General features: G+C 46.7%; 1 long non-coding RNA gene across 1 annotated transcript; it reads right to left on the bottom strand.

Moving 5' to 3' along the window:
* Window positions 1–19,192: 19,192 nt before the first annotated feature.
* LOC132210248 (uncharacterized) lies at window positions 19,193–24,263 on the bottom strand. The gene is made up of 3 exons (XR_009446476.1): window positions 24,087–24,263; window positions 23,517–23,658; window positions 19,193–19,380 (listed from the first exon to the last, which is right to left on the bottom strand). It is a non-coding gene; the product is annotated as an uncharacterized LOC132210248 (long non-coding RNA).
* Between the last annotated feature and the right edge of the window lie 47,826 nt (window positions 24,264–72,089).

Genomic DNA, 72,089 nt, shown 5'->3' with positions numbered 1-72,089 from the left:
ACATGACAAGGGAGTGAAATGAGAGCCAGCAGAGGTGAGAGAGGGGGTGAGAATCAGAGGGAGGGAGGAAGAGCAAGAAAACACAAACAAAGGAGAATGGGGGGTAACAAGGTGTTGATGTGGATGAACACAGCAGGACAAGCAGCATCAGAGACGCAGGGAAGCTGATGTCAGAGATGATGGGAACTGCAGATGCTGGAGAATCCAAGATAATAAAATGTGAGGCTGGATGAACACAGCAGGACAAGCAGCATCTCAGGAGCACAAAAGCTGACGTTTCGGGCCTAGACCCTTCATCAGAGAGGGGAATGGGGTGAGGGTTCTGGAATAAATAGCGAGAGAGGGGGAGGCGGACCGAAGATGGAGAGTACAGAAGATAGGTGGAGAGAGTATAGGTGGGTAGGTAGGGAGGGGATAGGTCAGTCCAGGGAAGACTGACACGTCAAGGAGGTGGGATGAGGTTAGTCGGTAGATGGGGGTGCGGCTTGGGGTGGGAGGAAGGGATGGGTGAGAGGAAGAACCGGTTAGGGAGGCAGAGACAGGTTGGACTGGTTTTGGGATGCAGTGGGTGGGGGGGAAGAGCTGGGCTGGTTGTGTGGTGCAGTGGGGGGAGGGGACGAACTGGGCTGGTTTAGGGATGCAGTGGGGGAAGGGGAGATTTTGAAACTGGTGAAGTCCACATTGATACCATTAGGCTAAGGGTTCCCAAGCGGAATATGAGTTGCTGTTCCTGCAACCTTCGGGTGGCATCATTGTGGCAGTGCAGGAGGCCCATGATGGACATGTCATCTAAAGAATGGGAGGGGGAGTGGAAATGGTTTGCGACTGGGAGGTGCAGTAGTTTGTTGCGAGCTGAGCAGGGGTGTTCTGCAAAGCGGCCCCCAAGCCTCCGCTTGGTTTCCCCAATGTAGAGGAAGCCACACCGGGTACAGTGGATGCAGTATACCACATTGGCAGATGTGCAGGTGAACCTCTGCTTAATGTGGACTGTCATCTTGGGGCCTGGGATGGGGGTGAGGGAGGAGGTGTGGGGGCAGGTGCAGCAATTCCTGCAGGTGCAGGTGAAAGTGCCAGGTGTGGTGGGGCTGGAGGGGAGTGTGGAGCGGACAAGGGAGTCACGGAGAGCGCGGTCCCTCCGGAAGGCAGACAAGGGTGGGGAGGGGAAAGTGTCTTTGATGGCGGGGTCGGATTACTGATGGAAGTGTCAGAGGATGCTGCATCGGATCCGGAGATTGGTGGAGTGGTATGTGAGGATGAGGGGGATTCTTTTTCGGTTGTTATCGCAGGGACGGGCTCTGAGGGAGGAGTTGTGGAAAAATGCAGGAGACACAGTCAAGGGTGTTCTCGATTACTGCGTGGGCGGGGGGAGAAGTGGTGTGTGAGGTTGCGGTCCTTGAAAAACAAGGACATCTGAGATGTACGGGAGTGGAACCCTGGGAGCAGATGCGGCGGAAGTGAAGGAATTGGGAATAGGAGATGGCATTTTTGCAGGATGGTGGGTGGGAGATGGTGTATTCTAGGTAGCTGTGGGAGTCAGTAGGCTTGAAACGGATATCGGTTTCTAGATGGTTGCCCAAGGCGGAAACGGAGGCCCAGGAACGTGAGAGGTGTTAAGAGATGGTCCAGGTGAACTGAAGGTTGGGGTGGTCGGTGTTGGTGAAGAGGACGAACTGTTCAAGCTCCTCGTGGGAGCACAAGGCAGTGCCGATACAGTCATCCATGTACCGGAGGAAGAGGTGGGGTTCAGGGCCAGTGTAGTTACGGGAGAGGGTTTGTTCCAACAAAGAGGCAGGCATAGCTTGGGCCCGTGCGGGTATCCATGGCCACCCTCTTTGTCAGGTGTGGGAGGAGTTGATAAAGAAGTTGTCGAGGGTGAGGATGAGTTCGCCTAAGCACATAAGGTAGGTGGGGGGGGTGTCAGTGGAGGGGTACTGATCAGCCCTGCAGGACAGGAAATAGCATAGGGCTTTTAGGCCATCTGTATGGGGAATGCAGGTACAAATGTGGTATTTTGCATCCGCTGTATCCGTTGTGGCGTCTTCTACATCGGGGAAACCAAGCAGAGGCTTGGGGACCACTTTACAGAACATCTACACTCAGTTCGCACTAAACAACTGCTCATCCCCACCTCCCTAACCTGTTCATCCTCCCACCTATCCACTCCTCTCATCTCAAGCTACACCCCCATTTCCTACCTGCTAACCTCATCCCAACCCCTTGACCTGTTCGTCCTCCCTAGACTGAATATCCCCTCCCTACATCCCCACCTGCACTCACCTCTACCTGTTCCATCCCCACCTCTTTAGCTTGTCTGTCTCCTCTCCACCTGTCTCCCCCACTCTCCCTGTTTATTTCAGAAACCCCTTCCCCTCCCCCATTTCTGAAGGGTCTAGGCCCGAAAACGCCAGCCTTCCTGCTCCTCTGATGCTGCTGGATCTGCTGTGTTCATCCAGCTGCACACCGGGTTATCTCGAATTCTCCAGCATCTGCGGTTCCCATTATCTCCCCCGATTGGTTGGAAGAATAACCCCACCCGACCCGCAGCACGAATGACATGAACAAAAACAAAGCCCAGCGGGTCCGGCAGCATCTGTGACAGAGTAAACAGAGTTAACGTTTTGGGTCTGGTGATCCTTCTCTGGAACTGTGCCCTGCCCTTGTCCTCTGGTTGGAAGCAGGGTGCTGCTTTCCTTCTCAGTGGAAGTCTTCAGCTTCTGCTTTGGGCGGGCCTCCTCCGAATCTCCCTGGATCTGCAGGGAAGAGGGACATCTTGCAAAGGATTGCTCACAAGAAAAAAAGCTGCAACCATTGCGTGGAAGCCGGCCACCTCGATCGGGCATGCCGCTTCGGGGGACCACCTACGCCCAAGTTGCCGGCAGGGGCGATGCGGGGCAAGCCTCCCTGGAGGAGAGGAAGGCACCAGGCCCCAGCATCGACCCCCCTAATGTGCAGGAGGGCCAGGTCGTGCAGGCGGGACAAGCCCCGCAGGATGGACCCGAGGCCAGCAAAGCGCCCCAGCAGGCTCCGCTCCCCCCAACAACCCGGAGTTGATGGAGGAGGTGACAGGTGACCCAGGGGAGTGGACGACAGTCCGGAAAGCGAGGAGGATGGCGCGCCAGCGGGGCCCGACCCCGCAGCCAACAGGCAGGAAGAGGCAGCTACAGAGGGGCTGTAAGAGCTCCTCTGATGAAGGGCTGTAAGAGCTCCTCAGAGCAGGCCCGCCCAAAGCAGAAGCTAAAGATCTCAAGGGAGAAGGAAAGCAGCACCCCGATTCCAGGTGACGGGAAGCGTCATGAGGCTTTGTCCGACACCCAGCCCCGCGCTGCTGGGACCCTGGAGAACCACCCCCGGAACCTTCAGGCAGGAAGCAGGAAACATCATGTCCCCAGTCTGACCCAGAGCCAGACTCTCCTGACTCCATACCCCCGACGGGGGTGGTGCCGTCTGGAAGGCAGCACGGATGGTTTCCTGAGCCCGGAGAGCGTCGAGCAGTTAGCCCGGGCAATGGGCATGAAAGGACAGATAGAGGGGCTGGACCTTGGACTCGGGGAGGGTACTGTGGTCACTGCCCAAAATGGGGGTACGAGTTGCGAGCATTAATGTGCGCAGGGTCAAGTCCACCGCAAGATGTGTGTCCACCTTGGCCGACCTGACCACCGTCAAGGCAGACCTCCTGTTTCAGCAGGACCTGCTGGAGAACATCGAGGTTCTTTGTCCTCAAGGGTGTTCGGAAGGCGAGAGAGGGGCGGGGAAATCTGTCGCAACTCCAGAAAAGGATGCAGAACCTGCTCTTCCTGCAGTCGATGGGGGTCGATGTCACGGAGGACCTCCGCGAGGTGAGGGGCCAGCAAGCCTCGCTCTTTGCCGCGGAGGCCTCCAGGATTATCTTCCGGTCCAGGGTCCGCTCTGTGGAGCGGGACGAGATGTGTTCGCGTTTCTTCTTTCAGAAGGTGCACAAAGAGAACTCTGTGCTCAGCCGGCTGAAGGAGCACGACGGCTCGGTGACGTCATCTCGGCCCGACATTTTGAGGACCAGCAGATTCTTCTATGCCAGACTGTACGACGCGAAGCCCACGGACAGCACGGCCTCCGAGTCGTTCCTGTTGTCTATCACGGTGGTCTTATTCGATGGCACGATGGAGTAGCTGGACCGGCCGATATCCCTGGAGGAGCTGACCAGAGCCCTCAAGTCCTTGGAGAGGAATAAGGCTCCCGGGAGCGACAGACTACTGGTCGAGCTGTATTCTGCTCTGTGGGACCTGGTCGGCCAGGACCCGCTGGAGGTATACGATAGTGCGCTTCGGGCAGGGGAAATGTGCAAGTCCATGAGGAAGGGCATCATCACCCTCATTTACAAGAGGAAGGGGGAGAGGGAAGAAATTAAGAATTGGCGTCCCATTTCACGATTAAACGGGGACGACAAAATCCTGGCCAAGGTCAGAGCCAACCGGGGCAGGTCTGTCCCGGAGTCGGTTATTCACCCTGACAAAACCTGTGCTGTGCCGGGCAGGAAGATCGTTGGGAGCCTCACGCTCATCAGGGATACGATCGCCTACGTGCAGGAGAGGCGGGTGGACACCTGCCTCATCAGCCTGGACCAGGAGAAGGCCTTTGACAGGGTCTCTCATGCTGACATGAGGGACGTCCTCGCCAAATTGGGGTTCGGGGAGGGCATCCGCAATTGGATCCGGTAGCTTTCCACAAACATTGTTAGTGCAGTCTCGATCAACGGGTGTGAATCAGACAGTTTTCCCGTCGGATCTGGAGTCAGGCACGGCTGCCCGCTCTCTCCTGCCTTGTTCGTGTGCTGTGTGGAGCCCTTCGCCACATCCATCAGGAAGGACATGAGCCTGAAGAGCGTGACTATCCCAGGCAGCGGAGGCCTTCAGGTGAAGGCGATGTCGTCGTCTTCTGCACCGATTGTTGGCCGGTGAGTAGGCTGTTGGACATCTGCAGCCAGTTTGAACTGGCCTCGGGTGCCAAAGTCAACGGGGTAAGAGCGAGGCCGTGTTCTTTGGGAACTGGGACGACTGCTCCTTCACCCCCTTCACCGTCAGGAGAGACTACCTGAAGGTGCTGGGTGTTTGGTTCGGTGGAGCTGGGGCATGCGTTGAGACTTGGGAGGAGCGTATCACCAAACTGAGGCAGAAGCTGGGCAGGTGGACGCTCCAGTCCCTCTCCATCGCGGTTAAGAACCTGGTTGTCAGGTGCGAGGGGCTTTTGGTACTGTTGTACGTGGCGCAGGCCTGGCCTATTCCCTGGACCTGCGCCGCTGAGGTCACCCGGGCCATCTTCTACTTCGTTTGGGGATCGAGGATGGACCGGGTCCGCAGGGACACCATGTACAAAGACCTGGAAAATGGGGGGAAAGGGCGTACCGAACACCACACTCGCCCTGACGGCTACCTTTGTGTGCGGCTGCATCAAGCTGTGCGTAGATCCTCAGTACGCAAACACCAAGTGTCACTACTTACCGAGGTTCTACCTGTCTCCAGTGTTGCGAAGGATGGGCTGAGCCTCGTTGCCGCGGAATGCTCCGAGTAGGTGGACCGTCCCGTACCACCTGTCCTTCGTGGAGAAATTTTTGGAGGGAAACATCTTTGACCACAAGGCCGTCAGGCAGCGGTCAGCACGTAGTATCCTCGAGACCCTTCGGGAAAAGGAGAGGGTGGATCCCGTCCTGTGGTTCCCCACGCAGACTGCCAAAGTCGTTTGGCAGAATGCCTCATCGCCAGAACTTTCAAACAAGCACAAGGACATTGATTGGCTGGCGGTGAGAGGGGCTCTGCCAGTGAGATCCATTACGCATGCCCGGAATCTCTGCGCCACCACACGCAGCCCTCGAGGCGGCTGCGTGGGGGACGAGACTGTCGATCACCTCCTTCTGGAGTGTGCCTGTGCGCAGGAGGGCTGGAGGGCGATGCAGTGGTATTTGTCGAGGTTCGTCCCGAGCAGCTCCGTGATGCAGGACTCCGTGCTCGACAGGCTGTTTCCTGAGACGCACACTGAGACCAACATCAGCTGCGCCTGGAGGACCATCAATGCGGTGAAAGACGCTCTTTGGTCTGCCCGCAACTTGCTGGTCTGCCAGCTGAAAGAACTGACCCCAACCGAATGTTGCAGACTGGCGCACTCCAAGGTACAGGACTACGTGCTGAGGGACGCGCTGAAGCTTGGGGCAGCCGCCGCCAAGGTGCGGTGGGGAAAGACCATGGTATGAAACCCCTCGTCCAGAATGGAAAAAAAGGGCCCTATCTGGTAACTGGGCCCAGCTGGCGCCTTCCCCAACTGGTCAGGGGGCCAACTGGGACTGTGCGGGGTGACGACTGCCGGGGTATTTTCTTTGCTTTGTTTTTTTTCTTCTTTGTTTGTTTTTTTCCTTTAGTTGGTGTACGTACCCCCTGGGTAAGGCGGAGCGGCTTGCATGACTGGGTAGGTGTGTAAATATGTTTTTTTTTGTACATCTTATGAATAAAGTATATTTTTTCAAATGAAAAAAATGGTGACAAAACGTCTGAAAACTAACCTTCCAGCTCAGCGAGCAAACTCACATCCAGAGCAGATCAGGTCTGTGCTGTGCAGTCCTACTGAGGGGAGCTGTGAATGGACGTGGGCAATTACAGCCATAACGCAAAGAGACATCTCCATAAATATTCCCAGGCTCAACGCTGAGGGAACACAGGACATCATCCCACTGACAAGGCAGAACTGTTTGTTTCCGTCCTCAACAAGGAGTGTCGAGTTGATGTGGTTTGATTTATTACTGTCACATGTACCGAGATACAGTGAAGAGTTATGTTTTGCATGCAGTGCAGCCATATCACACAGGCGTACCTATTGTATCTTCTTATTGTGGCCTCTTCCTGAAAACCTCAATGTCATTGATGTTGATCTTGAACTAATTTGACTCACTCCATGGAATATCGGGAAAGAGCTGAAGGAACTGGATATGACAAAAGCTGTCGGCGCTGACAACCCTCCAGCAATAACACTGAAGGGTCATGTTCCAGAACTGGCCTGGACACGAGCCAATCTGTGCCAGTATATCTACAGCATTGGCATCTACCCAGAAATGTGGGCAATTGCCCAGCAACGTTCTGAGCGCAAAAGCAAGAAAAAAAACCCAGTCGAGTGAATTTACATCCAGTCAGTTGTCTCCCAATGTTCAATGAAGTGATGGAAGGGAAGTGGACAGGACTCTCAAGCATCACATTCTCAACAATTAGCTTCTCACTGACACTCTATATCTTCTAATGTTCGCTGTCTTTGTTCATAGTCTCCATTTGCTTGCCGTTTTAGATTTATCACCTTCCTTCCGGCAGGGAGGTGGCGTTCAAACACAATCACATCAAACATGAGCTTTCCGAATGGTGGGCCAGAGCCAAGGGACGAGACAGAGAGAGAAAGAGAGAGAAATGTGGAGAGAAAGGGGGGTGGAAGAAAGGGGAGAGATGGTGAGAGAGTGGATGAGGGGGGAGATGGAGAGAAATGGAGAGGGTGAGAAAGGGACAGAGAGAAGGAGAGAGAGAGGATGTGCGAGCTCAGAGATAGAGAGAGGGAGAGAAAAAGCCCCCGTCTCATCACTGACTGGTCCGTTTTGGTGAAAGTGACACAATGCCGACATCTGCTGGCCTCCACACGCCACTACACAGGGGATGGTGAAGGGTGAAAAGCATCAGAGGTTCAGTCAGAGAGAAAGAGAGAGGAGCTCGCTCACAGCAACAGCAACACACATACAGAGTGTGCTGGAGTAGACAGGATTGCAACTGTACTGAGACTGGTCTGAATAAATATGCTAATGTTCAGAAATGTTTATGTTCCCTCTGCAAATGAGGAAATGGTTTGCCTTTGGGCATTGTCCTGACATTTTCCACAGTTAATAGAGTATTCCCTTTGCAATTGTATTCAGGTACGTTCGAGTAAACTGTTTTGTGAGGAGGCATGGTGAATCTTATTGCACTTTCTGCAATTTGTCATGATTTGGAATCTACTCTCTCAGATCCTCAGCGGGAAAAAATTCAAATGTGAAGGGAGTGAGATAAGCAGTGGGTTTATTCATGCCTCATTCTGTTCATATCTCAGGGACAACATCTACCGGACAAAACTGCTTTGTGTCTCCAAAGACATTGGTTGAAGAACAAAACAACTGCAACCAGAGAGGTTCAGAGACTGTGATGCCTTGTGAAGCAAAAAAGAAAATCGGTGGCTTGTGTAGTGTCGTGGGGAGGCAAGAGGGAGCGAGAGAATGAGTCCTTGATTCATAACTTTTTTATTCATTCATGATTCATTTGTTCTAATTTCCTCCCAGGGAGTCCCACTGCAGCCAGAGATAGAAATACAGATGCAAACACACAGAGACAAACATTAACAGGACAGGTGTATCACTTTAAACAAAAGAGGGAGAGACAGAATGCAAGAGGAATGGGGGCAAAACACATTTCAATAGATTCACCCCCAAGACAAGAGACAGCTCATTGTACAGAGACACAAACAAAGGGAGAGACAGATACTAATGCACACACTCAGAAACACTAAACAACAACTCATATTCCGCTTGGGAACCCTGCAGCCCAATGGTATCAATGTGGGTTTCACCAGCTTCAATATCTCCCTTCCCCCACCGCATCCAAAAACCAGCCCAGCTTCCCCCCCAGCTGCCTAACCTGTTCATCCTCTCACCAATTCCCTCCTCCCACCTCAAGCCGCACCTCCATTTCCTACCTGCTAACCTCATCCCATCCCCTTGACCTGTCCGTCCTCCCCGGACTGACCTATCCCCTCCCCACCCATACTGTCCTCTCCTCCTATCTTCTCCTCTGTCCGTCTTCAGTCTGTCTCCCCCCCTTCCTATTTATTTCACAATCCTCTCCCTATCTCCCCTTTTCTGATGAAGGGTCTAGGCCTGAAACATCAGCTTTTGTGCTCCTAGGATGCTGCTTGGCCTGCTGTGTTCATCCAGCTCCAGTCTTTGTGATCTCAGATTCTCCAGCATCTCCAGTTCCCATGATATCTCTCACACTCACACACACAGTTACAGAGACACACAGGCATATTTATACACTGACACAAACATACACAGACCTAGAAACACACAGCCACATTTATACACACAGAAAAACAAACAAAAACATTGATAGACACAGAGGCACACACTGAGGCACAGACATACAATCCGATACTGACATCCACACAGACACACTAACACACAAATACACAGAGACAGACACACATACAGCCAAACACAGCCACATATATACCAACACACAGAAACACACACAGGGAGACAGAAACAAAGCATACACATACAGATTCTATATACAGTAACTGACACTGCGCTGAGATTAACCACCGTTAACATAGTTTTTGTTAATCAGATAATGCCCAGTCTTTCATGATGAAATGTCAGTCAGAAAGTGGGAAAGTGCCTTGATATCCCTTACTTTATTGTCAGGGCAAAAGTGAATGTAAACTCACTGACTTTACAAGATAACACGACGTGAAGCTGGATGAACACAGCAGGCCAAGCAGCATCTTTGGAGCAGGAAAGCTGACTTTTCGGGCCTCGACCCTTTATCAGAAATGGGGGAGGGGAACGGGGTTCTGAAATAAATAGGGAGACAGGGGGAGGTGAATCAAAGATGGATAGAGGAGAAGATAGGTGGAGAGGAGACAGACAAGTTAAAGAGGTGGAGATGGAGCCAATAAAGGTGAGTGTAGGTGGGGAGGCAGGGAGGAGATAGGTCAGTCCAGGAAGGACGGACAGGTCAAGGGGGTGGGATGAGGTTAGGAGGTAGGGAATGGGGGTGCGGCTTGAGAGGGGAAGAGGGGATAGGTGAGAAGAAGGACAGGTTAGGGAGGCAGGGATGAGCTGGGCTGGTTTTGGGATGCGGTAGGCGGAGGGGAGATTTTGAAGCTTGTGAAATCCACATTGATATCATTGGGCTGCAGAGTTTCCAAGCGGAATATGAGTTGCTGTTCCTGTAACCTTCGTGTGGCATCGTTGTGGCACTGCAGGAGGCCCAGGGTGGACATGATGTCTGAGGAATGGAAGGGGGAGTTGAAATAGTTCGCGACTGGAAGGCCTGCTGGTTTTATGGTGAGGTTGGGGTTGGAGCGGAGGGCTGCAAGTTCTGCAGGGCAGAGGTTGTAGTGGGTGAGAGGGTGGAGAGGTTGAGGCGATTGATGTCTCAACGCCTCCCTCACCTTCCTGGACCTCTCTGTCTCCATCTTGGGCAACCACTAGAATCTGATATCTATTTCAAGCCCACCGACTCCCACAGCTACCTAGTATACACCTCCTACCACCCACCTTCCTGCAAAAATGCCATCCCATAATCGCAATGCCTCCACTGCATCTGCTCCCAGGATGAGGCATTCCACTCCGAAACATCTCAGATGTCCTCGTTTTTCAAGTGCCGCAAGTCACCCCCTGCAGTGGTGGAGAACGCCCTCGACCACGTGTCACGCATTTCCTACAAATCATCCCTCACGCCCCGTCCCCGCAATAACAACTATTGTGATGAGAAAAGGGTGGGCGTTGGTTCACAGATCATTGCCAGGTGAAGAGATTGGGATGTTTTGCACCCTGTAGCTTGTGGAAAAGAGTGAACATGAGTTCACGCAACGACATAAATCATTGCATGAAGGAAGTGTGAATGCTTTCACAGGCCGTTACTGAGGAAACAGTGTCGGGATGGTTTTGGAGACTATAGCAAGAAGAATATTGTGGGTTCCAGTTCGCAGCATGTTGGTAGGGGAACTGAGGAAGGATGCGTTCACAGGCTGTTGCTTGCAGAACAGTGGAGATGTGCTGATAGGCCGTTACGAAGTTAACAGAGTGGGGGCACGTTCACAGGGTTTGGCTGTTAGAGAAGAGAGGGGATGGGTTTACTTGTTGTTGCTGTGAGAAACGATTGCGGATTGTTCACAGGTCAGAGCTAGGCTAACATAGACAGGATGGGCTCACAGGCCACTGTGAGGTTGTCCGAATGGAATAATTTCACAGGTACTTGCTGAGGAAATGGAGTGTGAACGTGTTCACAGGATTTTGCTATGAAAGAGAGTGGGGTGGGTTCAGAGGCCGTTGATTGGAGAGCAGAGTGGGGAGGGATTAACTGGCTGTTAGTGTGAGAACAGATTGTGGATGGGATCTCAGGTCACTGTGAGGATGACAGAGTGGGGATGGGTTCGCAGGTCACTGTTAGGATAACAGAGTGGTGAAGGGTTCATAGGTCACTGCAGGATGACAGAGTGGGGATGGGTTCGCAAGTTACTGTTAGGATAACAGAGTGGGGGTGGGTTCACAGGTCACTGTTAGGATGACAGAGTGGGGATGGGTTCACAGGTCACTGTTAGGATGACAGAGTGGGGATGTGTTCACAGGTCACTGTTAGGATGACAGAGTGGGGATGGGTTCACAGGTCACTGTTAGGATGACAGAGTGGGAATGGGTTCACAGGCCATTGGCAGGAGATCAGAATAATGAAGGGTTCACATGCCTTTTCTAGGGGTTCAGCATGGGGATGGGTTTGTCGGCCGTTGCCAGGAGAACAGAGTGGGTTATCATCTCCCAAACCATTCACAACCTCATCACCTCAGGTGACCTCCCACTCACAGCCTCCAACCTCATTGTTCCCCAACCCCGCACCGCCCACTTCTATCTCCTTCCCAAAATCCACAAACCTGCCTGCCCTGGCCGACCTATTGTCTCTGCCTGCCCCTGCCCCACCGAACTCATCTCCACCTATCTGGACTCCATTTTCTCCCCCTTGGTCTGGGAACTCCCCACCTACATCCATGACACCACCCAGTCCCTCCACCTCCTCCAGAACTTCCAACTCCCCGATCCCCAACACCTCATTTTCACTACAGGCGTCCAGACCTTATACATCTGCATTCCCCATACAAATGGCTTAAAGGCCCCCTGCTTCTTCCTGTACTGCAGACCTGACCAATCCCCCTCCAACGACGCCCTCATCCGCCTAGCCGAACTCATCCTCACCCTCAACAACTTCTCTTTTGATTCCTCCCGCTTCCTACAAAGGGGGTGGCCATGGGTACCAGCATGGACCCAAGCTATGTCTGCCTCTTTGTAGGTTACATGGAATAGTCCCTCTTCCATACCTGCACAGGCCCCAAACCCCACCTCTTCCTCCATTACATTGATGACTGCATCGGCGCCGCCTCTTGCTCCCGAGAGGAGCTCGAACAGTTCATCCACTTCACCAACAGCTTCCGCCCCAACCTCAAGTTCCCCTTCGGCCATCTCCGACACATCCCTCACCTTCCTGGACCCCTCTGTCTCTATTTCAGGCAACCACCTAGAAACCAATGTCTATTTCAAGCCCACAGCTACCTATAATACACCTCCTCCCACCCACTGTCCTGCAAAAATTCCATTCCCTCTTCCCAATTCCTGCACTTCTGCCGCATCTGCTCCCAGGATGAGGCATTCCACTCCCGTACATCCTAGATCTCCCCGTTCTTCAAGGACTGCAACTTCACTCCCGCCCCACCACCACCTCCCCACCCACACCCCGCAGTGGTCGAGAACGCCCTCATCCATGTCTCCCGCATTTCCCACAACTCATTCCTCACATCCTGTCCCTGCAATAACCGCCAAAGGAGAATTCCCCTAGACCTCACATACCACCCCACCAACCTCCGGATACAACGCATCATCCTCCGACACTTCCGCCATCTGCAATCCGACACCACCAACAAAGACATTTTTCCATCCCCCCGCTTGACTTCGGGAGAGACCGCTCTCTCCATGACTCGCTTGTCCGCTCCACACTCCCCTCCAACCCACCGCACCCAGCACTTACCCCTGCAACCACAGGAAGTGCTACAATTGCCCCCACACCTCCTCCCTCACCCCCATCCAAGGTCCCAAGATGACTTTCCACATTAAGCAGATGTTCACCAGCACATCTGCCAATGTGCTGCATCCGCTGTATCCGTTGTGGCTTCCTCTACATAGGGGAAACCAAGCGGAGGCTTGGGGACCGCTCTGCATAAACCTATGCTCGGTTCGCAATAAAGAACTGCACCTCCCAGTCACGAACCATTTTAACTCCCGCTCCCATTCCTCAGATGACATGTCCATCGTGGGCCTCCTGCAGTACCATAATGATGCCACCCGAAAGTTGCAGGAACAGCAACTCATATTCCGCTTGGGAAGCCTGTAGCCCAATGGTATCAATGTGGACTTCACCAGCTTCAAAATCTCCTCTCCCTCCACCACATCCCAAAACCAGCCCAGCTCGTCCCCGCCTCCCTAACCTTTTCTTCCTCTCACCTATCCTCTCCTCTCACCTCAAGCCGCACCTCCATTTCCTACCTACTAACCTCATCCCACCTCTTTGACCTGTTCATCTTCCCTGGACTGACCTATCCCCTCCCTACCTCCCCACCGATACTCTCCTCTCCACCTTTTCTCTCCATCTTCGGTCCGCCTCCCCCTCTCTCCCTATTTATTCCAGAACCCTCTCCCCATTCCCCTCTCTGATGAAGGGTCTAGGCCCGAAACATCAGCTTTTGTGCTCCTAAGATGCTCCTTGACCTGCTGTGTTCATCCAGCTCCAGACTTTGTTATGTCAGATTCTCCAGCATCTGCAGTTTCCATTATCTCAGACAAGCCCAATAGGTCTGGCAGCATCTGTGAAGAAAAAAAGAGTTAATGTTCTGGGTCCAGTGACCCTTCCTCAGAACTTTGTTTTTGTTCTTGCTTCACAGCATCTGCAGTTCTTTCAGTTTTTATTTCATATTTAACTCACTGTCACATCTCTTCCAGGCATGCCCACCTTGAAGAATTTCTGCTCCTCTCTCCAATGGGATGTCTGTTCCGATCTTTCTTCTTGTCCACCGACATCAATTTCACTGTCACTCCTGGTGTTTGCCCAAGTATTTGCTAAAACTTCCTCGCACGGCCATATCACATTCTTCAGTGACTACCTCCAGCTCAGGCTTCCCTCACGTGGATTCCAGCTGAAGTTTTATCCCTAATGTTTTGAATCTTCCCACTGTCATAGATCTCTGAGATGTTCAACGTTCCATAGATAGCTGCTGTTGCCGCACCCAGAGATCCACACTCACTGCCATGCGGTGCCACATACACACTCTCAATCTTTCTTTCCAATAGCATCGCATCACACGGGCTCAGGGCTGCACCACTCTGTAGTTCCACTTCATCCTCCAGCTTATTCGTTGTGCTAATAAGAAACTTGTTTTCCTTCCAGGCATCAAGGCCCACAAGATGCAACAACTCAGAGATACCCATGACCCTTTGGAAACTTCCTCTCCTCCCTGTCCCTCAGCCTCCATCTCCTCCCCCAACTCCACCTCCTGGCGGGTATTCACCATCCTGCCTAACCTTCTGCTCTCTGATGCTGAACGCTCTGTACTCAGCAAAGGCCTCAGCTTTATTCCTCTGCGTACTCACCCAGTTCTGAGTAAGGGTCACCGGACCCGAAACACTAACTCTGTTTTTTTTACAGATGCTGCCAGACCTCCTGAGCTTTTCCAGCAACTTTGGTTGTTCCAGAAAATCTTCAACTGCACCTTCCTGCCTTATCCCCATAACTGCTGATTCCCAAATTCAACAGAAATTTGTTTAATACCAAGTGTGCATTGCCAAAAGAGCTTTTAAATATCTGATTGCAGGGTGTGGTGTGTGTGTGTGTGTTCTGTGGAGCTGACTTGCCAAGGTGATCACACTGACAAGAGACCATTCAGGTGTTCTCACCATGGGAAAGGCTGGAGACGATCATGGGAATTCACTGTCCATATGCAAATTCATACAGCAGGGAGAGAGCCATCATCTGTTCTGCGTGTGGCAAAGGATTCAAATCAGTCATTTACCTCATTGTACAGTGACTTGCTCATCTCGATAAGAAAACTTCTCAATATTCTGTGAACAAAGTCTCAAAAGCAAAATGGACTTGCTGTCCACAAAAACCCACTGACACTGGCGGGAGATGATGGGAACTGCAGATGCTGGAGAATCCAAGATAATAAAATGTGAGGCTGGATGAACACAGCAGGACAAGCAGCATCTCAGGAGCACAAAAGCTGACGTTTCGGGCCTAGACCCTTCATCAGAGACGGGGATGGGGTGAGGGTTCTGGAATAAATAGGGAGAGAGGGGGAGGCGGACCGAAGATGGAGAGTAAAGAAGATAGGTAGAGAGAGTATAGGTGGGGAGGTAGGGAGGGGATAGGTCAGTCCAGGGAAGACGGACAGGTCAAGGAGGTGGGATGAGGCTAGTAGGTAGATGGGGGTGCGACTTGGAGTGGGAGGAAGGGATGGGTGAGAGGAAGAACCGGTTAGGGAGGCAGAGACAGGTTGGACTGGTTTTGGGATGCAGTGGGTGGGGGGGGAAGAGCTGGGCTGGTTGTGTGGTGCAGTGGGGGGAGGGGACGAACTGGGCTGGTTTAGGGATGCAGTGGGGGAAGGGGAGATTTTGAAACTGGTGAAGTCCACATTGATACCATTAGGCTAAGGGTTCCCAAGCGGAATATGAGTTGCTGTTCCTGCAACCTTCGGGTGGCATCATTGTGGCACTGCAGGAGGCCCATGACGGACATGTCATCTAAAGGGTGGGAGGGGGAGTGGAAATTGTTTGCGACTGGGAGGTGCAGTTGCTTATTGCGAACTGAGCGGAGGTGTTCTGCAAAGCGGCCCCCAAGCCTCCGCTTGGTTTCCCCGATGTAGAGGAAGCCACACCGGGTACAGTGGATGCAGTATACCACATTGGCAGATGTGCAGGTGAACCTCTGCTTAATGTGGAAAGTCATCTTGGGGCCTGGGATAGGGGGTGAGGGAGGAGGTGTGGGTGCAAGTGTAGCATTTCTTGTGGTTGCAGGGCAAGGTGCCAGGTGTGGTGGGGTCGGAGGGCAGTGTAGAGCGAACAAGGGAGTCACGGAGAGAGTGGTCTCTCCAGAAAGCAGACAGGGGTGGTGATGGAAAAATGTCTTGGGTGGTGGGGTCGGATTGTGGATGGCAGAAGTGTCGGAGGAACACACTGGTGAGAAGCGGGTCACCCGCTTCTTGTGTGGGCCAATAGTCACTCAGTCATCTCACCAACTGAGACACTTGTGGGTTCGCCAGTGGCTGCAGGGGTTTAGATCCTCCAGTTAATCACATCCTGGAGTAAATAATGTTCTGATCACTAGGTTTTGCTTTTGCTCATATTGACAATTCTTGGTATTCTAGATACATGGTTAACAATTCAGTTTTACTGAATTAAAAACATTGTTGTTGATATTCTTTCCCATCTCAGTGTTTAACATCATCTGCTGGAGCTCAAAGGATAATTTGGAGAGGGATCATTGGTAGGAACAGAACCTTAGCCTGGACACACTCCTCGGGGTCACACTGAGAGAGGCAAATAGCACATTGCTCTTTCCCATCTTTCTGTTCTCATACAAAATTCCCCACGTGGGTTAACAGTGAGGTGTGCTGGAAATGTTTTCCAGCGGTACTTTTTAATGGTTCCAACTCCGAGACACAGAACAGAAGCCACTTTATAAGTCTGTTTCGAGTCAGGAACAACGTCACTGAATCCCAGAAATGTGTGTCGGTTCAGATACTGGTGTCAAACTGTGAACTGTTCCAGAATGAAAGTAAACAGGTTGAAATTTCTAATCTGAAATTGACTTTTGCCATCACAATGTAACCATGCCTGGTGCTAACTTTTAAAACAGACCTGTTGAAATAAGTTGTTCAAAGTCTGCATTAAAATAGCTGGAGGAGAATGTTAACCTCAGACACGATGATACAATTGTCATTTCATCTGCCAGGTGAGCAAGGACTTCTAGTATCTTTCTAGGATTTCTCTGTTTTATTTTGTTAAAATACCAGAATAAAGAAATATACATTAAAAGAATTACAAGTCATAGCAACACGGGAGTAGACTATTCGGCCCATCAGATGGCTCTGCAAATGGGCTTTCGTAAACAATGGCGCTTGTCTGAAATGGTATTACGTCCTGTCCAGTCTGTCCAAGGGTCTCAGAAACTGATATTCAGACTTTGAGGCACACAGTGACGACACCGAGAGAAATGGTGGTTAGTAGCAAGAAAATGCCTGAGGTCAAGATCAGCAGCAGGACAGCAGTAAGTGAAGGGCTCAGAGGTGAAACCTAGCAATCAGACTGGAGGGAGGACTGTGGCGAGGACAGCCCTGACTAGACGAGAGAACACCTCGAGATTTGACCTTATTTATTTACTGCCATGTGTACGGTGTAAAACCTTGTCTTGTGACCACTACAGGCAAACCATAGTAAGCAAGGATATACAGGTCATAGGATACTGGCACAGAGTGAGGTGTGTAGCTTACGTCACACAGGAGATGTGCAGAGCAAAATCAACATTTCAACATGATTTGAAGTTAGATAGTCCATTCATCAGTCTAATAATGTCTGGAAAGAAGCTGTTCTTGAACCTGCTGGTGTGTGTGTTCAAGCTCCTGCATCTTCTGCCTGATGGAAGAGGTTGTGGGAGAGCATTACACAGTGGGAGGGGTCTTTTATGATGTTGGTAGCCTTTCTTTGTAGGCATGTAGTCCATGGGTGGAAGGTTGGCTTCCATGATGGTGTGGCCCGCGCACACCGTCTTCTACAGTTTGTACAGTCGTGGGCAGAGCAGTTGCCGTACCAGGGCATTTTGAACCTGGGCAGTATGCTTTCAGTGGTGCATCTGTAAAAGTTGGTGATGGTCCTTATGGACTTGGCAAATTTCCTAAGGCGCCTGCAGAAGAAGAGACGTCGTTGTGCCTTCTTGACAGTCACATCGAACTGATAAGTCCAGACCAGTTTGTTGATTATCATCACTCCTAGAAACTTAGCTCTCAATTTCCACTCTGTTGACTTAGATGGGAATGTGTTCTCCTCCTTTCTTCCTGAAGTCAATGATTCGTTCTTTTGTTTTGCTGACATTGAGAGAGAGGTTTTCATTGCATCATGACACCACGCCTCCAGTCTCCTTTCTGTAGGACACAAACCTCAATTCAAGTGGGCAATATTTTTACACTTCGCCACCGAGCAACTTTCCAGAAGGTCGTGGGCCCAAACAGGCCAAGTAAGGGCAGGGCAACAGGAACGTTTTCAGGCCATTCAGCTCAGAGGCTGCAGAACAGAAATTGTACTGCAGTAGTTACAGGGAATTGCTGAACAAGCACTAACCTCCTTTCAACAGTGCCCCAAATGTACGCTGCAGAGGGAAATTGATACCAGTTAACAGTCTGCACTGGAGGGTTTATTATTGAGGGAGTGGGGGATGGAAGCTGATGCTGGTGCTGGTGCTGGTGCTGGTGCTGGTGCCTGAGTCTCAAATCAGCAATTGTCAATCCTTCAGCTACTTCCTGTCACATTCGGAAGACCACCTGACACTGAAATTCACCGAGTGACAATCTCCTCTTGTAAATCTCCAGTAAATCTGCCTCTACCACCCTCTCTGGCAGCACATTTCAGATAATAACCTTCCCCATTATTTAAGATTTTACTCTGACATTCTAGCCCTTGTGTGAAACAATGTAGAACGGAATGTTTGTCAGTGTTGTCATGGCGACCTGTCTGCAGTGACATGACTGGGTTTCAAACTTCACCCTCTCCGCCGCTGCCTCCTCAATCAGCCTGAAACTATTTTCTTTCAAGCACTTGTCCAATTTCCTTTTGATTGTTCCTGAACCTCGGCATTTGAAAGATTTCTCCCCAGCGTAGATACTGGTGTACTAGCAGCTTGGACGAATTAATGAATCCCTTCCCACACACAAAAGCATGTGAAAGCTCTCTCCCTAGTGTGAATTCGCTGATGTATTGACAGGCTGGATGATCGCCTGAATTTCTTGCTGCAGTAAGAGCTTTGGAATGGGGAGTACCCAATGGGAATGTGCTGGTTCTCCCTCGGTCCACACGGACATTTAAAGCTCTTATCCCAGTCACAGCAATGACACAGTCTCAATTTTGCAAGTAAAAATATGTACCTCTTCCCACACACAGAAAAGTTAAATGACCTCTCTCCAGTGTGATCCTGCTGGGCCATCAGCAAGGTGGATGAATGAAAAAATGCTTCACCACATTCACTGCAACAGAACAACCTCTCTCCTGGATGACTGCGTCAATGATATTCCAGGTCATATGAATAATTGAATACATTCTCACAGTCCCTACATTTCTATGGTTTCTCCCCAATGTGACTCTGCTTGTGTTTTCGCAATCCAGATGATCAACTGTAGCCTCATCCACATCCACATCCACAACGTGCTGCAGTTTCTTCACTCTGTGAATGGGGTGCTTTCTGTTTCCAGGAATCAAGCATCACTGTCAGATCCTGATGTGATATTTGAGTTTTCCACTTGTACATGTTCCCCATCTAATATCTGGTGAAATGAATTGAAAAAAAGGAATGAGAGAGGGAGAGAGAGAGAGAGAGAGAGAGAGAGAGAAACACAACAAAAATACAAAATAAAAACTGAAAGAACACTGGATGCTGTAAATCAGGAACAAAACTGGAAGCTGCTGGGAAAGATCAGCAAGTCTGGCAGCGTCTGTGAAGATAAATCAAAGTTAATGTTTTGGGTCCATTGACCCTTCCTCTGAACGTCCGGGTCACCAGACCTGAAATGTTAACTTTGATTTTTCTTCACAGAAGTTGTCAGATTTGCTGAGCCTTTCCAGCAACTTCTGGTTTTTTAAACAAAAATACAAAGCAAGATTGTGAAATTGAGCTGAATAAAGCTGCTCTTTCATGGGGTCAGCAGGTGAAAGGGAGAGTCTGAAAGCTGCCAGATTTTATCAACTTACATAAGTGTCCATCAGGAAATGCAACCTACCACCAGGTTTTGGCCAACACAAAAGAAGTTGAGAAGTCAGCAAGGAAAGATTTCTACATTTGCATCTCAATGTGATGTTTGATGGAACCTGTCACCTCCACAAGTTGGAAAGCCAAGAGCAGCAGGTCTGTGTAAACATTATCTCCAAATTCCCTTCAAGTCACATTCTGATTTGGACATAAGTTGCTGTTCCTGAATTCTATAAATCTTTATCAGAACGCATTATGGTTGTACCTTCACCACCTTGTCTGCAACAGTTCAACAACAGGAAAACTATCACCTTCTCAGTGGGGAACTTGGATTAGACAGATCTCCTCAAGTTCCATTTATTGCAATTTTTCTTTGGATTTTGGTTCGTAAGCAGTGTGTTTCCTGTGCATCTGAAATTAATAATTATATTGTATTACTGTAGCCACAGCGGTTTATTTTAAAACAGGTTTTTGAGGCCTGGCTGTAAACTGGATATCTTTGCGTGCACCACGAACGGATTTTTTGTTCTTCTTAGATTATTTTCTAACCCGATAAGGAAAATAATGGGGCCTCAAGGTTTGATATTTACAAAACTTTCTTTTAAACAGTTGAGCAAAATGCCCATAGCTCAGAGAGAGAGGCTTCAGCTTTCACTTTCACTTTGAGTTTTGAGTGGACTTCTGAGGTTATTGGAATAGGAATTCCCTGCAGTTCAGTTCTCTAAATAGTGAAGGAGATATCGTGAACTAGATAACCTTAGAATGAGGAGTTAGAGTTTGCCCCACACCAGACATGTTGTAACTAAACCTTAAAGCTGCTGAGCATATTTAAGCTCGAGTATACACTAGCTCCAGGGAGAAGCTCTAGCATTAAAGCATTAAAGCCAAAAGTGTGTTAAACCTGCAAAGGTGCAGACACAGAGGCTCTGGTGTGAGTACTTCATAACTCTTGGATACAGGCTAGGCCATTTAGGACTGAAATGAAAAACACTTATTCATTGAAAGGGTAGTGAACCTGTAGAATTTTCTCCCGTAGAAGGCTGTGAAGCCAAGTCTGAACATATTCAACAAGCAGATGGATTTTTTTTAGATTTTAAAGGTGTCAAGAAGTGCAGGGCAAAAGCAGGAATGGTGTACTGAGATGAGGATCTGTCACGATCACAATGAACGGCGAGGCAGGCTCAAATGCTGAATGGTCTATTCCTGCTCCCAGTTACTATGTTTCAATGAGTGCTGTATCGGGTAATGTACAAAAGCTATTTTGTTTCTTTTTAATTTATGACTGGGTTTTTGCAATTTGTGTAGTTATATGTTTACTGTGTTTTTAAAAATAATTTTTTTCAAATTGTACTATAAGTAAATGGTTTGTTTTATTCTATTTTATATTCATCTCTTTTGCTAGTTAGTTTCTATTTAATTGTTAAAGCAAAATCTGTAGCACTATATGCTTATGTTTTAGTGAGAGATAACATTGTTAATCTATTAGATTTCTGCCTGGCTTGTCTAACAATGACTTCAGCTGGGATCATAACATGTGGGTCATGGGGTCTCTTGATGGGATTTTGGAGTTCCTTAGCTCTAAAAAAGATCTGTGTCTTTCTTGTCCAAATAACAGCTACAGAATAGTTCCAGGGCATAAAGCAGAGTGTAGTGGGCATGTTCGTTGCACAGCTCCATGTCATTGCTAATCCTGGCACCAGGGAGGCAACATCCCATTCTGGATTCATGTCTCTCTCGACCCCTTCCTATCGAATCCCCTGTCTCTACAGTCATATTTCTCGTTTCCCTCCCCTTCTATGCAGCGGAGTCACTCCGAGTGCCATGAACCTGACTGATGCTGCTTCCCGAGTGGCCACCCCAACATCACCCCCACCCCCGAACAGTACCCAAAACAGTATATCTATTTGAGGTGGATGACTCGAGCACTTCCTTTCTGAGCCTTTTACTGGTCTGATGGTCACCCATTCCCTTGCTGTCTGTGTAATCTTCACCTGCTGCGTGACCAATCTGTTGAGAATGCGACCACAACCTTCTCAGTTACCATGGATGCTCCATACTGACTGCACCCACAGCTCAACTTCTGAAAAGCAGTTAACCAGTAGCTGCAGATGGACACACTTTCTGCACAAATAGCCAATAGGGACACTGGTAATGTCCCAGAGTTGAATGCGGAAAACTGTGAGGTGATTCACGTTGGAAGGAGTAACAGGAATACAGAGTACTGGGCTAATGGTAAGATTCTTGGTAGTGTGGATGAGCAAAGAGATCTCGGTGTCCACGTACATAGATCCCTGAAAGTTTCCACAAGTCGATAGGGTTGTTAAGAAGATGTACAATGTGTTCGTTTTTACTGATAGAGGGATTGAGTTTCAGAACCATGAGGTCATATTGCAGCCGTACGAAACTCCGGTGCGGCCGCACTTGGAGTTCTGGTCACCGCGTTGCAGGAAGGATGTGCAAGCATTGGAAAGGGTGCACAGGAGATTTACCAGAATGTTGCCTGGTTTCGAGGGAAGGTCTTATGAGGAAAGGTTGAGGGACTTTAGGCTGTTTTCGTTAAAGAGAAGGTTCAGAGGTGACCTAATAGAGACATACAAGATGATATGAGGATTAGATAGGGTGGACAATGAGATCCTTTTTCCTCAGATGGAGCTGGCTCGCACGAGGGGATATAGCTTTAGATTGACAGGTCATAGATATCGTACAGATGTCAGACATAGGTTCTTTACTCAGAGTAATAAGGGCGTGCAATGCCCTGCCTGCAACAGTAATAGACTCGCCAAGTTTAAGGGCATTTAAGTGGTCATTGGATAAACATATGGATGATAATGGAATAGTGTAGGTTAAATGGGCTTCAGTGTGGTTTCACAGGTCGACACAACATCAAGAGCCTATGTTCTATTGTGCAAGAGGAGCACACCACAGATGTGATGTCTTCTGTTATGACTTCTCTCCAGATTAAGCCAGCTTCTGCCTTAAAAAGAATTTAATTAAGCTAGGTCCTCCCCCTTCATTTCAAACATTACTATTATAAACCTAAAGCCCCTGACTTTATTTAAGCTAATACATACTTTAAAAACCGTAAGAAAGTTCTTTACGGTATCAAATATCAATTGACTGTTTCCATTCGGACTGAGAGACTTTCTGAACTGCCCAAACTGAGACTGAGCATCACACTCAATCTTTCAGTTTCACTTTCTGTTTCACCCAACTCCAAAGCACTCTCATTTAGCCAAGCAGCACTCACAGTGCAGCCTTTTCATTTTCATTGTCTGCTCACACCCACTCTGATCTCAGCCTCCCATACTGTTTCAACGCAGCTCAATGGGAGCTCAGGGAACAGCATCTTCACATTAAATACAGTAATTTATAACCCTCAGGAATCAACACAGACTTCAGCAGTTTCAGGATCAATGGAGTTGTCAGGAAATGGAAGATTCCACCTGGAGGGGTGGTGGAATTTGTGCCCATAAGGAATTTTAAAAGGAAGTTTGCAGGTATTCAAGAATGAAAAATGTATAGATTAAAATCATGAAGTGGGCGATTGGGACGAAATATGGCAGTTCTTTCAAAGAGACGAGGTGTTGTTTGGACAAATCTCCCCCTCTCAGGCCAATATCTCCTTTCTCAGCTGCAGGGTATAGAACTGAACACTTATCCCAGGGGTGATCAAACCAAAAATTTGAATATCCTGCTTTCAAGTTACAAACTTACCAGGAGTATTCTCCCACGCATAGAATGGTTAAACCTCTTCCCTTTCCCAGTTAAGTGTCAATGATACTCAGATCCTGATCACTCCGCTTAATGGAGAACTTGCTTTGTGATCCTGGTCTGCAAATTATTCTCAATAAATATCCTGTAAAGCAAATCCACAAGAGACAAATAACGGTCAGCCCTGGACAGAAATCCAGAAAACACAAGATTGTCTGGAAAAGGCAAACGTTTCTCTTGGTTTCTGTTAGTTATGTATAAATCCTCCTCTTCAAAGCACCCTGCTCCCCCACACAGAAAGATGCAGAGGTAAAATACACCCATTATTAGAGACTGAGGAAGTCAGATATTAATAAATTTGACCAGGGAGCACAAGGGGACTCAGAGCACTTTCAGTGATTTGATCCCAATCATATGAATACTGGGCAAACGGATATGCTTTAATAGATCAGAATAATATTTAAAGCAGGACTTCCTACAGTGAGAGTGCAACAGGTAACATAAAGTTCTAAGCAAGGGTTAGCGGATCCGAAACGTTATTTTTTTTTCTTTCACAGATGCTACCAAACCTACTGAGCTTTTCCAGCAACTTTGTTTTTGAACATGCAGTTCTGAACGCGTTTTCGGCATTTCTCCTCCATGAAATATCTAACGTATAACTTGCAGCAATTTATACTGCCTGAAGCCAGTACTCCGCCAGTGTCAAAAGTCCTTCCCAGGAAATACACGCCGTGTCTCACAGTCTGGGAAAGAAGTCCAGAAAAACAAAAACAAACATTTCTCTTGCATTAATCCTCCCCTCCCAAGCAAGAAAGGCTGCGCTTGCGTTCCACTGCAGGTTGCCACCTATAAATATGGCGATCCGGCATGAGTCGCGAAGATCATTGCCCCTAATAAAGATGGTGGCAATTACCTCTGCCTATCGCAGCCTTTTTCCGTTTGCTGCAAAACACGGGGCCGGCATGTTAAAATTTGTTTTCTGACATGCATCAACGGCTATTAAAGCCTCTCAGTCAATACCGAAAGTATTTCCCTCCCGTTTTGTTTTTGCAGCTTTCCTTTTTATCCCGTGTACTGTACTTTCGGCAAGCAGCTCACCTTCAGTCGCAGAGATATTGCGTCTCCGGACAAAGGCGATCACGTGATTTTCACACAGACAAACATCTCACTCGCTCTGATTGGCTGGAGCACAGGCCGCATCCATTGGCCCCGCCCCGTGCTCCGATTGAACCAAAGCTGACATCGCTCGCAGAGAGACAGCAATAGCTGCGTGTGCTGGAGTCAAGGATGACACAGTGTGAAGCTGGAGGAACACAGCGAGCCAGGCACCATCAGAGGAGCAGGAAAGTTGATGGTTCAGGACCTTTCTTCAGAAGTGGGGGAGGGGATGGGAGCTGAGACATAAACAGAGTCGGGGCTGGGGAAAGTCGGTGGGAAGGTGCTAGGTGAGTGCAGGTCGTCAGTGGTGAAGATTTTTCCTGCTGTTCATCAGCTCTGTGAGTGATGGTCAGGGTTCACCCCGAGATGGGGAAAAAATGGGCCACTCCTGATTCTCCTAATGTAAGGCAAAACAACAGCTTGTATTTTATGGAAACTTTTACTCTGTCATTCTCCTCGATGTTTTGGCAGTTTCAGAGACTCGAATAGAGCAGGGTCAGGACAGGATGTTGCAAGTTTCAGGGTTTAGATCTTTCATTTCGGTCAGGGAAGGTGGTAAAAGAGGGGGAGGTGTGGCTTTGTTAGCCAAGGACAGTACAACGGTGGCTGAAAGAACTTTTGATGAGGTGGTATGGGCTGAGATCAGAAACAGGAGAGGAGAGGTCACACAGCTGGCAGTTTTTTATAGGCCCCCACAAAGTTCCAGGGATGTGGAGGAGCAGATTGGCAAAATGATTCTGGGCAGGAGTGAAAAGAACAGGGTGGTCATTATGGCAGACATTAACTTCCCTAACATTGAATGGAAATGCTATAACTCAAGTATGTCGGATGCATCAGTTTTTGTCCAATGCGTGCAGGAGGGTTTCCTGACTCGGTATGTCGAAGGGCCGACAAGAGTGGAGGCCACACTGGATCTGGTACTTGGTAATGAACCAGGCCAGGTGTTTGATTTATTGGTAGGTGAGCACTTTGGAGAGAGTGACCATAATTCGGTTATGTTTACTTTAGCAATGGAAAGGGTTAGGAATATGCCACAGGGCAAGAGTTATAGATGGGGGAAGGGCAATTATAATGCGATTAGGCAAGACTTAGGAGGCATAGAATGGGTTAGCAAAATGCAAGGGAAGGGGACAATCGAAACGTGGAGCCGGTTTAAGGAACAGATATTGCGTGTCCTTGATAGGTATGTCCCTGTCAGGCAGGGAGGAAGCGATTGAGGTAAGGGAACTGTGGTTTACGAAAGAAATTGTATCTCTTGTTAAGCGGAAGAGGGAGGCATATGTGACGATGAGACAAGATGATTCAGATGAGGCGATGGAGAGTTACAGATTAGCGAGGAAGGATTTAAAGAGAGAGTTAAGAAGAGCAAGGAAGGGACAAGAGCAGACATTGGCAGGTAGAATAAAGGAGAACCCTAAAGCGTTCTATAGGTATGTGACGAATAAGATGATGTCTCTGGTAGAAATAGGGCCAGTTAAAGACAGAAGTGGGAAGTTGTGTGTGGACCCTGTGGAGATCGGAGAGGTGCTAAATGATTATTTCTCATCTGTTTTCACTGAGGGACAGGAGAGTATTGTAGAGGAGATGACTGAGTTACGGGCTACTAGAATTGAAAGGATTAAGGTGAGTAAGGAGGAGGTGTGATCAATTCTAGAAGGTGTGAAGTAGATACATCCCCTGGGCCAGATGGGATTTTTCCGAGGATTGTCTGGGAAGCCAGGGAGGAGGTGGCGGAGTCTTTGGCCTTGATCTTTGAGTCCTCATTGTCTACAGGTTCAGTACCAGAGGTCTGGAGGATTGCAAATGTTGTGCCCTTGTTCAAGAAGGGCAGTGGGGCTGACCCAGGTAATTGTAGACCTGTGAGCCTTACATCTGTTGGAGGAAAAATTTTGGGAAGGATTATAAGAGATAGGATTTATTATCATCTAGCAAGCAACAGTTTGATTGGAGATAGTCAGCATGGATTCGTCAAGGGCAGGTTGTGACTCACAAACCTCATTGAGTTTTTTGAGAAGGTGACCAAGCATGTGGATGAGGGAAGGGCAGTTGACGTGGTGTACATGGACTTCAGTAAAGCCTTTGATAAGGCTCCACATGGTAGGCTATTGAAGACAATACAGAGACATGGGATTGAGGGAGAATTAGCAGTTTGGATGAGAAACTGGCTTTCTGTAAGAAGGCAACGAGTGGTGGTTGATGGAAAATATTCAGCCTGGAGTCCAGTTACTAGTGGCGTGCCTCAAGGATTTGTTTTGGGACCACTGCTGTTTGTCATTTTTATAAATGGCGTGGATGCAAGCATAGGTGGATGGGTTAGTAAATTTGCAGATGACACTAAAGTCAGTGGAGTGGTGGACAGTGTGGAAGAATGTTGCAGGTTGCAGGGAGACTTGGATAAACTGCAGAATTGGGCTGGAAGGTGGCAAATGGAGTTTAATATGGATTAAATGTGAAGTGATTCACTTTGGCAGGAATAATAGGAAGGCAGAATACCAGGTCAATGGAAAGATTCTTGGTAGTGTGGCTGTGCAGAGGGATCTTGGTGCCCATGTACATAGATCCCTGAAAGTTGCCACCCAGGTTGATAGTGCTGTTAAGAAGGCTTACGGTGTGTTAGGTTTTATTGGTAGAGGGACTGAGTTCCGGAGCCATGATGTCATGCTGCAACTGTAGAAAATGCTAGTGTGGCCTTGTTTCGAATATTGCGTGCAGTTCTGGTCGCCCCATTACAGGAAGGATGTGGAAGCATTGGAAAAGGTGCAGAGGAGATTTACCAGGATGTTGCCTGGTCTAGAGCGTAGGCCCTATGAAGAAAGGCTGAGGGACTTGGGTCTGTTCTCAGTGGAGAGAAGAAGGCTCAGAGGGGATTTAATAGAGGCATACAAGATGTTCAGAGGATTAAATAGGGTGGACAGTGAGAGCCTTTTTCTGAGGATGATGACTTCAGCTTGTACAAGGGGACATAGCTACAAATTGAGGGGTGATAGATTTAAGACAGATGTCAGAGACAGGTTCTTTACTCAGAGAGTGGTAAGGGCGTGGAACACCCTGCCTGCCAGTGTAGGTAACTCAGCCACATTAGTGGCATTTAAACAGTCCTTGGATAAGCACATGGATAATGATGGGATAGTGTAGGGCAAGGGGCTTAGATTAGTTCACAGGTCGGCACAACATCGAGGGCCGAAAGGTCTGTTCTGTGCTGTATTGTTCTATGTTCTATGTTCGAGGTGCTTCACAGATGAGCAAAACATCGCTTAAAGATATCAATTTTACGATGTATCATAAAGAACGAGAGAGAGGTTTAGGGAGGAAATTCCATAGTTTGGGTCGTCAGCAGCTCCAACCCTGGAGTGTTGTAAGTGGGGTGGGTCAGAAAAATATCTGGAAAGGGGAATTGCAGGAGTGCAATAAACACATTTGGCCTTAAGGATGGCAAAGGTTTCAGAGACTGTCATTGGAGACTACGGTTGTCGCATGGAGCTTAAGGCATTACACTGCACTCAATCCATTACAAGTCATGACTACAGAGGTACAAAAGATTTCTGATGCCCTAATCAGGCTGATCAATATTTGTATCGATGGGCTTGCAAAATGTCAGTAATCACCTCAACCTCAGAGTCATGGTATTGTTGGGATGCTGCTACAGAAGAGGAGACAGGGAGCAAGGAATGTCACATAAAACTCTCTCCTCTTCTTACTATTTTCACTGCAAAACCAAGGGAGCACCTAACATAACACTTCTGTCTCCCGTCACAACACTTTGCCCCACAATAATGGTGGCTGCCCCTGCACAAGTAGAAGTGGGAGTCTTTTCCAGGACCATGTGGTGCCCTGAAACTCTGAGTGAAGACCAAAAGCATCCGAGCAGTGAGAGCAAAGATTTGAGAAGACTGTCTGCACCTTTGCTGAAACTTATAGGAGCACCAGGTCAAAGCAATAGGAAGTATGTGGAACACAAACCGGAATTGATTAAGTGTGCATCTGTACAAATTTGGACAGGCCGGGGGTGTGGGACGCTTGACAAAATTTTCAGTTTCCTTTTTGAATAGTCACCTGAAATGCCTTTTTGGAACCACTTCTAACCCTTATCCATGCTGAGATCTGGAGGGCTAGGTCACTCTTGCTCTGGTTTCATCCTGCAATTTTATGAAGTCAGCAACAAGATGAGTTTCAACATTGACTTTGAAGATTATTAAAAGCTAACATTGATTGCCATTAGGATGTTTTGATTTTGATTTATGTTGTCTCATGTACTGAAGTACAGTGAAGTGTTTTTGAGAGCGGTGCAGGCAGATCATAGTAAACATTGATTTACAGATCAAAGTGTGCTTAGACAGAGCAAGGCATGCAAGGTTATGCCTGCACAGGAGGTGTGCAAAGCACGATCAACACTATTTAGAGTTACAGAGTCCATTCATCAGTCTAATAATGGCAGAGAAGAAGCTGTTCTTCAACCCCTTGATGGGTGTGTTCAATCTTCTGCCCAATGGAAGAAGTTGGATGAGAGCATTACCGAGATGGGACGGGTCATTGATGATGTTGGCAGCCTTTCTGCAGCAAAGAGAAGTGTAAATGAAGTCCATGGCTGTTGCCGTTGTGGCCTCCTCTACATTGGGGAAACCAAGCGGAGGCTTGAAGACTGCTTTTCAGAACACCTACGCTCGGTTCACACTAAACAACTGCACCTTCCAGTCGCAAACCATTTTAACTCCCCCTCCCATTCCTCAGACGACATATCCATCCTGGGCCTCCCGCAGTGCCACAACGATGCCACCCGAAGGTTGCAGGAACGGCAACTCCTATTCCGCTTGGGAAGCCTGCAGCCCAAAACGTATCAATGTGGACTTCACCAGCTTCAAAATCTCCCCTCCCCCCACTGCATCCCAAAACCATCCCAGCTTGTCCCTGCCTCCCTAACCTGTCCTTCCTCCCACCTATCCCCTCCTCCCACCTCAAGCCCCACCCCCATCTCCTACCTACTAACCTCACCCTGCCCCCTTGCCCTGTCCATCCTCCCTGGACTGACTTATCTCCTCCCTATCTCCCCACCTATACTCACCTTTACAGGCTTCATCCCCGCCTCTTGGACCTGTCAGCTCTCCACCTATCATCTCCTCTATCCATCTTCAATCCGCCTCCCCCTCTCTCCCTATTTATTTCAGAACTCCCTTTCCCCCCCCCATTTCTGAAGAAGGATCTAGGCCCGAAATGTCAGCTTTCCTGCTCCTATGATGCTGCTTGGCCTGCTGTGTTCATCCAGCTCTACACCTTGTATTCTATGGATAAGAGGTTGGCTTCTGTGATGATTCGTGCTGTGCACACAACTTTCTGCAGTTTCTTATGCCCTTGGGCTGAGCAGTTGTTGCACCAGGCCATGATGCACCCAGATAGGATGCTTTCTATGGCGCATCTGTAAAGGTTGGTGAGGTCCTTATGGACATGCAGTACAGGAGATAAACAAAACATCAAAAATAAAAGTTCAAAAAGAGGCTAAGTTAGACATGCTGGGATTTTAAGTCAGATTTGAAACTGTTTTGTGCAGGTAACAGTTAAGGAAAGCTCTTGCAGTTCTTTTGTCTGTGAATAGAGAAATGCTGGTGAAATAAAGGATTATAGATGTAGCAGCCCTGAGTTGAGAGGAAAGCAGAACAAGCATGAATATGCAGATCACAAGGTTGACTAAGGTCAATGTTGCTTATATGAACTGTGACTGGGCACAATGGGGAGTTAATCAGATAAGAACAAGGATAAAATAAGACCATAAGACACAGGAGTTGAAGCAAGGCCATTCGGCCCATCAAGTCCACTCTGCCGTTTCAATCACGGCTGATGGACATTTCAACTCCACTTCCCTGCACTCTCCCCGTAGCCCTTGATTCCTTTTGAGATCAAGAATTAGTCGATCTCTGCCTTGAAGACCTCCAACGTCCCGTCCTCCACTGCACTCTGCAGCAATGAATTCCACAAGCCCACCACACTCTGGCTGAAGAAATGTCATCTCATTTCAGTATTAAATTTACCCCCTCTAATTTTAAGGCTGTGCCCACGGGTCCTAGTTTCCCCGCCTAATGGAAACAACCTCCTAGCATCCACCCCTTCTAAACCATACATTATCTTGTAAGTTTCTATTAGATCTCCCCTCAACTGACTAAACTCAAATGAGTACAATCCCAGGATCCTTAGCCGTTCATCATACGTTAAACCTACCATTCCAGGGATCATCCGTGTGAATATCCGCTGGACATGCTGCAGGGCTAGTATGTCCTTCCTGAGGTGTGAGGCCCAAAATTGGACACGGTATTCCAAATGGTGCCTAACTAGAGCCTTATAAAGCCTCAGAAGCACATCGCTGCTTTTATATTCCAACCCTCTTGAGATAAACGACAACATTACATTCGCTTTCTTAATTATGGACTCTACCTGCAAGTTAACCTTTAGAGAATTCTGGACCAACACTCCCAGATCCCTTTGCACTTCTGATTTGCGAATTTTCTCACCGTTTAGAAAATAGTCCATGCCTGTATTCTTTTTTCCAAAGTGCAAAACCTCACATTTACTCACATTGAATTTCATCAGCCATTTCCTGGACCACTCTCCTAAACTGTCTAAATCTTTCTGCAGCTTCCCCACCTCCTCAGGACTGCCTGCCAGTCCACCTATCTTCGTATCATCGGCAAACTTTGCAGAATGCCCCCAGTCAGTCCCTTCATCCAGATCATTAATATATAAGGTGAACAGCTGTGGCCTCAAAACTGAACCCTGCGGGACACTACTCGTCATCGGTTGCCATTCCGAAAAAGAGCCTTTTATCCCAACTCTCTGCCTTCTGTCAGACAGCCAATCCTCAATCCAAGCCAGTAGCTCACCTCGAACACCATGGACCCTCACCTTGCTCAGCAGCCTCACGTGAGGCACTGTATCAAAGGCCTATTGGAAATCTAGATAGATAACATCTACTGGGTTTCCCTGGTCTAACATACTTGTTACCTCTTCAAAGAATTCTAACAGGTTTGTCAGGCATGACCTCCCCTTACTAAAACCATGCTGACTTGTTTTAATCTGACTCTGCACTTCCAGGAATTTAGAAATCTCATCCTTGACAATGGATTCTAGAATTATACCAACTACCGAGGTTCAGCTAGTCGGCCTATAATTTTCCATCTTTTGCCTTGATCCTTTCTTAAACGAGGGAGTTACAACAGCAATTTTCCAGTCATCTGGGACTTTGCCTGACTCCAGTGACTTTTGAAAGATCACAGCCAAAGCCTCCGCTATTTCCTCAGCCACCTCCCTCAGAACTCTAGGATGTCGCCCGTCAGGGCCAGGAGATTTATCAATTTTTAGACCCTTTAGCTTTTCTGGCACTTTCTCTTTTGTAATGCATACCATACTCAACTCTGCCCCCTGACTCTCCCTAATTGGTGGCATACTCATGTCTTCCACTGTGAAGACTGATGCAAAGTACTTATTAAGTTCTTCAGCTATTTCCTTATCTCCCATCACTAGCCTTCCAGCATCAATTTGGAGCGGCCCAGTGTCTACTTTTGCCTCTCGTTTGTTTCTTATGTATTGAAAGAAGCTTTTACTATCATTTCTAATATGACTAGCGAGCCTACCTTCATATTTGATCCTCTCCTTCCTTATTGCTCTCTTTGTTATCCTCTGTCTGTTTTTGTAGCCTTCCCAATCTTCGGATTTCCCAGTGTTCTTGGCCACGTTATAGGCTGTCTCATTTTCTTTGATATATTTCCTGACTTCCTTTGTCAGCCATGGCTGTCTAATCCCACCCCGGATAATCTTTCTTTTCTTTGGGATGAACCTCTGTACTGTGTCCTCAATTACACCCAGAAACTGCTGCCATTGTCGGTCTACTGTCTTCCCCGCTAGGCTCTGCTTCCAGCCGATTTTCGTCAATTCCTCTCTCATGCCCCTGTAATTACCTTTATTTAACTGTAACACCATTACATCCGATTTTGCCTTCTCTCTTTCAAACTGCAGACTGAACTCTACCATATTATGATCGCTGCCTCCTAAGTGTTCCCTTACTTTAAGGTCTTTTATAAAGTCTGGCTCATTACATAGCACTAAGTCCAGAATAGCCTGCTCCCTTGTGGGCTCAATCACAAGCTGTTCCAAAAAGCCATCCTGCAAACATTCCATGAATTCTCATTCTTTGGATACACCGTCAACATTATTCACCCGATCCACCTGCATATTGAAGACCCCCATGGTCACCGTGACCTTGCCTTTCTGACATGCCCCATCGATTTCTCGGTGCATCTTGCGCCCCTGGTCCTGATCACTGTTAGGAGTTCTGTACGTAACTCCCATTATAGTTTTTTTGCCTTTGTGGTTCCTCAATTCCACCCACACAGACTCCACATCTTCTGACCCTATGTCATTTAGTGCCGCAGATTTAATTCCATTCTTAACTAACAAGGCAACCCCTCCCCCCTCCCGCCCACCTCCCTGTCTTTTCGATATGTTGTGAATCCTTGGATGTTTAACTGCCAGTCCTGAGCTCCCTGCAACCATGTCCCTGTGTAATAGATCTGTGTCTGTGCAGTGGAGACCAACCAGAATCAGAAGATGAAGGCCCAAGACAGACACTTTGAAGATCAAGGCTGCAAAAACTATCAAAAGTCTTTTTAACACTGTTGTTTAGTCACTGACAGGAACAGTACGACTGTTTTCGAGTGTATATTGTTGTCTGCATTTATCACTGCAGTTTGCCTGACAGCAGATCACCTTCTCCTGACTCTGTTTCAATAAAGTTGATTGCTGCTTCAGAGCCCAGCTCTGCTGCCAAGCCTGCTCCTGCCTGAAAAGTGTAGATGACAAAAGACAATGCTTATTGCCAGTCCAGGCTGGGAGTGATTGTGGATGAGTGGCTGAAGGAATGTTCAGTGCACAGAAAATGGGCAGTTTATATTGGTGCTGGGAAATGCTCATTCTGAAGAGATTGACCTGAAACAGTGACCGTCAGTCCACTACTTTGCTGCTATGCCTTTCCCCATGTTTGATGTGTCAGTTCAAACTGTGGTGGTTTTGCTGAGTGTTCAGATCACAAGACCATAATGCATCCGAACAGAATTGTGCCATTCTGTCATGACTGAACGGTGTGCTGTTCTGGTCTCACTTCCATAGGAAGGATGTTGTGAAACTTGAAAGGGCTCAGAAAAGATTGACAAGGACGTTGCCAGGGTTGGAGGGTTAGCGACTCGCTTGTCAAACTGACTTTATTTCTGTGTATTACAATCGTTGTTCTGCTCCAGTTCATATTTTAATCAGATGTCGATCGAACGAGAATTCCGTACAAGGCAGAATAGATCTATCTCCATTAGCAGGGTATCAACCCCCTAATATTTCACCATTTCGAATAAGTTTTTTTTTTCAATCTCACTCTGCTGTCTGGTTGCATGTCTCTGTCTTTTTTTTCGCCACTTCGTCACTTTACAGCCTGGAGGAACATTGAAATCTATAACTAAACTAACCACATGATATCTGTTCTCCTTCTGTCTTCCACCTTCCACACACCTTCCTTCCATTGATGTTTTGTGAGGATTTCATCAGTGCCAGCAGCCGTGATCGAATCGGAGGAACAGGTTACATTGCAATTACATTTAAATCCTCCCCCAGTTGAGAAATCCCTCGAAAATTGATCACAATTTCAAGGAAGCTATAAAACACATATGGAGCAATGAATTGAATTATTAATAATGTTTAATCCGTGTGATAGGATTATAGAACGAGAAAACACTGCTGATGGTTCGAAACTGAAAGACTAACAGTGAAATGCAAGAGACACTCAGCAAAGCGGGACACAGTCTGACACACACACTACAAGATAACCAGGGGAATGGGGAGGGAATTTGTTGGTTATACCGGGATACAGGGTCAACAGCGAAAAGTGGGAGTCACTGGATTGGGAATCGCGGGATAAAGACACGTAACGGGGTCAGAGAATGGGGACAGCACAGCGAGGCTCCCTGTGGTACTCGCCTTGGACTGCCCCGCTTTTGGGCAGGTCTGAGTTCAGTTTCCGGAAACTGCAAGTTCTGTGAAGTGGGCGGGACTAATGTTGTGATTGACAGGTAGGGGGTGTTTTTCAGTCCAGAAACAGCCTCTGCTCCGCCTTTCCTTGGTGAATGTTTCCCTGCAGTCGAGTTGGTGAGTGTTTTGAACTCTGTCTGTTTCCCGGTAATGTAGGTGAACTGTAGCTCACTGTGTGTTAGATCATATCGCCAACCCTCTCTCATCCCCTTTCTCCCAATCCCCAGTTACACGCTGCTGGCTCAGGGAGCTCTGGCGGATGCGGGGCTGTGGCCAGTCTGGGCGCTGGTTTCGGTTCACAGAAGACGGTTTAGTATTTGGGGTAATGACAGATCACTCTGCCCAGCAGGACAGATTCTAATGTTGTCAGCAGGGACCATACAGCCCTCACAGACTGGGGTTAGTTTCTTTCCAGCAGAACAGACCGAAGAAGGGTCTTCGGACCCGAAACGCTATCTCTTCTTTCTTTTCTTCCCAGATGCTGCCAGACCTGCTGAACTTTTCCAGCAACTTCCGTTTTGTTGTAGACGAAGGGGGGACATGATTGAAATGTATAAATTTATGAGGGAAATAGAGAAAACAAGAACAAATCTTTCTGCTTAGTGGTGGAATCAGTATCGGGCGAAGCAAAGAGGGTAGACCATGGAGGAATTTGAAAATAAGGATGGGGCTGAACAGCTTGCCTTAGATTGTTTGTTCTGAAATGTTTGTTGGTGAGATGTGGCCAGTGCTGCCTGGATCAGCATTTATTGCCCATCTCAGGTGCTGTGGAGAAAGAGCTGCCATGGACCATGTCAATAATCTTTGACTGCCTATTATGCTGGGGACCAGGCAAGTCAGCGTTTCTACTGGACCTGAAGCCTGTCAATTTCGGATGGGTAAATCATGTTAGACAAATCTACAATTTTTTTTTGAAAATGTAACTGATAGAACCCGGTGGACGCGGTCATTTGGATTTTCTCAAAGCTGGTGATAAAGTCCCACTTAAGAGGTTAGTGTGCAAAATCAAAGTAAATAAGATTGTTGGGAATTTACTGGTTTAGATTGTGAATTGGTTAGCAGACAGGAAACAGTAGAAATAAATGATCTTTTTTCGGTGTCTAAGGCTTTGACAATTGGGACACCACAAAGATCAGTGCCCTTGGAGCTCATGTGTTCAAAGTGTACATCAATGATTTGTATGTGCGAATCCAATGTACTATTTCTAGGTTTGTTGACACAAAAGAAGGGGGATTGTGAGTGAGCAGGACATAAAGAGACTTCAGAGTAATTTAGATGATTTGAGTGAGTAGCAAATGCATGGCAGATGCAGTATCAGTGTGAAGTTATCCACTTTGGTACCAAATTCAGAATGGCAGAGTATAATTCAAGTGGTGGTCAATTTGGAAATGTTCATGTACAAAGGGACCTGGGTGTGCTTGTACACCAGTCATTCAATACAAGCTTGTAGGTGCAGCAAGCAGTTAGGAAGGCAAATGGAACTTTCTCCTTCATTTCAAAAGGGTTTGAGTATGGCAGCAAGGTGGTCTTACAGCAGCTGTGTTGGGTTTTGTGAGGCCACAATGAAATCTATGAGCAAGTTTGGTCTCCAAAACAAAGAAACATTATTCTTGCTGCAGGCAAACAGCAATTTCTTGTGTTGCTGAGTGAGGGACAAAAGTTATCACTGAGCATGAATCAAGAAGAAGCTCCAGTTGCTGTCTTGGTTTCAAGTCAGATTTGGAGATGATGTCACTTGTTGACAACACTTTAAAGCATTTCCCAAAGCGGGAAGTGGGTGATGTTCCCTCACTTTTGCTTCATTTCCCTCTGGCAAAACAAGACAGAGTCTGAGGCACTGTTTGGTTTAGGCATACCCACTGCAGGGCTCTGCTCCCCACCCCATCACCTCCCCCTGCTACACACACTAAGAAAGGAATGATGTGGATAAAGTAATCCAAAAGGTGTAGTGTGAAATACAAGACAAAATAGAGAGAGGTAGTGTTAGAGGAGCTGGAATCATTGAAAGTGGATGAGTCACCAGGCCCAGATAGATAGTTCCCTGGCGTGTTGAAGGAAATAGCAGATGTTGTGAGGATTAATTTTCAATCTTCACTTGACTCAGGTGAGGTGCCAAGGGGCTGGAGGAATGCAAATGTGGTGTTGTTGTTTAAAACAAGTACAAAGGAAATGCCATACAACTATAGGCCAGTCAATCTTACTTTGGTGGTGGGCAAACTGTGAGGATCAATCCTGAGAGATCAGAGAAACTGTCAGTTAGAAATGCATGAACTTGTCCGGGATAGTCAGCATTGCTTTGATGAGGGAAGGTCATACTTAAGCAATTTGACTGAATTCTTTGAGAAATTGGTAAGGAGTCTCAGTGTGGGTAGTGAAGTGGATATTGTTTTCATAGATTTTGTTAGGATATTTGACAAGATCCCACACAGCAAACTGGTCAAAAGTAAAAACGCATGGATAACAGGGTAATGTGTTGAATTGGATCCTCTGTTTACAGTGCTCTGACATATTTCCAGTCGCAAGTTCCAGCAGGAGACTGTAATATAGGAAGCAGTGAAATTGTTTCAGAGCTGAGCATTATGGACTATTCAGCAAATTTTGAGCTGGTACTGCTGTGTTCTGTTATCTGTGAGAGTTTGCATGGTCCAGGGCTGATGTGACTCCTTTAATCTGGCTCTGAATTCATGTTCACCATTGCTGTATTTCATCTCTACTGTCCTAGATCTTCTGTCTGCAATTGTCTAACTTCTGTCCCTGCATTTTAGCTCTGTTTTGTGTTTTACTGTTACATCTGCTAATTGTGCTTAAATTAGACTTCCACCACTGCCTATCCCCTGACCGTGTGCTTTTGACTTACCAACTTGATTTTCTCACAGAATTGTTCATAGTCAGAAATTGTTTTTAGTGCTCTGCTATCAACTTCTACTCTGCAAATTACAAGATTCATCCAGTTCACATTTTATAACCTACCATTTTGATTTTATGGTTTCTGTCTCACTCTCCTTGTTTCGTCCAAATCAGCTGAACACGGTTTTTAGAAGAGGAGATTTTGCAGTTAACAAACTGAAACCAAACGTCACTCAGGATCTGAGAGAGTTACCAAACGTATCACAACCTGAATACAACAGAATATTGGACATGGAAGGAGACAGCACTGTTCCCAGTGGGGAGAAACTGGTTCTGTTTTTGGGTAAGGCTTCAATCAATCATCTGGCTTATCAGAATGTAACACACTCATAATGATTAGAAGCAATGGAGATGAGGGGATTGTGGTAAAGACTTCTTTCATCCATCAATACTGAAAAATCATCAGCGTAGTTACACCAGGAAGAGGCCACTCACCTGTTCTGAGTGTGGAGAGAGACTCACTCAAATCATCCACCCTGCTGACACACCAGAGTGTGGCAAGAGGCTGTTCACCCCCACAGAGTGTGGAAAGAGATTTATCAATTCTCCAAACCTGGTGACACACCGGCAAGTTCACACTGATGAGTGACCTTTTAAATGCCCAGTCTGCAGGAAGTGCTATGAAAGGTCTGGGGAACTAATGCTCCATCAATGTGCTCACACTGAAAGAGACTGTTTGGGTGTTCTGACTGTGGGACAGCATTTCAGTGATCATCTCGGCTCACTGTATACCATTTAAGTTCACATTAGAGAGAAGCCCTTTACCTGCTCTGACCGTGGGAGGGGAGTCAGTCAGTCACCCCATCTGCTGAGGCACCAGCACATTCACACTGTGCAGTGACCATTCACCTGCCCCAGCTGTGGGAAGGGAATCACACAGGTGTCATATCTGCTGAGTGACCAGAGAGTTCACAAGAAACTGCAGTGATTGGGCTTTACTATTAGCCACGTTCAGGAATTAACCAGGTTCATTGTGATCTGTTTCTGCTGATATTAATAACCACCTGTTCGCGTATATGTTTATGTAGATACGTATCAAATAAACCAGTTTTGTGTAAAATACAATGTTTCATCTTCTTATTGTCTCTAACACAGGGGATTCCCTTTCAATTGCTGTCCCACTCCCCTCCACCCTCACCTTTAACAAGAAGTATGAAAGCTCCATTGTCACTGAGATGAAGACCATCTGATCAGTTACCTCTGCCCAGATTGGGAAAATTGCTCTGGAAAATGGGTCTGATTTTCCGCCAATGTATTTACTCACAGAGGAAAGACCATTCAGGTGCTCTTATTGCAGGACTGGCCTCAGGCAATCGTCTGTCTCACTGCACATCAGTGTGTTCACACAATAGGGAAGCTGTTCACTTGGTCTGAGCATGAGAAGATTCACTCAGACCTTTCACCTTCTGAGACGCCAGTGAGTTCATTAGTGACTACAGGAGTTGGATTTCCTGTTAATCAGATGCTAGACACATTCATTTTCTCATTTTGTCTTTTTTCTACTGGTGTTAATAAATTCCAGAAGTTTTAAATGCAAACATTCAGAATAAAAACTCCCATGAATTAGCTTAGTGTTAAACCCAGTGTGTTGAGTCTTTTTCGTAGCTCGAACACAAGTGAGTCCCTTTTGAAGGCTTTCCCTCTTTCTTCTCATGACACGGGTGAGACGTTCAAGGAGCTGAGACCCCAGTGCGATTGAGACAATCTGATTGGCTGCCTCTGCTGCTCCCCTCCCTTCCACGAGCTCATTGGGTCAAACTGCTTGTCAAGTGCTTCTAGCCTGACCCCGGATCCCCAGCTTTCTCCAGTTTCTCTCCTGTCAGAGCTTGTCTTGCCCATGAGGCCCATGTTTGTTCCACTGACCTATTCTCACTGAACATATTTGCGAATAATGTTAAAGTTCACTGTCCCTTAAAATTTCATCTTCCCAATTTTTTTTGAAAAGCTTGGATTTCATGGTATTTGCAAAGACTTGAACTTGGTGTTCACCAAAGAGCTGTTCTTGGTCCCTCCTATTTCTCGCCTACACGCTGCCACTTTTTAAACATCATCCAGAAGCATCTTGTTAGTTTTCACATGGTCACTGACAACTACCAGTCTAACTCATCACCAGCCCTGCCCATTCCTCTATTGTTATTCAATGATCCCACACCTAATACTGGAAAAGCTGAAATGTCCTCCAGGGAAACATTTGAAAGAACAATCCATTTTCTTCAGTTACTGCTACACATTCCATTCTCAAAATCTGAACCTGTAGCTCTTTCCTGAGAGTAAGGCTGAACTACACTGCTCATAGTCTCAGTCACAGATTTGACATGAAGATGAATTTTCAATCACAAAACCATCCTTTCACTCACACCAGATATTCTAATTTCCATAAAGCCAGCCATCTCCACCTCAGCCCAGCTCATCTGATCCTGAAACCCTTGTCTGTACCCATGTTAAACTTGATAATTGCAATGCATTCCTGATGAGCTTCTCACGTTCACCCCAGGCCCGTGTGGAAATGTGAGGTCTCCCAAAATCTGTGTTCTGCAATTCCTGTTGACATTCCCGCTAAACTGTGTGAGTGCAGTCACTCCAACCTTAAGTGGTCTGACTGAGGCATTGACTTCCAGTTTTGGAAGTCATGAGCGTGCACCATCCCTGGAGGCCTGCACAACCGGAATGAAAATGAGAGGGAATTCGGGTCCTGTTCACCCAACGCCCTCTTTGTTCCCTGAGAGCGTTGCTGCTCATTTCCCTTGCTGTGTTGAACTCTCAGGTCTGCCTGCAGCAGCAGCAGTGTTTGCTCGTGGGACCTTGGTGCTCTGCTGGATCTTTTTTAAACCTGTTCTTGTCGTGAATCTGTCAATCTTGGCCCTCGTCGGCTGAAATCTAAATATTACAGCATTTATACAATTTCATTTCTCCACTCCAGTCTCTTCCTTCCCTCTCCCTTGTCTGCTTTGAATTCACCACACATTGTGTGCAGGAACAGACTGAAATCAATGAGATAATGATTTTAGTGAGGTCATGGGAACTACGAAGAATGTAGAAGAATTAACTGAATTCCTGTTCATTTTCAACCTATTTAAAATAACCTTTCTTCAGTTTAAATGTGTTGAATATGGAAGGAACGCTTTAAAGTTTCAAAATTTGTACATGTGAAGGAAGAAAAGTTGAATAAGTCCTTTTGCACTCTTGAAATGTCAGAACTGTCTGTCTCCTTGTTTGTTTGTGGTGCTGTGTGACCAAGTTAATCCCATTCTATAATTATTTGGTGGATTTCCTCCCCTGGTTTAATTACACCCATAATAAATAAGAAGAACATAAGTATATGCAGTAAATTTTACTTATTTTAAATAAAATAATTAGTTTTTAAAGCCCAATCAGGTGGTAGGGAAGGTGATGTGTTGTGACTTCAGGATGTGGGAACTCCTGGAGACTGGTGTGATCCCAGACTGATATATCTTCAATAAGTGTCTGCGGCTAGAGGAACCTCAGCCCATAATCATTGAATTAGATGTTATAATACAAACGCTGCAAAATATCAGGGAGAAAGTTACCTGGACAGTTTGTTCCAGGTGATAGTCACAGCTCGTAGGTATTCTCATCTTATTTGGTCCATGGTTAGGGGCATGAAAATACATAAGGCAGGTTTGGGGATTTTCTTACATTTCTAAGAACAGCATTTGAAATCTAAATACAGGTAAGTGTGACACTATGAAGAAACTGGGTTTGACTGTAGCAGTATACTGGCAGACCTTCAAGAAGACATTTACCAAATCTTCGCAACAATGTATCCCAGTCAGAAAGTGACTAAATAATGAAGTTAAGAATACTTCCAAATTTAAAGAAACACTGCACCCATTTCCAAAGGTCAGTGGTAGGTCAGAAGATTGTACAAATTTGAGTGAACAAAGAATGATACTAAAGAACAGGAAGAGTGTTATTAAACTAGGGAGGGTTCAGAAGAGATTTACCAGGATGTTGCTAGCATGGAATGTCAGTTACAGAGGAAGACTGGATATGCTGGGACTGCTTTCTCTGGCGCATTGGATGTTGACGGGTGACCTTATTGGGTTTATAAAATCAGGATTAATGGTAGGTGCCATTTTCCAAGGATGGGGGTTTCAAGACAAGCGGGCATATTTTAAGGTGAGAGGAGACAAATTAAAAAAAATCACGTTTTCTAACATATGGAATGAACTTCCTGAGGATGTAGTGGATGTCAGCACAGTTACACTATTTAAAAGACACTTAGAAATGTATTTCCACAGGATGAGGGTGTCACTGACTAGGCAGCATTTATTGTCCATCCCTAAACAGTTCAGAGTCAACCACATTGCTGTGGGTTTGGAGTTATATGTAGGCCAGACCAGGAAGGATGGCAGCTTCCTTCCTAAAAGGACAGTAGTGAACCAGATGGGTATTCCTGACAGTTGGCTATGGATTCACTGTCATCATTCGCTTCTTAATTTCAGATATTTATTGAATTCAAATTCCACCATGGGCCACGGTGGGATTCAAACCCAGGCCCCAGAACATTCTCTGGGCCACTGGGTTAACAGTCCAGCGATAATACCACTAGGCCATCACCTCCCCACTTGAGGGGTAGTGCACTGACTCTCAATCCCCAGGATTCCCTGGGTCACCACCGTCTAATCAGAGCACACAATATGCCTGATAACAAAGTGTGGAGCTGGATGAACACAGCAGGCAAGCAGCATCTCAGGAGCACAAAAGCTGACGTTTCGGGCCGAGACCCTTCATCAGACAATATGCCTGGCTTTGCTGTCTGTTGAATCAAATTAACAGAAAATACAACCAAATTCTGTCCTTAACAAGCTCTCCTGTATATTACAAATACGAGAACAGAGTTAGTTCTCATATCAGTTTTCTCACTATGCTCAAGCAAAGGTGAGATTTGAATTCCTGATATGCAGAAACAAGAATCCTTTCAATATCTCAGATAAGTAAATATCATCAAGAATGTCAGAGTCAACGTCCCAGCAGCCTCAGAGAAAGGGAAGGTGAAATCTTCCCATAAGCTGCTCATGTGCAACTTTCAATTCCCAACACCCAACTTCAGGGCTCTCATGGTCTCAGTGGCATTTCCTGATGGGAAAGCTGCAAACTGCACTCAAGCCAGGTAGGTGTTGAACCTACAAACTTAAGATCTGCAGTCAGATGTGTTACTCATGACACCATTGACCTGCTAGTGCTCACGTGCTGCAGAGTTGTGGTGTTAACAGGAACATCACCATCACTGCTGCACTTCAGTGGCTCCCACTTTGAGATTAGGTGAATTTCACTGGCAAAAAAGAAACACATTTGTTCTCAGGTAGTTGCTTCAGTATGCCCTTCTATCTGTGCTGGAACTTCCTGTTATTTTACCCACCGTCAGCCACTCCAGTGAAATGTATTTTCAGGCTTTGAGTCATGGTTTGTTCAATTAGATTACGGGTGATCTGGTAATTCTCAACACCAATCTCCTGACTTTCCCCACTAGAGTCCCTTACTGATTAGAAATCTGACTTAATGTGCCAGTCTCGACAGCTCTCTGCGGTCAAGAATTCCACAGATTCATAACTCTCAGAGAGAAGAAATTCCTCCTCAGCTCTGTCTTAAGTGTGTGAACCGAGTTCTGAAATTCTATTTTCTGTTCTAAGATTGTCCCAGAAGGGGAAACAACTTTGACAAGAAGCTGTCAAGCTCCTAAGAGAAGCTTTCTAGTTATTAGTCTATTAGTCTTATTGTTTCAATAAGGAGCAGGGCTTATGTAGTCCTGTGGCCAGTATTTAGGAGCAGCTAAATACTCAGGAGTGGACAAATATGTGATTTGTTCCCGGTGTCGTGTGTTGATTTCATCTCTGAAGCAAAACCCGCAGTGATTCAGATAGAGTTATGCTGTTTATGCTGTTGTCACTGTGAAGAATTCCTGGGGTTTATCAGTTTGTACAAGAACAACAATTCTCTGAATGAGGACTGAACCTGGGAAAGGGCTGTGAGAGCACCAAATCCTAACCACTAGACGAGCAGGGAACACAACATTAATTTGCCTCTCAAGGCCATGGGGAATGGAATTGCGGCCTTGAAGGAAACAAAGAAACAAAAGATGTGGCTGGGACAGGTATGCAGCTGACAAAGAAACAAGTTGAAACAAACAAAGAGAACAGAATAGGGGGCAGCATTCACACACTAATTGTTAGTCTCGATGGTGAATCCAGAAAACTGTAAAGTGCTGAATTGAAAGGTGTGCTGCTTTCTTGGAGCTGACATTTAGCATCATTGGAAGAGTGCATTGAACCGATGACAGAAATATCAGTGTGACAGCAATATGGAGCATTAAAACGTAGAAATTTCTCCAACAGGTTATGGATACTAAGGACCAACTATACATTTTAAAACTGCAGTGTTAGATTTTTGTTAAAGTCTTCGAGCAATTTGGAATAAGCATCAGTCCTCTTTGCATTGAATGGTGGAGGAGTCGAAAGGGATTAAGTTCACTCTTTTTGCTGATGGAGATTCAGTGAAAGGAAAGTTTAGGTAAGATTAATAACTAGAAAGCTTCTCTTGGAGATTTTTGTATCTTTTTCTATGAATATTTCAATAAAACTGCATTTGATAGCCTGGCCACTGCTTGAGGTATTGGGGCTAATAGGGGAAATAAGCAAATGTCTTCAGATACCAGTAAGATGGCTTGGGTAATGAATTTCAATCGAACTTGATCAAGAGCAGGGATGTGTTGTCACAGTTATGCAGGCATTGGTGAGGCTACAGCTAGCATGTTCAGTGCAGTTTTGGTCCCCTTTTCTGAGGACGGGTGCTCTTGCTCTCACGGGAGTGAAATGAAGGTTTACCAGGCCAATTCAAGTGATGGCAGGACTGACATATGAGGAGATATTGACTGGGTTAGGATTGTTTTCGCTGAAGCTCAGTTTCTTTGAGGGGTGATTTCATGGAGACTTATAAAATTCTAACAGGACGAGACAGGATATTTGCAGGGAGGGTGTTCCTGATGGTAGGTGTGTTCAATCAGGGGTCACAGTCTGAGGATTCGGGGTAGATGATTTAGGATGGAGATGAGGAGACATTTCTGCACCCAAAGAGTGGTGAGTCTGTGGAATTCATTGCCACGGGAAGTAATTGATGCTAAAACAATGAATGTATTCAAGAGGCAGCTAGATATAGCACTTGGGGGAAATGAGATCAAAGGTTATGGGGAGAAAGCAAGATTAGGCTATTGATTTGAATGATCAGCCATGCTTGTGATGAATGGTGGAGCAAGCTCAAAGGGCCAAATGCCCTCCTGATCCTTCTGTCTTCTCTGCTTCTATCTTCTGAACAGTTAAACTTATTTTGACTGAAGTAAGGTAATAAAATTAATTATGCGCCTAACATTTAATTGAAGAGGACATCCTGCAATTAATCAAATATGTTAGTTACTCTCCAGTTAGAAACAGATGATTGAACAATGAGGCTTACAAATTTGACCGACAACAGCCAAAGAACATGATGCATTTCCAAGTCAGGACAGTGTGTGGCTTGGAGGGGAAGTTGTAGACACCATTATTTCCCAAATATCTGGTGCCCTTGGCTTTCTGGGTGATCAAGTTATGGTTTTGGAATGTGCTGTCTCAGGAGCCCTGGTCAGTTGCTTAAGCTGATGGTGTTTGTACTGCTGCTTCTGGGTACCAGGTGACAAAGTCCTTACTGCCAACCTCCAAACATACATACTGGGAAAAGTAGGCCATTCAGCCCCTTGAGCCTGCTCTGCCATTCAATCAGATCATGTCTGCTCCTTTATACTCCAAATAACCTTTGATTCCATTCACAAAAATCTCTGATCCCTGCAGTTGACAATTCTAAGGTGACCTCAGATTACTTCTGCTTCACAGAGATGACAGTGATCAACATGGGATGATCAATGACATGGCTAAGATTGTTTGTGGCCAGGAATTGAATCACACACTGTTGATCACTGCATGGGTTTCACATACAGGACACATGACTACAGATTTCTTTAACCCAGTCTCTGAGTGTCTGATTAGTGTAGTTTGACCCCAGAAGGCTCTCACATTACTCACTGAGCCTTTGTCCTCAGACACGAACAGCCACTTACTCTGCACACTCCAAGTTTGGTAGAAACTGTTTCCTCAATTGCAGTTTGAGTCATATCTCAGCCCTTTAATCAAGGTGATTCCCCCAAACCTTCATTCCTTTTTGTTCCTTGTGATACTGTCGACCCTATCAGTTCTGAGCTTCCACACATTCCCATCCAGTTCTTTCTGTATGCTCCATATTGAAGGGGTGAACTGTTCTCTAAGTGAACCAGGGATGTGCCAGGAGATGATGGGAGGCTCGTGCATTTCCAATGTCAACCTCAGAAGAAGGAAGATGCAGGAAATCACTGCACATGGAGCATGAATCCTGAAATGTTGGGGAACGCTGCCGAGATGGAGGATGCAGAAGCAAGCGAGGATGACTAATTACCTGGTCAGACTTTCATGCTGGAAATTATCAGTACCAAGTTTCTCACTGCCACATGGGAGAATATCAAATTGCAAGTAAATCAGGTGGGAATAGATAACAATGAGGTGTAAGTGCATGCAAACAGGAGTCTCACTACTTACCACCAAGCTCTTTGTCTCTGTTAAAATCTTGGGTGGAAAATTTGACTTTTCAGTCTTTGACATTGAGAATTTCATTTTTGAGGTCTCACCATATTTTCCCAACAGACCCACCATTGTCCATGGCGTACAGGGAGTGGGAAGATTCTAATCTGTGCACTAAACACCAAAATGGTTTACATAACGTTTGCTGTGGGACACATATGAGGTCTTGACGCTGAAAGTGACGGAAAGATTGGGTTTTGTTTTTAAGTGATCACAGGACCTTTGCTGGATACCAAGATGAAGGGAGACACTCTCTTGTCCACAGGAGTAACCGAAGTATGGGAGCAGAAAAAATCCCGAGTTAGAAAAGAGAAGAGCCCTAAACATGCAGCAGTCATCAACAGGACATCACTTATTCTCATCGTATCTTCAAGAAATTGAGGAGACACTGTTTCAAATTACATTCATACATTTTGATTCAATAGAGTAAGTAAGTTCCAGTCCAGATTTGGGATTAACAACATCAACAGAAATAAAACACAACTTTCAGCATGAACTCTGTTATAATTAACAGCAGCAACAACACAATCCATCCCCTAAATGCGCTTGTGAACTCACTGATATGTCTGTAAGTGACATGACTGAGTGAGTTGCTTCCTACTCATGAAGCAAATGAACACCCTCTTCCCCGATGTGACTTTGCTGGTGTCTCAGCAGTGTCCTCTTCTTTTACATTCAGAGTATATTCAGAACATTCAAAATGGCTGTTATCTGTGTGAACAGGCTGATAGGAATTTAGGTCAGATTGGCGAGTGAATGCTTTTGTACACAGAGAGCAAGGAAGCGGCCTCTCCCCAGTGTGAATCTAATGATATTTAATGAGGATCCATGAGTGTCTAAATGACCTCCAGCAGTGAGAGCACAAAGCTGTTTCTCGGTGTGAACAAGCTGGTGTTTGACCCAGTTTATCCTTTAAAGCTGTTCTCACAATCAGAGCAGTTAAACAAGCTTCTCATCAATGTGAGACTTAAACCCCATCTCTTCTTCCGCAACATTGATGACTGTATCAGCACTGTCTTGTGCTCCCACGAGGAGCTCAAACAGTTCATCCACTTCACTAACACCTTACACCCCAAACTTAAGCTCATCTGGACCATCTCTGATACCTCTCTCTCCTCCCTGGGCCTCTCTGTTTTCATCTCTGGCAACCACCTGGAAACCAATTTCCATTTCAAGCCCACTGACTCCCACAGCTACCGAGAATATACCTCCTCCCACCCACCTTCCTACAAAAGCGCCATCCCTCATTCCCAATTCCTTCGGCTCCGACGCTTCTGCTCCCAGGATGAGGCATTCCACTCTCGTACATCTCAGATGTCCTTGTTTTTCAAGGACCTCAACTCCCCCCCTTCAGTGGTGGAGAATGCCCTCGACCGTGTCTCCCTAATTTCCCGCAACTCATCCCTCACATCCCCTCCCGGCAATAACAATCAAAGCAGAATCTCCCTCGTCCTCACGTACCTCCCCACCAACCTCCAATCCAACACATTATCCTCCGACACTTCCGCCATCTGCAATCTGACCCCACCACCGAAGACATATTTCCCTCCTCACCCTTATCTGCTTTCCGGAGGGACCACTCACTCCAGGACCCCCCTGTCCACTCCACACACCCCCCAGCCCCGCCACACCCAGAACTTTTCGTTGCAACAGCAGGAAGTGCTACCCCTGTCCTTACACTTCCCCCATCACCTCCATCCCAGGCCCAAAGAAGACTTTCCACCTCAATCAGATGTTCACCTGCACATCTGCTAATGTGGTAGACTGTATCCGCTGTGCCCGTTGTGGCTTCCTCTACATTGGGGAAACCAAGATGGAGGCTTGGGGACCGCTTTGCAGAACACCTATGCTCGGTTCACACTAAACAACTGCACCACCCAGTCGCAAACCATTTCCACTCCCCCTCCCATTCCTCAGATGAGGTGTCGATCCTGGGCCTCCTGCAGTGCCAGAACGATGCCACCCAAAGGTTGCAGGAGCAGCACTTCATACTCTGCTTGGGAACCCTGCAACCCAACGGTGTTAATGTGGATTTCACAAGCTTCAAAACCTCCTTCCCCCTACCGCATCCCAAAACCAGCCCAGCTCTCTGACCTGTCCTTCCTCCCACCTATCACCTCCTCCCACCTCAAGCTGCACCTCCATTTCCTACCTACTAACCTCATCCTGCCCCCTTGACCTGTCCGTCCACCCTGGACTGACCTATCTCCTCCCTACCTCCTCACCTCCATTCACCTCTACTGGCTCCATCCCAGCCCCTTTAATCCCCCTTCCCCTCCCCCCTTTCTGAAGAAGGGTCTAGGCCCAAAACAGTAGTCTTCCTGCTCCTCTGATGCTGCTTGGCCTGCTGTGTTCATCCATCTCGACACCTTGTTATCTCTCATCAATGTGAACCAGCTCGTGCCCCAGCAGCTGGGACAGAAAATTAATCCCTTTCCCACTCACAGAGCAGGTTCTCCCCAGTGTGAGGCCTTTGATGGGAATGTAACATTGACTGTAATGTAAATCCCTTCCCAAACATGTGGCAGCGGAACAGCTTCTCCCCAGTGTGACTGAATTAGTGAATCTCCAATTGATATGGGTAATTGAATCTCTTCCCACATTTCCCACAATTCCACTGTTTCTCCAAGGTGACCATGTCCTTGTCTTTCTCCAGGTTGAGCAATCAATTCAAACCTTGTCTACACACAGAACACATCTGAGTTCATCGACTGGAGCACTGTCATTCAGGCACAGTGACTGGATAAAACTCTTTTCATCATCAGTTTACTGTCACCCACTCATGTTGCATCTGTCTCAGTGCTTTCCCAGTCATTTCTCTTTCCTCATTCAAAGGCAGATGATACGCAGGTCCTGATAAATTGAGAAATCCTGTCAGATTTTGAAGTGATGATTGGCTTGATTTGGCATTTAGAAATCTTCCCCGACAAGTCTCCTTCAGAAAGAAAAGCCTTCCCACAGCCAGCACCAACACCTGCTGCACACCTTCCTGACCAATAAATGTTACACATGGTTAGTGATAATGAAAATTAACATTTTTGAACCATTCCTGTATACTCACTGTAGGTGAAGTATAATTTCTAACGCAGACCCTTCTCTCACGTCACCCTGGTGCATACTGTGTGGTTACAACAGAGGCAGAGACAGGCTGCTCATACCCCTGCTCCCACTGCTCATGTGCTTTTGATCTCCATGTTGTACGTTTGCCAAATACTGTTTTATCTTTACCAATGTTGAAGAAACCTAAACCTGCAGATTCACTTCCAGTCAGGAACAGATCATTGATTTACGCTAATCTCTGATTTGAAGCACATTTCCAGCATTCACCGTTGTACTTCCCCTGACTCTAAACCCAGTTGGAAACGAGATTCTGTTACGTGTCAAGGAGCTGTGAGCCATGGAAGACAGTAGCTGGGACACATTTCTTACACACAGCAGGATTAACCCACACCGTGGCTTGGTTGTCAGTGAAGAGAGACGTGAAAGATTAAAGTGCCATCTGACCCCCTCAGTGTGACCCTGAAGGATTTGCCCCGACTGAAGCTCTGTTGCTGCCATTCGATTGCCCCCCTCGCCCTCCCTCCCCCACCCTGAGGTTGTCCTCTCTGAACTCCAGGTGCTGTTCAACCCTGAGGACAAATACAACAATCTACAGTGATGTGTTTGAAGCAAAGCTGATTTATTTTAAACCTTATCCCAATTTGAGAGATTATAAACATCATCAGAAACAAACTCCAAATTCCAGAACAAAACTATCAGAAAATTACAGCACAGACTAAGACCATCTTTAAAAATTTATTTGTGAGATGTGGGTGTCGCTGGCTGGCCAGTATTATTTGGCCCATCATGTTTGTGTTGGTTGAAATTGAAACACACAGGTTTGCAGCTTTCTGGATTCACCATTGAGAAGAGCAATTTCAGGCTGTGAACTCTGCCCCTATTTGTTTGTATTTCTTGTTTCAATTTGTTTCTGTGTCTTCTACACACCCGGCTCCAGGCACATCTTTTGTTGTTTTTTCAAGCCCTAATTCCATTCTTTGTGGCCATGAAAGACTAATAACATATCTGCAATTTAATCTCTCCTGCCTTCCCCCGTGACAGACTGCCTTTTTGCCCCTCTCTCACCCCCACCTTGCTCAATACCTTTTACATTTCTGATGGGCCCAAGGCCTCTGTGACCTCACTGTGCCCCCGGGTCAGTAGCGAGAGTTTTGAATTCTCTTCCTCCAGAGAAAATCTGAAATCTTTGTGGCAGCAGCTTTCCCTAAATTTTATTTTTAAAACAAAAACAGTGAAATTGTTTCAACATTGTGTTTTTTTTTAATCATTCATTCACAAATTTGTGTCATTATAGCTGAGCTGTGATCCTTTCAGAGTCCAAAAATGTGCAGGTTAGATGGACTAGCCATGCTAGATTGTCTCCGAGTGCGCAGGTTAGGTGGTTGGGTTAACCCTGGTAAATGCTGAGTTATGGGAGTACAGGGTCAGTGCAGTGATCGGCCGAATGACCTCCTTCTGCGCTGTAGGGATTTTGTGACTCTAACCAGTTGTGATCATGGTCACATTTTCCTCATGACAGACCACACATCACCAGGCTCATTCAGCTCAGGCTGTCATACTGCCTTCGTGTTTTTGTGGGGTGGTACTCAGACCTTTTATGGTTTACACAGTCTATTTGAGGATAAGAGTGAATTTGTAACTAGAGATCACTTGCAGACTAGGAAATATTTCTGCTGCTGGCATCACTCACAAGGATCGGGAAAATAAAGGGCTATTCACAAATCTTACAGAACGCAGGTTGTAATTACCAGGCCAGACTGAATAGCATAAAACTCTTTTCTGAAGAAAAGAGGAGGCCAACAGTTAACCTAATACAAATTGGAAGCTTTGTCCCTGTGAAATGAAATCATTGGATCTCAAACAAAAAATGGGAATCAGTTCTGAGGAAGAGCAACGTGACCCGAAACATTAAACATTAATTAATGTGCTGAAATATCCCTTTACCCAAATTCAGTAAAATTCACTCATTTGTCAATCCATCCAGGATTTTCCCATTTCAGCAAATTACAGAAATGTGAATCTTAGGTCAGTAGTTGGGAAATTATTGGAGAATGTTCTTTGGGACAGAATTTACTTATTATTGGAAAACATATTCTGTAATTGTTGGACTAAAAGAGAACAAAATGTGAACAGTTTTTGATATCACTTATGAATGACTTAACATTCATTTTACATATGTATAGAGCTAAAAAGTGTAATGTAATTATTTCAGTGAAATTAATGTGATCATACAGTGAAAAAAATCATTAAAACTAACTACAATTAATGAGCTGAATAATATGATTATTGTACCAGTTTTTGCATTGACAATTCAATCTTATTTGATGCCTGTAATATTTTATGCTATTAAGTGTAACTCAACAACAAAGTAATGAAAGGATGTCTGAAAAAAAGCTTTAGTTTTAGCTTTATGGACCTAAGGGATACTTGTACACAGAGTTGGATGATTGCACTGGAAACTGTTAAATACACAATGTCAGTGTGGCAATGAAAAATAATTTCCTTTGCAAGGTGTTCCTCGCTCAGAATAATTAGAAATTTATTGTGATTATGAATCTACCATTTAAAAGATAGTTACTGTGATTGACTAAAAAAAGTTATATTTTACTTAGAAAATTAGACAGACTAAGCAATATACAGGTTGTAAATGTGTTTATTCAACAGAATATTGAGATTGTCCCAGAAACTTATTATATATACACAACTCATAATAGCTTGAAAAACACATAGAAACAGTGATTATGAATTGAGAAAGACATGATAGTTGTATCAGGCAGTTCAAATGTCTCACTACATTGGCAACATGTTTATGTTGTTCAAACAGGCAGCATGTTTGTCAAAGCAGCAGATTTTCATTTTGGGATGTGCGTCTGTTTAACTAGAATCTGTTCTGTTCTCAGTGTAAGAAGCTCTTATTGTTGTGTGCGAAGGACTGTCACTAACTGTCTAATTTACCCGATCAGCTTTCCTTTGTCTGTCAAACAGGCAGCCAGTAAACTATACAATAAAATGTGAGGCTGGATGAACACAACAGGCCAAGCAGCATCTCAGGAGCACAAAAGCTGACGTTTCGGGCCTAGACCCTTCATCCTCTGATGAAGGGTCTAGGCCCGAAACGTCAGCTTTTGTGCTCCTGAGATGCTGCTTGGCCTGCTGTGTTCATCCAGCCTCACATTTTATTATCTTGGAATTCTCCAGCATCTGCAGTTCCCATTATCTCCAGTAAACTATACACCTGCTTTTCATAGTTCAAGCACAGAATCATTTCTGAGCGAATAAGTGGCAGATCACAAAGTTATTTCACTGAGAAAAATTTCTAGCACACATCATCATCAGCATTTTCTGGTAAGATTTTCTGTACAATTCTGATTTCTACCTGTAAAACTGATGATACCGGTGTTGCTTGTCAGATTGAGAATTCAGCGCCTTTGTTATGAGCTGTTTTTATACAGGAGGTTGTTTCATTATGAATCTGCCAAGTTCACATTCTCCTTTGACTGTAATTCTGTGAGATTACTGATTCACAGAATATTTCAATCTGCAGAAAGTAATGTTCAGTCACTGAATATTAAACAATTTTTGACCCGAACTGAGCAGTGGACTTATTTTCAGCTAATTATTCAATTTCCATTTTATGGTTGTATTAAATGTTGCAGAAACAAACTCTGGGCAGTGTTTCCATTCAATTGTGTTGGATTCACTAACAGCTACATGGTCAGTCATTCTGGCTGATGGATCCGTTTCTTTGTCCTGTTGGATGATGGCCATTTGCTCAGTTTTCACTGGCTCTCCTTGGCCTCAGTTCATCAGCTGCTGAAACCATCCATCTAGCATTTGTTTCCTTTCACCATGACTATTCCAAAACAGTCCAACTTTGTCTTCCACAATCTGCCTCATTTGTGACACTGTCTCTATCTCTTGTTCTCGCTCTGTCCTGATGTATTCTCTGTGCATCCGCCCGTCGTCTGTCCCTGTGTGTTCCTGTGTATGCGTCTCCATAATCCCTAAATGCAGTTGTGAATCTTTCTCAATCTCACTTGAAATGTGTGATGATCTCTCTCTATTCTTGTCTATCTGTGACTCTGTCTCTGTCACTGTGTCTATCTGTCTCTCTTTGTCTGTCTGTCCCTGTGACTATCTGCATCTCTCTCTTTCTCTGTCACAGATAGACAAGGACAGAGAGAGAGATCATCACACATATAAAGTGAGATCGAGAAAGATTCACAACTGCATTTAGGGATTATGGAGACGCATACACAGGAACACACAGGGACAGAGAGCACGGGCGGGTGCACAGAGAATACAGAAGGACAGCGCGAGAACGGGAGATAGAGACAGTGTCACAAATGTAGGATGAAGATAATGACAGCCTGAGACAGGGAGAAATGGATAATAAGACTAGCACTGTGTGTAACACCTTTATAACCCCACCCTCCACCATCTGTTCAGAGGGACAGAGCTGTGCATTATTTCCAATATTCCCATCAGAGATCACTCAGCACTGTTTTCATAGAATTCAGAAATTCCTACAGTATGGAAACAGGCCCTTCGGCCCAAGAACTCCACTCCGACCCTCAGAGCATCTCACCCAGACACATCTCCCTGCAACCCACCCAATCTACACATCCCTGAACACTATGGGCAACTTAGCTTGGCCAATTCACCCAGCCAGCACATGGGAGGAAACTGGAGCACCCGGAGGAAACCCACACAGCCACAGGGAGAACATGCCAACTCCACACAGACAGTGTCTGTCTCTTTCTCTCTCTGTCCCTATGTCTTTATCTGTCTCTATCTTGATTGTTGTGTCCATCTGAGACTCTATCTCTCTCTGTTTCTGTACCTGTGTTTATCTGTCACTCTTTGCCTGTCTCCATGTGATGATATCTCCCCCCACACCCCCGGCCCTGTGTCTGTGTTGGTCCTGATGTTAATCTGTGACTGTCTGTCTCTGTCTCTGTGCCTATCTGTGTCTCTGTTTCTCTTTGTCTACTTGTGATTCTGCATGTGTCTGTCTGTCTGTCTGTCTATCTGTCTGTCTCTCTCTCTGTGTTTCTCCCATTTGCTATGTGTGTATCTCTATCTCTATCCCTGGGTCTGAGTCTTCCTCTCACCCTGTGACTATCTGTGTGTGTCTCTCCCTCCGTCACGACATAAACTGTCTCATTGATGTAACGTTTACAATTGTCATCATCCTCTCTCTCTCTCTTCCTTCAGAGCAGAGGGTTAGACATGTGTCCCACAGCAACAACAATGGAAGCCACACTACAAACCTCATTCCCAGCAACTATGTGACCCTGCCCTGCCCGCTCTACACACCCCAAGAATGACCAGGGCAACAGAAGCGCAGAGAAAGGACCCACTTCACAACTAAATGTGCCCCGCAAGAGGCACAACATGCTACCTGTGTGCAAGATGGATCACTCCTTTCCTGGCACTGTGACCCATCCAGGAACTACCTCCTAAATCACACTGTGGCATTCCCTCAAATAGATGGACTGCACTGGCTCAGCAAAGCAGAGTGCCATCACCTTCTCGAGGGCAGGTGGGAAAGGGAAATGACAGCTGGCTCATCGAGTGTCTCTTAGATCCCATGGAGCAACTTCAGACCCGTTCTGTGATTCGCTCCCTCGCTCGCGCTCTCTGTGTCTGTGTGTATCTTTGAACCTTCCTTTGACTTTGTGTATTTGTCTCTCCCTCTCTATGTCTCTCTCCCCCTCTTCCAGTGTCCAATATTCTTCCAGTTCCTTCATGGGATGTGAGTGGCCATAAGCCAGTGATTGAACCCTTTGCAGCCCATGCAGTTTCGCTCACCCACAGCATTGTGAGGGTGGCACTTCCTGGACTCAGACAAGTGACAGTGTCAGAATGGGAATATTATTCGGGCCAGTGTACACTGTGTCTGGGAGCAGAGATTGGAGATGGTCATGTTCCAGGCATGGACTGCTCTTGTCCACTCAGGAATAGTGGGTGCTGTTTTGGAGGACCATTGCTGGAAGGGGATGCTGAATAATCCAAAGTGATGTCTGTAGGTCCTTGGAAATGAAGCACAACTCTGTCCCTCTGAATTGATGGTGAAGGGTGTTGCTCTCATTCTCCATTTGTCCCTGTGTAAATCTGTCATTCTCTTCATCTTACATTTGTGACTCTTGCTTTCCACCTTGTGCTCTCTTTCTCTGTCCCTCTGTGTTCTCTGTGAATCTTTTTGGTCTCTCTCTGTCCCTGTGTGTTCCTGTACATTTCTCTCCATATCCCTGAATGCAGCTGTGAAACTGTCTCTGTCTCAGTTCATGTGTGATGATCTCTCTCTGTCACTGTGTCTATCAATATCTCTCTGTCTCTCACTCAATCGTTTTGCGTGTGTGTGTGTGTGTGTGTGTGTGTGTGTGTGTGTGTGTGTGTGTGTGTGTGTGTGTGTGTTTGTCTCTTTCTGTCCCTATCTCTCTCTCTCACCACACCCGCCCCCCCCCACAAATATCTACAACTATCTCTCCCTCCTTCACTGCATAAACTCTCTAACTGATGTAACATTTACAAGTATATTCATCCTCTCTCTCTCTCCTTCAATGCAGAGGGTCAGGCATGTGTCCCACAGCAACAACAATGGAAGCAACATTCCAACACTCGTTCCCAGCAACTATATGACCCCTCACCACTGAGAATGACCAGGGTGACAGAAGCACTTGGAGTTCATCTGCCACCCACCTGCATGTGTCCCTGCAAGAGACACAATGTCCTGGCTGTGATCAAGATGGTTGCTCCTTCCCTGGCACTGTGTCTCACCCAGGAACTCCCTCCTAAATCACACTCTGGCCTTCCCTAAACCAGATGGATTGCTTTGGGTCAGCGAAACCAACCACCATCACCTTTGTGAGGGCAGGTAGTGAAGGGGAATTACAGCTGGCCCATCGAGTATCCCTCAGATCCCACAGAGCAACTTCAGACCAAATCTGTGCTAATTTCCCTGCTCCGTCTCTGGGTGTATCTTTGAGCCTCCCTTTGTTCCTGCATGCTTCTATTTCTCTCCTTCTTCCAGTTTCTTCATAGGATATGAGTGTCTATCGGTCGGTGAGTGATCCCTCTGCAATCCATGCGGTGTAGCTCACACACAGTGTTGTGAAGATGGGATTCGAGCCCAGTGACAGGGTCAGAATGGGGATATCATTTGAGTTCATTGCGCTCTGTGTCTGGAAGCAGAGATTGGACATGGGGATGTTCCAGGCATGGATTGCTGTTGTCCATTTGAGGATAGTGGTTGCTGTTTGGGGAGGTCATTTTTGGAAGGAGTTGCTGAATAACCCTGAATGATACTTGCAGAGGCTGTTGCAAATGATGCAGAGGTCTGTCCTTCTGAACTGATGGTAAAGGGCTAGAGTTATTCAGGTTTTACATACTCTCTCTCTTATTCTCCATCTTCCCCTGAGTAGAGCTGTCATTGTCTTCATCTTACATTTGTGAGCCCCTATTTGTTTCTTCTGCTCTCTCTCTCTCTCTCTCTCTCTCTCTCTCTCTGTCACTCTGTGTTCTTTGTGAATCTCTCCGTAACTCTCTGTCCCTGTGTATTCCTGTAAATCTCTCTCTGTGGCCCAGAATGTAGCTGTGTCTCATTTCATATCCGTAATAAGTTCTCAGCCCCGTGTCTATCTGTGACACTCTGTCTCCCCCGTGTCTAAATGTGAGTCTCTCTCACTGTGCCAGTCTCTCTCTCCCTCTCTCTCTCTCTCTCTCTCTCTCGCTGTGTGTCATGGTGTCTATCTATGACTCTGTCTGTCATCCCTGTGTTGATCTATTTGTGTCTCTTTCTCTGTGCCTGTGTCTACCTCTAGGTCTCTCTCATCCCTGTGTTGATCTCTGTGTGTCTTTCTATGTGTGCATGTCTATCTCTAGCTCTCTCTCTCTCTCTCTTCCTGAGTAGAGCTGTGTCTCTCTCTGTCCCTGTGTGCATTTGTGATCCTCAGTTTCTGACATGACCTGTACTGTGTTTCTCTCTTTCTATCCCCATGTATATATTTCTCTTGTCTCGCTCACTACCGTGTCTCTGATTCTCTCTGCCCCAATGTTTATTTATTTTAATCACATCTGGGATGGAAACATTTCTGGCCAGTCCTGCATTTCTTGCCCATCGCTGACTGTGCAGAGAGCTGTGGGGCTGGACTCCATGATAGGCCAAACCAGACAACGAGCATTAGTGAAGCAAGTGCTTTCTTTTTCCAAAACAGTGACAATGGATTCAACATCATCGTTGCATACTCAGCTCTGAATTCTTTATTGAACTTAAATTCCACCCTCAGTCGTGGCTGGATTTGAACCTGGGTGCCCTGGACTTCGGCTGAGTTTGTGTGTTAGCAGTATTGATCATACAATGAGGCCTACTCCTCTGTCCTTTCGGATATCATGGTTTGCCTCTTATGTACCTGTGTGTTTCTGTGACTGTCTCTGTCCCTGTGATTATCATGTTGTGATTGTGTTGAAGGATCTGCTGGAGACTGTGTGCTGAGAGTTCCCCTACGATTATCCAGGATTGCAGTCAATGAGCTCTTTCACTGGATTGAGGCTGCGCTTGTTATTCTGACTATTCCCCAGCATTCCTGAAAAGTGGGAATTGGGCACAGTGAGACTGTGGGGGAGATGCACTCAGATGGCATAGCAGTGAGTCATTGGTAAGGTTTCGGCATCTGTGTCTCCTTGTCTTTGTGTCTAAATAAGGGGTAGGCCATTTAGAACAGAGTTGAGGAGAAACTTCTTCACCCATAGAGTGGTGGATATATGGAATGGTCTGCCCCAGAAGGCAGTGGAGGCCAACTCTCTGGATACTTTCAAGAAAGAGATGCACAGAGCTCTTAAAGATAGTGGAATCAAAGGTTATGGGGATAAGGCAGGAACAGGATACTGATTGTGGATGCTCAGCCATGATCATAATGAATGGTGGTGCTGGCTTGAAGGGCCGAATGGCCTACTCTAGCACCTATTGTCTATTGTCTATTGTCTATTCTCATTCTCCAGTGTCCAATATTCTTCTACTTCATTCATGGAATATGAGTGACAATCAGTCAGGGTGTGAACCCTTCACAGTCCATGAGATGGAGCTCACCCACAGTGTTGTGAGTGGCACTTCATGGGTTCAGACCCAGTGACAGCATTGCAATGGGAATATCGTTCGGATTCAGTGTGCTCTGTGTTTGGGAGCAGAGAATGGGGATGGGGATGTTCCCAAAAGGATGAAAGCAGTCAATCCTGGAATAGTGGGTGCTGTTATGGAAGATCATTTTTGGAAGGAGATGCTGAATAATCCTGAGTGATCCCTGCAGGGACCTTAAATGATGTACAACTCTGCCCCCCAGTACTCATGGTAAAGGGGAGCGAGTGTCTGTCTCAGTCTCCATTTCTCCTTGTGATAACAGTGTCATCGTTTTCATCTTAGCTTTGTCTCTTTCTTTATCTGTCTCATGCCATTTCTCTGTGAATCTGTTTGTCTGTCTCTCTTTCTGTGAATCTCACTCCATGTTGCTGAATGTAGCTGCGATGTCTCTGTGATCGGTTTGTAAGTGTGATAATCTCTCTCTGCTCCATGTGTCTATCTGTGGTTCTGTGTGTGTCCCTATGTATATCAGTAATCTCTCTATGTCGCTGTGTATATCTGTTTCTTTCATTCATGGATTCCCTACAGTGTGAAAACAGGCCATTCAGCCCAATAAGGCTATACTATCCTTCAGAGCCTCCCACCAAAACCCACACCCCCAAAACCCACTTGTTATATACATTGCTGAACAATTTAGCATGGTCAATCCACTTAGCCTGTACACCTTTGGACCGTGGAAGGAAAACTGAGCACCCAGAGGACAGTCACGCTGACTTGGAGACCATGTGCAAACTTCACACAGTCACTCAAGGATGGGAGACAACTTGGGTCCCTGGTGCTGTGAGGCAGCAGTGCTAGCCACTGAGCCATGGTGCCTATGTATCTATCTCTCTGACCCTGTCTCTATCTGTTTCTCTTGCTCTATCTGAGTCTGTGTCGATCTATGTCTCTCCCCCTCTCTCTCTCTCTTTCTCGCTTTCTCTCTCTCTCTCTCTCTCTCTCTCTCTCCATACGTCTATCTGTGGTTCTCTCTGCCCTGTCACTGTGTCTATTTGTGATTCTCTCTGTCACCGCACCTCTCTGTGTCATCCTCTCTCTGTCTCTCTCAAAACCTGTGAAAATCTGCGTCTCTCCCACCCTCGCTATATAAATTGTCTAATTGCTGATACATTTACAAGAGTAATAATTCTCTCTCTCTCCGTTTCTGTGTCATTCTGTGTGTCTCTTTCTTTTTGTCCCTGTGAATATATGTGAGTGTGTGCATGTGTGTATGTACAAGACTGTATGTGAGAGCGTCTGCACGCACGAGAGTCTGTGTGATTGAGAGTAAGGGACTGAGTATGTTTGAGACCCTTTACTGGGGCAGGGGAAGAAACACATGATTTATAGACAGTCACATAATGAAATTACAGGATGGAATCATTGTCACAAACTTTGCAGTCCAATAGACACACTCACACGCATGGTCTTTCTTTCTTATGCACGCACACACACAGAGCCTCTCTTTGGGTCTCTCTCTCTCATGCGCGCAAACACACAGAGACACGCGCGCGCAGACACACAGAGACTCACACACGCGCACACAGAGACTCACACACGTGCAAACACACAGAGACTCACATACGCAAACACACAGAGACACGCGCGCGCAGACATGCAGAGACTCACACGCACACAGACACACAGAGGCACACACGTGTGCAGACACACGCGTGCACATACACACAGAGACAGACCCGCACGCGCACACGCGATTTACCTTGATGTTCCTGATTATGGACAATTTGAGGTACAAAGAATGGCCGGATATATTGGGATGTTTTTCACTGAAGCGTAGGAGGTTTAAAGGTGACCTGATAAGGAGTTTATAAAATAATGAGGGGTATAGATAGAGGTAATGGTAACTGTCATTTCCCTAGGATGGGACTTTTCAAGACTAGGGGACACAATTTTAAAGGCGAGAGGAGAAAGATTTAGAGAAGACATGAGGGGGAAGGTTTTTACACAGAGGGTGGTAAGTGTGTGGAATAAATATCCTGAGTAAGAGGTGTATGTGAGTACAATAATATCACTTAAAATACATTTGGGCCGGGGCAGGCAGATAAGACTAGATTAGTTTGGGATTATGTTCGGCGTGCACTGGTTGGACTGAAGAATCTGTTGTTGTCCTGTCGGACTGTATGACATACGCACACACGCACACACACACACACACACATGCTGACCCCTTGAGCTCAGAACTTCACTGACTACACCCCTTGGCAAAACCTGGATAAGGTGCTCTCAAAGGCTCTGGTGAGGGGTCTAGGCCCTTGGCGTCAGCTTTTGTGCTCCTGGGATGCTGCTTAGCATGCTGTGTTCGTCCAGCCTCACATTTTGTTGTCTTAAAGTGCACCCATGTTCTCCACAGTCCTGTGCCGGGGGAAAAGTGGGAGCGGAGATGGGGAAATGTGGGTGTTTGAGGGGCAGAGATATGATCAATGCTTTAAATTCTCAAACTCTACTGACATTTTCAGGAGGAGGAGAAGAAACAAAGTTTTGAATGTCAAGTTTGAAATGACTGTCTGTAGTGCAGGCCAGGGAGAGACAGGGCAGAAGAGGGTGAAAAAGAGAGTTTGATTCTGGTAGCCACTCTGACAGCAGGAAAATCCCGAGAGATCCTCAGCAAATATCCCCACTCTCTATCCATTCCTGTCTCCTGGGGCGTCTGCGGTCAGGCTCTTAGGTGCTATTATGAGACCAATGTTAAATATTTTCAAACTGCACTGACAGAACCAACAGGGCTTTAAAAAGGTTTCAAAGAACAAGGAATGGTAAAGCTTTGCTGCTGGAGAATTAACAGGAAAATCCAACAAAAGACTCCAATCTGGGGAATTACCATCTCTATCACACAGAGACCTCCCTAATAAGAGATAATGGGAACTGCAGATGCTGGAGAATTCCAAGATAATAAAATGTGAGGCTGGATGAACACAGCAGGCCAAGCAGCATCTCAGAGCACAAAAGCTGACGTTTCGGGCCTAGACCCTTCATCAGAGAGGGGGATGGGGAGAGGGAGCTGGAATAAATAGGGAGAGAGGGGGAGGGGGATGTCCCTAATGAGCAGACTGAGGGGCATTGCAATGAGTCAGAGGTGGAGTCTGCAAACCATTCACTGAGAAATGTATCAGATTCATCCTGACACACTGTGTAGTGAGCAGCTCTCCCTGTTTGGTTGAGATTGTGTGTGTATGTGTGTTTATTATTATTTTAAACCTCTGGTTTATTACCACCTTATGACTTATTTGGTAGTTTGATGTTGCTATGATGTTTTGTAATGCCGTGGAGGTGGGGTAGTGCAGATAAGCCTGGCCTCTTGTTGTGTAATTTTGCTGCAAAATGCTGTAGCTCCCTCTTTCAACTAATCTTTTCTCTTTTATCCCCAGGAATTAATGATTTGGAAAGTTACAATGTGAAGATCCAAAATGTCTGGGGCCAGGAAAGCTTTGAAAAAAAAGCAACTTCCAGAGGGGGACAACATTGGCCTGATGCCTGTTCCCACTGCACCCCTTGAGGGGCCCATATGAGTCCTGTCTCTTTCTGACCCTGAAGTTTAATGTGGGTTATGGAGGAGGGCAGTGTGATAAAATGTGAAAGTGAGAGAAGGATTTGAAGAATTGAAAGAGTAGGTCAAACAGGAGAGCCAGGGAGAGTATTTGAGATTGTGAATTAACTGTAATGTCAGTTTCTGGGGTCACAGGAAATAATTAAACTGAGCCAGCATCGCAGGAGGGAATTAAATTAGATTATCTGACTGCTGGGACACTGCTGCATGTGGGATCTTGCTGTGTATTAAATGTCCCAGTGCCATTGTTACAGGCAGTGGCTGTTTTAATCAGGTAACCCACCATTTCAAAGCTTTACAAAGGGACTGGCATGGAAACTCAACTCATCACCTGATATGTTTGTGTTCAAATGTTGCTGAGACATTGTCTGTGTGACAGAGAGGAAAACCCAGGATCTTGCTGCACTGTCTCTGCTTTGCCTTGCAATTAATGCTGTGTCTTTTTTTTCTCCAAAGGGACCAGTTTTTTTTTTGAAGAACCAAAGGGGAAGCGTTTGGGGCCCACAAGGCATAGAACAAGAGCTTTCTCCAAAGGGGGCATCATTCTGATGCTTATTGGACAGGCTGCACCCCGGGGTTTGAAGCTTGGGGTTGCAGTAATCGGGGCCTTGGGATTCGACACAATCATGTGCCAGGGCTCCCCAAGGAGGAAATTAAAACTGTAAATGTGAAATCTCACAAAAGACATGTTCTGTTGTCAGAATAATAATGTGAGAATGTGAAGTCAACATTGGGAGTGACAGATAGACTTGCAACAGGGAGAGGGGCAGGAGAGAAGGGAGAGGGAGGGAGGGAGACATATTTGAGATTCTTAGTTATCTATCATGGTCTTGCCTGGGGATACAGAAAACATTTGCAATACAAAGTTTTTTTTAACAAAAAACACAGATGTGGACAAAAAGAGTGAGCTGAAGGGAGTGAGGGATAAAGGGACAAGATGTGTCTTTGTACCTGAGCTGGGAAAGGGAGACAGGATCTGGGGGAGGGGGCATGTTGTCGGGGAGAGAACTGGGCTCTCCAATATCTCTTCACTGCCCAGCTTCAATCACTTTGTTCTAGAAAGTGCCATCCACCAAATTACATCCTGGGATGGAAGGGGTGTTTTTTGTCCCAAAGAAACTGATAGCCTCTTCCCTGAATGGAAATTGTGATTTCAGCACATTTTGGAGCAGGAAGGGGTGACCTGTAGGATCACACTGTGTATCAATGACCTGCAGCATTACTGGCACAGAATGCTGGGAAACAGTGCCCCGGTTTATCAAACAGAATATCCTCAAATATCAATGTCACAGTCTTTTTAAATGATAAAGATTACAATGCACAAGATTGAATCTGGGAGAGAGACAGAAAAAGATCCGAGATGAGGGGCAGGGGAGGGAAGTGAGAGAGGAACAAAGACAGAAAGATAAGAGAGTTAGAAGGGAGAGAGAGAACGGCACACAAAGAGGTGGGAAAGAGTGAGAGAGAGAGAGAGAGATATCAGAGGTGGAGGGGAAAGAGATGCAGAGAGAGAGAAAGAAAGAAATATGTTGAACTTCATAAATAGCAAGATTGGTCCCTCTTTGTCAGACTGGAGCCAGAATTGAGCCCTTCACCAGCATCAGTGAGACACACAATCTGTCTGCTGTCACACTGCTGCTTGTGGGATCTTGCTGTGTGTCAAATTACCTGCAGTGTGGCCTACATTGCAACAAGATGCCCAGTGTCCAAATGTTGTTTACAGAGCCTTTGCTATTACATTTTCTTTGTCTCTCTGTCTCACTCTGTCCATCTCCTTCTCCACGCACCTTCCTCAGGCTGGGGTCTTCCTCACTTTCTCTCTGACCATACTCTGGCTCTTTCTTTCTCTCTTACTTTATCTCCTCCCCCTTTCCCTCTCTCCATTGCCATTCCTCAGTTTAGGCCTTCCCCACTCCCACCACTCTCTCCAGACCGTCCCACCATTTTAGACAGTCAATGCCGCAGTGTGACAGGCCAGGGTTACTAAATGGCAGGGGTGACAACATTTCAGACACAGAGGTATAATTCAGAGACAGTGTTGGGGGGAAAGGGAGATGGAGACAGAGAGGAAAAGCTTAGAAAGGCAGGGATGGGAGTGAGATCGGAGGGCAGTGGGAGTGGGAAGATAGGAATGTACGGGAGGTGGGGAATAGATACAAGGGCTGGGGGTGGGATTGCTAGTCATTGGGATCTTGCTGTGCTGTTGTTTGTTCATTCCAAATTTAGCCCCTTCTGGGTGTTGTGTATGGGATGGGGAGAGGGGAGGGCTGGGGAGATCAGGAATCCTAACCCTATATGAAGCTTTGTGAGTCATATCTGTGTTTCAGATGGGGCCACGTGGCAGCAAGCAATAAATGGAAGGTACAGGCACCACTCGAATGAAGTGCATTGGTGAGCTGAAAGCAATAGGAGAGAGGAGGGGAGGGTGAGCTGGATACTCCTGTCTATCCATCAAACTGTTTTCTTTCCTGCATTTCATCTTGGAATATCTGGGGAAGACTTCCCTGGAATTATTGTCATTTTAATGGAGAGGTGGGTGGGTAGGGTGGGGTTGCCAGGATGTGGAAAGGGAGGAGTAGGATCCCACGACCTCCTCCCACCACCCCGTGTTCCAATCCCACCTCTTTGGCCCTCTCGGCCCGTCTGTGAAGTTTGGGGGTGAATGGAGGGAATTGTACCCATTGACTGGGACCTTATTCTGATCTCTGGGAGGGGTGAGAGTGAAGGATTGGGGGGGTCAGTGCAGGCTCTGGGACAGGGGACGGGCTCAGCAATAGAAAGGGGCAGAAACTGCAGGGTCTGATGTCCCACCCACCCCGCACTCCCTCTACGCCAGTGTTCAGGATGAGTTAAGCTCCTCCATCAACATATGGCCATTTTCGCATTTTGCTGTTTGTGGGGTCCTGCACAGCAGGGAGTGTGGGGGTGGGGGTGGTGTGAAGATGGGAGTGATGGAGGGAAAAGGAATACAGCTGAAGCAGGTAGAGGTGGGCATGTTTAGCGGGGCTAGGTACAGGATCTGGTGAGGTGGTGGTGAGAGGCTAACTCCCGTGTTCAGTCTGAGCCAGCTCCAAGTTGAAATGGGAGACTGTAATATTTGCTGGTGGGTTCAGTGGGGGAGAGGCCAATTTTCACATTGCAGCCCGTGGCGGAGGGGCGGGCTCCGACAAGGTGTTGAGGGAATCCCTCAGCAGTCCCACACACAGCTGCCAGTGGGATCTTACTGTGCACCACCGCAGCCTGCACGTCACCCTCGTGTGTGATGCAAGGCTTTCTACAGTGCCCTGGGCTGATTCTGCTGACGCCCTGATAGTGAGTGTGGTGAGTGGGTGTGTCATCCCTAATTTCCTCACCACCCCCCAGCCCAGACCCACCCCACCTCCCGTCACCCCCTCAACCTCCAAAATGTGACACTGACGTTGCAAATATCCACAAGACACAGCGGGGAGATGGGAGCACATGGCAAACATGAGGCAGGAGAGGGCATTGCTATTGAAACATGGAGGAAATGGAGAGTGTGAGGGACATTGACTTTCTCCTGCTTGAGAACCGATCAACAGAGATGGATCAATGGATAGGGGCAGAGAAAAGGAGAGAGACAGAGATGGGGAGGGAGAGAGAGAGATGACTGGACACTTTGGAAGGTTCATCATTAATATTTCATGTAGAAACAGCACCAATCCCAGGTGGAGTGGGCATGGGGTTTGTGCCTGGTGAATGGGAGTGGGCAGAGGGGAACATTGGTCATTTCTTTGTGTTTTTTTTAACCGCATCGCCAGAGTGTCAGAGAACAAGCTGGAGAGGGGTCATGGAGAGAGACAGAGAGGCATGTTCTGGGGAGTGACTCCCCACCACTGAGTTTTTGTCCAGCCTCTAAGAAAATAAACCCTGAGGGCAGTCAGAAAGCATCTGCCCCTTGATCCCAGTTGAAATCTCTTCCATTTCTCAAAACCCCAGGGGAAAATGCTGATGAAATGGCGAAATGTTGGATGTCAGTCAGTGGCGGGATTGCCTTTGTTTCTGTTTATTTTTATTTCAATCTAATTTGATCAATTTCTGTCTGTCTGTTTTTTGCTCTCTCTTCCCCCATAACCACTCCCCCCAAAAAAGGCACCTCTGTCTCTGCCTCTCTCTCTGTGCTGGGGCAGGCGGGGAGATACCTGACACTGAAGCTTGCAGACAGAGTGAGGCGCACAGATTCTGGGAGTGGGGATGGGGGATGTGTGAGGGAGTGTGAATCCCTGGAGTAAATATCTCTCCTGCCCTTCCCCTCGATCAGAAAGACTGGGACAGCCCTGAGGCAGTTTGAGACATCTTCCCGTTCCCCGTTCTCTGGGTTTAAAATCAGGTGCTGTGCTGGTGTTTGGGTGGGGAGGGCGGGGTGGGGTGAGGTGAGGAGAGCGTGAGACTGTGGGTGTTCAGGCATGTTCAGCAGTGGGATCTTGCTGTGCTGGGTGGGGAATGTCTCAGATTGCTGAAGGCAGCAAGCGGTGAGATTTTGCTGTGCTTTCGGTGCTTTTTAAAAATTTTAATCCATTTTAATTTCTCTCTGTCTTACCTCCACCCCCAAGGAGATTTTATTCAGGAGCTGAAACTCGGGATGATGCAGAGTCAGAGAGAATCAAATCATTCTGCAGTGAGGAATAGTCAGACAGGAGCTGGGACCAGAGGGAGAGAGAGACCGAGAGAATTATAATAAACCATCCCGTGTCCTTGTCGTTCATTTCCACACTCACATGCTCACGGGGGAAATGAATTTTGGGGCTCAGGCAGTCTCTGGAGTTTGGACCTCAAAGGGCTGAGCCCTGGGCTGGGGCTTGGGGGAGACAAAGGGACAAAAATGGGGCTGCTGCACAGTCTGATCCCACAGATTTCACTGCCTGCCTCTCAGCCTCCATATTCCCAGCTTCTTGTCTCTCTCACAGCTTTCTATAAATCTCCATCTCCCCCACATCCTTCAAATGTCACCCATCCACTCTCCCCCGATCCTCAGATAACCTTTCTTCGAATCACTTGCTCCCTTCCTGGGATTTTCAGGAACTGTTCCAGCGTACAATCTTCCAGAACTCTGACGTTCTCCACTCACCTCTCTCTGCACTTTCGCTCTCTCGCTGTACTATGGGATCTTGCTGTTCCTGCCTGACGGTCATTCTATCTGCATGCTCCCTCACTGTCTCTCCATAACCTGTTCCTGATGGTACCTCTCCGTCTGCTCTTCTTTCACTCGATTTCTCTCCCTCTCTCTCTGTCCTTTCTTGTTCTCTCCCTCGGATTTCTCCCTCTCTACCTGTCCTTTTCCATTCTATCCCTGGTTTTCTCTCACTCTAAGTTGCTTTCTGTTTCTCTCCCTGAGTTTATTTTCCCCTCTCTCTCCCACTCCCTCTCTGCCCTTTTTCTTGTTCTCAATGGGATTTCTCTCTCTGTCCTGTCTGTCTGCCCTTCTGTCTCTCCTGTTGTATTTTTGTTCTCTCTTGTTCTTATCTCTGCCCCGGGTCTTCTCTTCATGTCTCTCTCACTGGGATCTTTCTCTCTCCCCTCCCTCTGTCTCTCTCCCTTTCTGTTTCTCTGTCTCTCTCCTCTATCTTTCTCCGTCTGTCCTCTCTTTCCCAGCCTCAGGTTTCACTCTCTCTCGGCCTATGTTTCTTTCTCGCTTGTCTGTCCTTCCATCTCTCTCTGGGCTCTTTCTGTCCCTTTCTATCTGTCCCTCTGTTTCACTCTCCCTTTCTTTTCATCTCCCTCTGTCTCTGTCCTACACCCTTTCTCTCCCTGGGATCTTTCTCTCTCTCGCTCTCTCTCTCTATCTCTCTCTCTCCTTCCCCCTCTCCCCCACTTCTCACTCTCTCTCTCTCTCTCACTCTCGCACTTTCCCTCCCTCCCTGGGCTTGTCTGCCTGCCTGCCCATTGGTCTCTCTCCCTCCCTGGGGATGTGTCACTCTGTCTGCCTGTATCTCTAAAAAAAAATTTGGCTTGGATTTGCATCTTGTGCCAGAGTGGAGGGGGTGAATAGTTATTGGAGTGGTATCCTCCCTGTTTTCCTCTGTCCCTCTCTCACTTTGTGTGTCCCTCTCTCTTTATCTGTCCCCCTCTCCCTGTGACTTCACTCTTCTTGTCTCTCTCTGCCTCTTTTCTCCTCTTGGATATTCTCTCTCTCTCTCTCTATCCCTCCATCTGTTCCCATGTCTCACTCCCCACAGCTTATCTCTCCCTTGGCCTATCTGTGAGCCTTTTCTCCCCTTGGATCCTCTGTCTCCCTCTCCGTCTATGGCTCTCTCTCTCCATCACTTGTCTCACCCTCTGATGATCCTGTTCCTTGCCCCACCTCAGTTTCACCCCTACCTGCTCTCTCTGAACTGAAAGGGGGGGTTGTTAGGTAAAGAACCTGCCTCCATGAGGGGGTCAGAATCTGCCTGGGGACCGGGACCTTGCTGTACTGTAAGGCAGTCAGTTAAAAGGCCCCTGAGTCTCTCGCCCTATTCCCCGTGTCCTCTTGCCCCAGGATGGGGCAATGACTTGGTGGTGTGGAGGGCCAATTATATACAGGGCAGTTGTGGTCATGGAGGAACTGGGAGGGGAGAGAAGCTGCATGCGGGGTGGTAATTATAAATGGAGAGTGGAAACATGTTGTGAGGGACAAAATATTTGTGGGGTAAAACCCAAGACGGGAAATTTTGAAAGGAGTTGCAAAGATTTGTTGAGGGGGCAATATCAGAGGGAATGCAAAGTGAGGGAGTCCCAAAATTGGGATGGAGGGCAAGCTTTGGGGGCAATATTGAGGACAGCAACTGAAATGGGGGAAATAACAATATGAGGGAACAATATTTGACAGGTAGTGGAAAATTGTTTATGATGGGAGAGTGCAATATTGTTTTAGGGAGGCACAGGATTTGGAGATGGGGTACAATACTGTGAGGGTAGGGGAAAAAGTGGAGGACACACTTCTGGGGTGGTAAAAAGCGGCAAAACGTGGAGACAGTGAAACATGTTGGGCGGAAGATTTGGGCAGGAGGCAGAAAATGGAAGAGAGGAGAGTGTGAAATGAGGATGGCTCAAAATTGCATGCCACAAAATTGTAGGGGTCATTTTGGCAGGGGTCATTTCAGGGGAGCATATTGGGAAGCATACCTTTCAGGAAGACATTTGATAAGGTTCCCCATGGTAGGCTCATGCAGAAAGTAAGGGGGCATAGGATCGGGGGAAATGTGGCAGATTGGATTCGGAATTGGCTGACCCTTAGAAGACAAAGGGTGGTAGTGGATGGGAAATATTCAACATGGTGCTCAGTTACGAGTGGTGTACCACAAGGGTCTGTTCTGGGTCCTCCTCTATTTGTGATTGTTGTGAATGGTTTGGATGTAGGAGTGGAAGGGTGGATTAGAAAGTTCACAAATGATATGAAGGTGGGTCGAGATTTGGTTAGTGTGGAGGGCTCTTCTAGGTTACAAAGGGACCATAAGACCATAGACCATAAGACCATAAGACATAGGAGTGGAAGTAAGGCCATTCGGCCCATCAAGCCCACTCTGCCACTTAAATCATGACTGATGGGCATTTCAACTCCACTTCCCTGCACTCTCCCCATAGCCCTTGATTCCTTCTGAGATCAAGAACTTCTCGATCTCTGCCTTGAAGGCATCCATGTCCCGGCCTCCACTGCACTCCGTGGCAATGAATTCCACAAGCCCACCACTCTCCTGCTGAAGAAATGTCGTCTCATTTCAGTTTTAAATTCACCCCCTCTAATTTTAAGACTGTGCCCATGGGTCCTAGTCTCCCCGCCTAATGGAAACAACCTCCTAGTGTCCACCCCTTCTAAACCATACACTATCTTGTAAGTTTCTATTAGATCTCCCCTCAACCTTCTAAACTCTAATGAGTACAATCCCAGGATCCTTAGCCATTCATCTTACGTTAAACCTACCATTCCAGAGATTATCTATGTGAATCTCCGCTGAACACGCTCCAGGGCTAGTGTGTCCTTCCTGAGGTGTGTGGCCCAAAATTGGGCACAGAATTCTAAATGGGGCCTAACTAGAGCTTTATAAAGCCTCAGAGCAACATCGCTGCTTTTATATTCCAACCCTCTTGAGATAAATGGCAACATTACATTCGCTTTCTTAATTATGGATTCTACCTGCAAGTTAGCCTTCAGAGAATCCTGGACCAACACTCCCAGATCCCTTTGTACTTCTGCTTTCCGACCTTTCTCACCATTTAGAAAATAGTCCATGCCTGTATTCTTTTTTCCAAAGTGCAAACCTCACATTTACTCACATTGAATTTCATCACCCATTTCCTGGACCACTCTCCTAAACTGTCTAAGCCTTTCTGCAGCTTCCCCACCTCTTCAGTGCTACCTGCCTGTCCACCTATCTTTGTACCATCGGCAAACTTTGCCAGAATGCCCCCAGTCCCTTCATCCATATCATTATTATACAAAGTGAATAGCTGCGGCCCCAACACTGAACCCTGCGGGACACCACTCATTACCGGTTGCCATTCCAAAAAAGAGACTGTTATCCCAACTCTCTGCCTTCTGTTAGACAGCCAATCCTCAATACAAGCCAGTAGCTCACCTCAAACACCATGGGCCCTCACCTTGCTCAGCAGCCCCCTGTGAGGCACCATATCAAAGGCCTTTTGGAAGCCTAGATAGATAACATCTACTGGGTTTGCCTGCTCTAACATACTTGTTACCTCTTCAAAGAATTCCAACAGGTTTGTCAGGCATGTCCCCCCCTTACTAAACCCATGCTGACTTGTTCTAATCTGACCCTGCAATTCCAGGAATTTAGAAATCTCATCCTTGACAATGGATTCTAGAATTTTACCAACTAACAAGGTTAGGCTAATCGGCCTGCACATTTTCATCTTTTGCCTTGGTCCTTTCTTAAACAAGGGAGTTACAACAGCAATTTTCCAATCATGTGGGACTTCCCCTGACTCCAGAGACTTTTGAAAGATCACAACCGAAGCCTCCGCTATTTCCTCAGCCACCTCCCTCAGAACTCTAGGATGTAGCCCATCGGAGCCAGGAGATTTATCAATTTTTAGACCCTTTAGTTTTTCTAGCACCTTCTCTTTTGTAATGCCTACCATACTCAACTTTGCCCCCTAGCTCTCCTTAATTGTTGGCATACCACTCATGTCTTCCACTGTGAAGACTGATGCAAAGTACTTATTAAGTTCTTCAGGTTGCAGAGCTGGGCAGAGAAGTGGCAGATGGAGTTTAAGACTGAAAAGTGTGAGGTGATTTTTTTTGGAAGGACAAACTTGAAAGCAGAATACAGGGTTAATGTAAAGATTCTTGGCAGTGTGGAGGAGCAGAGGGATGTTGGGGTTCATGTCCAAAGTTCCCTGAAAATGCCACGCAGGTGGATAGAGTTGTTAAGAAGATGTATGGTGTGTTAGCTTTCCTTAATAGAGGGATTGAGTTCAGGAGCCATGAAATTATGCTCCAGCTGCCCAAAAGCCTGGTTCGGCCACATTTGGAGTATTATGTCCAGTTCTAGTCACCTCGTTACAGGAAAGATGTGGAAGCATTGGAAAAGGTGCAGAGGAAATTTATCAGGATGTTGCCTGGAATGGATGGATGGTCTTACGAGGAAAAGTTGAGAGAGTGAGGGCTTTTCTCTTCAAAATGATGAAAAATGGGAGGTGACTTAGTAGAGATGTACAAAATGATCAGAGGTATAGATAGAGTGGACAGCCAAAGACTTTTTCTGAGGGTGGAGGTAGCTGTATCAAGGGGGCAGAGTTGTAAAGTGAGTGGCGGTAGATCTCAGGAAGATGTCAGAGGGAGGTTCTTTACTCAGACAGTGGTAGGGGTGTGGAATGCATTGCCGGAGCAGGTAGTGGAGTCGGCCTTATTGGGGCATTCAAACGGTGATTAGACAGGCGTATGGATGGCATTATAAAGTAGGGTTGGAGGTGAGATAGACATCAGGTTTCTGGTAAAAGTTCGGTGCAATATCATAGGATCCTTTTCAGTAGCGAGGCTACATTTTCCAAATTCAGATGAGGTGAGGCGGGAGGGGGGAGGGCAGTGTTTCTGAAAG

Source organism: Stegostoma tigrinum, chromosome 11 (assembly GCF_030684315.1).
Source record: "Stegostoma tigrinum isolate sSteTig4 chromosome 11, sSteTig4.hap1, whole genome shotgun sequence".
NCBI classification, from domain to species: Eukaryota; Metazoa; Chordata; class Chondrichthyes; order Orectolobiformes; family Stegostomatidae; genus Stegostoma; species Stegostoma tigrinum.
Note: the sequence above shows the minus strand (reverse complement) of the source record. Positions and strands in the feature narration are given on the sequence as shown.